The sequence below is a fragment of the Haliaeetus leucocephalus genome, unplaced genomic scaffold (genome assembly GCF_000737465.1).
Source record: "Haliaeetus leucocephalus isolate CR32 unplaced genomic scaffold, Haliaeetus_leucocephalus-4.0 Scaffold417, whole genome shotgun sequence".
In the NCBI taxonomy this organism is placed as follows: Eukaryota; Metazoa; Chordata; class Aves; order Accipitriformes; family Accipitridae; genus Haliaeetus; species Haliaeetus leucocephalus.
The window spans coordinates 7,829,009-7,901,097 of NW_010972853.1; positions in this window are offsets into that span (position 1 = coordinate 7,829,009).

Here is a 72,089-nt window from a genome sequence, read left to right on the forward strand (position 1 = left end):
TCAGAAAAAAAAAGCAAGAAAACTCGTGGGTTGAGATAAAGACAGTTTAATAAGTAAAGCAAATGCCACACACGCAAGCAAAGCAAAACACGGAGTCCGTTCACCACTTCTCCTGGGCAGGCAGGTGTTCAGCCATCTCCAGGAAAGCAGGGCTCCATCACGCATAATGGTTACTTGGGAAGACAAATGCCATCTGTGAGAGACTGAATTGTTATCTCGAGCTATTTGTCTCAAAGATTAAGAGACTGGACTGTCATCTCAAGCCATTCATCTCAAGGATTGTTTGCTGTGACGAGCCACTTATCCCAGAGATGGCTTGTTTAAGCAGGGCACTCCTCTGTTCAAAAGGACGATTCTGAGGCATCCAGGGGAGGAGATAGGCCAGACCCAGCGAAGAATGCGGAGACTACCATTCTCATGGAAACTGTAGCCATTGAGATAAGGTACTGGTTTCTGGTGTTGATCACGGGAAGGTCCTGTGATAGACAAAACCTGCAGCACATGAACAGTGAATGAACAGTATATATGTGCATGCATCGGACTATGCCCTATAAAAAACCTTGGAGACAAGCTGTGGTGTGCACCCATCACCAAAGAATTGAAGACTGAGGACCAACAGGATGCCGCTAGATCCATGGTGGTGACTATCCTTGCAACTCTATCCCCACTGCTTGCTTGATTTCTGCCTTTTCTTCCATTCTCTCCTATCGCTACTATTTTCTACTTCTGATAATAAAAGCTCTTTGGGGTATATGGCATTTGACCTCGTTTGTGTCTTAATCACGCTCTTGGGATCATATCAAAACCCTCCCCAACATTGGATAGGGACACCAACACTCCAAATGTCCCCCCCTTTCCTTCTTCTTCCAGCAGCTTTAGATGCTGAACATGACATCATATGGTCTGGAATATCCCTTTGGTAAACTGGGGTCAGCTGTCCCAGCTGTGTCCCCTCCCAACTCCTTGTGCACCCCCAGCCTGCTCACTGGTGGGGTGGGGTGAGGAGCAGAAAAGGCCTTGGCTCTGGGTAAGCACTGCTCAGCAACAACAAAAACATCCCTGAATTATCAACACTGCTTCCAGCACAAATCCAAAACATAGCCCCCTGCTACCTACTATGAAGAAAATTAACTCTACCCCAGCCAAAACCAGCACAACAATTTTTACATCCTTTTTGCAGTTACTGTGTGCTCAGAATGGGATTTTCAAAGGTACATTGACCCAGTTTACTTTTCCAATTGAAACTCATTCTCCCTATTGCTGAATGCCTTTTTCTATATTAAATATAATCTTTTCAATATAAAGGAAATCCTTCTCATGTTAATGTCCATGGCAATTTTATATTGACTTCAGTGGGCCCTGGATTAGGTAGCAGACACAGAGAAGTTATGAACAGATATGTATGAAACAAGGGTAATGACTTAGGCTGTAAAGTTTCTAAGTATTTTGTCTGCTAGAAGCTCTGCTCAATCCTCACTGCAGTAATCCTATTAACACACTATTCCTCTTTTGACTTTTAAATAGATAGAACAGTGATTCCACCAAATGTGCTAGAACACTTCCATGAATCCAGAATACACTGAATACAGTTACTGCAATATGGTGTTCCTGGAACGTACGTACAGCACAAAGACAATGTTTCCTATTGGAAGCCAGGTAGATAGATATACATGACCTAACTTTTGTCTCATCATTTTTTTACAATTGTGTATCTTGATTTCATTCTACAGCTTTACTTATCTATAACAATATTTAAAAAAAAGAAAAAAGGCACATTATTCTAGGATGTTCCCACTCCCACAGTGAGAATAGTAGAGGGAGGAGAGAGGAGCAAGAAATATTGCAATGAAAGACAATTAAGGACATTGGACATCTGTTGATTGGAACTAGGCTTCATTATTTCTGCAGTTTACTGAATGGATTGGTGAGGATGGCTTTTCTTTGGAGGAATAATTAAAAAAGGACAACACAATTGCAGAAATGGCTGTATGATGGCATGGCCCCATCAGTTATTCATTACCTACCCAACACTGAAAGCATCAGAATTTCACCATTCCATGGTTTAGTAAGTCTTTATTCCTCACAGAGTGTACTCCAGAGTACAGATTATTTATTCCAGCTGAGCTCTGGAAACAAGATTTGCACATTATCCTTTAGCAACCCCTTGCCAATGCAGCTGGCAATGGGGAAATTAAAAAATGTCCAAGATGTCAATTAGACTAGGTTATCAGGGGCATATCAGTTATCAGGGCTCCACTGCACTTGTCAATATGTTCACACATGAAGAAAATATGTCGTCCAGTCTCAAGTCCTTATAATCTTTATACATCTTAATAGACAGGAGGAGATGTTGCCTGAATTATAAAAACTATAGATAGTCAAAGTTCCTCATTAAATCTACATTCATCACATAAGTCATATATCTATATATCCGTAAAACACCCAGGTCAAGATGCATATTTTTAAAGGCTGCGTACTTCAGTAACATATTAATTTTTTAGTGTACGCTACATGCTAGTATATATTGTGAGTTGATACAATAAAATAGTAAGAAAAAAAAAATAATAGATCCAGCCTGGTTAACTCCATAGTCAGCTTTCCATTCCAATCATACCTAACTTGACAGTTAAACTAAAGCATATGTCTAATGAAAAACAGCTATTTTGAGCAGCCAAAGGAACCAGAAATAATATCCATGGTTTAGATTTTAAATCTCTGTGAAAAAAACATATGTACTTACTGGGCTTTCTCCTCAGTCACATTACTGTAAATTAAGCTCAGGTGTGAATTTACAGCACACTAACTACACTACAGTGATTTCCCATGTGGATATTAGAAATGCATAATAACAGTATAATAAGAACAAATTGAACTGAATCCTTCCTTTGGTAAAACAAAATTTAGTAGGAGTTGTCTTAGCTAAGGGAAAAACCACTGACAAAAGGAAAAAAAATCTAGATTAATGTATTTACATAAAATTATTCGAACTTCTAAAAAGTGGATTGAATAATACGTGTTCATTAATAATGCATTTGATGATTCACTGGGAAAAATGATCTCATATATTATTCACAAATATTATTTAAACATGTATAAAAAATATCCTGCACAAAAGCTATGGCTTCAAGTCTCCAGTGTGGCCTGCAGTACCACATTCATATCTCTGTGAATGCTTACTGCTGCTGCTCCATCAGCTCTTTAAGAGATGACTCTTGAGAGTCAGATGAGTTCTAATTAGTGAGGCTCCATTGTAATATCACATTCTGTTAAAAAAACTCTGGGTTTAGCCCTCTATCTTTCAATGTTTTACACTCAGAAAAGCGTTATGCTTAATACATTTCAGACAGTACAATATATCTCCCATTTGGTTGCTGAAAGTACATCTTTTTTTCCATAGCAACAATACCAAAGCAGAAGAAACTCCTTTAATAATTAGTAATAGTGGTCACATATTACTAACAAGAAAACTTGATTTCAAATACTTTACACTTTTGACAGAGCGTAAACACAAAATGCAGATTGTAGACAAATATTTTCATGTTTATTGTTCCCACCTCATTTGATGTGAGTGGAATTCATACATTTAAACATGCTGATATCTCTTTAACCATTTCTCTCCAGGCAAAGGTAGCTAGAACTTACTCTGTGTCAAGTATATCCCTCCTAAGCATATATTTTCATGGCTTATGTCAGCTCTAGGTAATGAGTGTCCTTGTTATAGCCATGTGCACACAGACAGGTTTTCACTCTGAGCACCGCAGAGACTATTCTTCATATTATTCTGACTTCAGAATCACAGGGAGACCTTTGAGGTTGCAGTGTAAAGTGCAATTATGCATAAATTGTCCCATACACACACATGCTCAGGTAAAGATGCAGTCTTTCACAAGCTTAAGTGAAACTTGTGGTCCCATTCAAGACAGCTGAAGTCAGCTCCTCTTCTAGCTAAAAATAATACATATTGGAATCTTCTCATGTCAAACTTTGTCAAACATGAATGAAACATGTCATTTGTATATATAGATATATATTGTCCAGAGAATGGTAAACTCTTTGCATATAAGATAAGGCCTCTATTCAAAGGATTTTTCTAACCTTGGTCCTAGGAAGAACTACATGCATGCCTGTCTTCTCAAATGGGAATAATGCCTTTATATTCCTTGGGATTACTCACATGCACTCACTTATTTTTAGAGTGAGTATTTTGGAAGCTAGGTAAACCACAGGCGGATGGTAGACATAAACGTGTGAACAAGCTACCACTAATGTTCAGCACAGACTTGATCCAGCTCTTTTGAACCCCATGGAAGTCAGTGTTGGTGGAACTAAATCCTTCTCCTTCCGAATGTCCACGTGGTGAATAATGTTTTAACTCTTATTCTCATTTTAAGAAACTCTCATGGTAAAGTGCTAAAGAAGGAAGACAACAAGAAACTGAAAGAGCTGATGAAAATTAATTTTTGAATGATTGTATGATCAGAGAGAAGAAAAGATATAACCAGCATAATTGTCCCACCTTTAAAAACTTTTAACTAATAGTTGCATATGTTCTTCCTGAATATAGGAAATAAATATTAACAAGGCCCACAACATTCAGTTATGGTGTATTCGGGTGCAGCATCACAAATTTCTCAGGACATACTCATTCGCATCATATCTGAATTTGTCCCCAGCAATGTAAGATGGTTTTAATGTTCCAAATATTTGTGGAAGAAAATACCTAATGAATGATTCTGAGAAGCCAAGATGACAAAAAACATATTGCAGAAGGCTCAGTATTTGATAGGAAATGTTGGGAGTTTTTTGCTCTGACTGATTGGATAGCTTCCACATGGATGAAATACATGCTAAATTATTTACAGATAATTACATTGGTGTGCTGTTGCTAAAATATTAAGACACCATTGTCCCACAGGAGAAATTGTGACAGACATTGGCACATCAGCTAATGAATAGCTGTGGGGTAATGGAAAAAAGAGCTACCACAAGACTCTGGTATTAGGAAAGAGGATTTCTGTAAGTAATCCACACTCAAAAATGTCGCTTTCGTTTTCCCCCTCCCTCCTACTAATTACGTATAGAACAAATGTTCAACATTTGGTAGACGTTGCTTGAAGGCAATTTTTTCTGGAAATAGTCTCAAGGCCTCCTCCACTCCATTTTCATTATAGGAAACCATGACCTAGAAATACTGAATAATAACCTTCAACCAAAAATGCTTTCAAATACTCACAACAGACTGGGCAGCCATTTTGGAGAAAAAAGGCATTACTTCCAACAGAGGGATACAGTTCTCATGTGGTTTTTGAAGTTATGGGGGTTGTTGTTTCACAGCACAGAGTGAAACAATGAGAGGAACACTCCCAGGATATACAGCCAGTATAAGAGCATCACAGAATTGAAGAGCAAGTCTGCATTTTAAGCAAATATTTAAACATTAGAACTAGCTATCATCTGCCAAATTTCACCTTTTATTTAAGTCAATTGAGAGAATAGTACCTGGAAAACTTATGCTGAAAAAATACTTGGATATTATTGAAAAGTAAAAATTTGCAAGATCTGTTTTCTCAACCATTATTGTCTTCTTAAGAAAAGAAAAACTTCCTTTAGCCTAGAATTATGGGATTGAACACAGTCCAAAGGCACCCTTCAAAATAGGTGCCTACTTTCATAGGACATACTGCAGTACCTGGAAGGGGGAAAGGCACATCATTGATAAAAAACTAATCCGCATAAACTGGCTGTAATTCTGCAGAACTGTGTATAGTAGTGCTAATCCCAAGGATCTATATGGCCACAACCTACCATAACTGATAGGAATGTAACTTTAAGACACCATATTGTGCCATTTATCTAACATAGTCACCTGCATGTTTGTAGTATTAGTACAAAAACAGTTCATAAACTCGTCATCTTTTCAGCAGGCAGATTAAGCAGAGTCTCAACCAACAGTGAAGCAAATGAGACATAAGCACATCCTTGAAGTACATGCTTATGTGCTTTTCTGAATAGAAATGAAAGACTTAAAAAGTTTAAATTTCTGGTTTGGGGATATAACTAATTATTTTTTTAAAAAATACCAACCTATAAATGTGCAATGAGGCCTATAATTCCCTCTGGGAATCAGAGTAAACTAGTTACCTAACATTCACCTATTCCTTTGAAAACATCCCTCGAACAAAGCACATTTTTGTGGTATTGAGCTGTACTAACACAAAAGGTGTCACTTATGGCTGTGAGTAAAGATTCATAAGTTTGGACTAAATAGTATTATATCATAAAGTTAATACAACTTAATACAGAGAAACACACAGAATAAGTAAAAAGGTAAAATATAGCAGCAGCAAGTCATACAACTTTCAATATGATTCAAATGTTGGGAGTAAGGCATTTCTTACAGAAGAAAATTTGGAGATAGTGGTGCCTTTTACCCTCCATTCAAAGCCAAAAAATGTCTCCTTACATTTGTTGCTGTACATGACATATTGCTTTGAACTGGGTTTTATGATGTTGTACTTTGTTTCATGTATGTCATGATAAAATGTGACATGACTGTCAGTTTTGTTAAGTCAACAGGAATTAATAAATACACACATGACTTGAATCTTTTTCTGTTATTGGTTCCTGGCGAATATTAGCCTATTGGCATATCCGTCTATGAGCAGCACAGAAGAGTAGAACATGCTTCATAGGGCACTAAAAAAACAACTGTTTGGAAACAATTCTGCTTAAATTCACAACTTAAAATTTTTGTCCCTTGCCTAAGTTTGAAAGAATGATGATATAATTTTTTCCTCAGCTAACAATTGTGATGTATCTTAGTGGTTTTTTATTTCAGTTGAGCATAAAGCAGCAAGAACAGATTTCATTCTAACGAAAAAAAGATTCTTGCCTGAAAATATTTTCGTAACAGAAACAGCAAGCTATACTGCTAGAATAATTTCTCATTACAGACCCAGATTCACTGCAAGAGAGAGCTTGCCCACTAGCTGAAAAGTAACTTCCAGGCAGCCTTTACCACAGGATTCTTAACACTTGCTAGAAAATGAATGATCCTCTACTTTAGAAAAACTCCCAGAAAGGACAGAAGTTCAAATGTCTTCTACTTTCTTAAACAGATACTTTCCAAGCTTTGTCTCTGCTCTCAAAAAAAAAAAAAAAAAAAAAAGGGAGATTATACTATAATACATGCATTAGCTACTTTGCTGCAAGTCCTCAGGGAGGCCAGGCACTGCAGTTTTAAATGAGATAAACCAGTGGTGAGAAGATGTGTTGACATCAGCTATATCACAGAGAAGACTGCAGACTTGTGACCTTCACTGTGATTTCACAGTGAGGTGACAATGGCCAGTTACCTTGTCACATCTCTACCATTTCAACCCCTGTGGAAGAGGGGATGCAGCATGGGTCACAGTCTGAGACAGGACAGGTTTTAAGGGAGACAGCCTGTGCCCTGGCAGACAGGGTTCTAAAGCCTCTGAGAGCGGGAGAACCCAGACTGTAGCTCAGTACCAAAGCAATTATCCAATACGAGAAGACAGTTATGCCCAGGCCTCACTTTCCTTCCCCCTCTTCTGAGCCTTTCATTAACTCCCTGAAATACGGTTGCTCCCACTGGTTGAAAGCACAGCCCAGCCTTTATTTCACTTTTATAAGCAAGAGAGAAAGATACCTAGTTTTGTTCCTGCTGTTTATTTGCAGAATTTGAGCTAGCTCAAGTAATCTTTTAGAAGGAACATTTCTGAGATAACACTGAAAACTGGAAACATACACTGCCTGAAAGTCAATTTGTACTTTTGAAGAATCTCTCTCCAAAAGTTAGGAGCCAGGGCAGACAGTTTGTTTACAGCATCACGTATGTTCCATTTTCACTGCTCTGAAAACATGACTTGGTATGTACATGCTTTGTATCTTTTCTGTCATCTTCTAACATGCCTGCCTACTAAAATGGAAAAAGTACGCAGCCACCCTGTAAATTTCATTACCACAAATGTAAAGGAATAGCCAAATGTACCCTGATTTAGTAAGTATGAAAGAGGGAAGAGAATACACAGGTAGGAACATAATCAGGACCCTTTCAAGTGTGTACTAAAGTCTAGCCTGAGATCTACTTGTCAGTGTCACCGATAAAAAGGATAATTAATGATGCCTGAACTTAAGAGATAAAGGATAGTGTTGGATTTTGCTAATTTTCTTGGAATAAGGCGCAATAATAGACTAGCCTAGCCTGCAGTTTCTGCTGCCTTGAAATTTGTTCCAGCTATTGCCCTGCTTGAAAATACACAAAATCTACAAGCAAAATAGGCAGTGTGAAGTTTGGCACAAAGAATTATGGCTGGCAGTAATCTTTTTTCTGCATTTGCACTGATTTATCAGAAACATCTTATTTAACATGTTTATCCAGAGTACTTGACTATTCTTCCCATGTATCAATAGGTATTGTGCAGAATCAGGTATAAAATTTGCTCATAACTTTAGAAGATATTTGGTGTAGGTTGTTAAGGTTTGGTAGCACAGAGGCTGCAGGGGTGGTCTCTGTGGGACGATGTCAGGGGCTGCCCTGTGCCACTCACAGTCGGCTTCAAATGGGGCAAGTGAGAAGCTGTGTGGGAGTTTGTTAGCCAAGGCCAACCCACCACATCTAGGAATAACCCATTGTACTGACATTATTTAAAATATAGACAAAAAAGTAAGGATTGAAAGTAATGAGAGCAAAGGGGATTCAAATCACCTCCTATGCAAAGCAAAGCTTTCTTGATCACAAAGTTTGGAAAACTCAAAAGGATAATATCTGCATATATTTAAATAAAGTTACATAAGAAACAAAATAGCAACTTTCTCCCTCTCAGGAATGATGAAATAGTTCCCTTCAAACTAAAACAAAATTTCAAACATGTAGCTGTGTTGTTCTGACTTAATCACATCAGCGGAACGCAGATTCTTATTTGAATCAAGTAAACTTTTAAAAATAAGAAATACTAATTATTCCTTCAAAAATAGGAGGTTTTCTCTTTACAAAAAAAAAAAAAAAGGTTTTGTGGGTTAAGAAAAGCATACTCCTACCATTTTCTAATTCTTCTAATAACTATTATTATAGTTATATCTAGTTTTTCATGTTTCAAAGAAGTGACATTTAGAAAACATATTTCCCCTTTTCCCAAATTCCTCTGCTTTTCAACACATTACTCTTATTAAATCAGTATCTCAATTATTCATGTAAAACCTTGTTTCCAGAAGTATACCTCCAAAGCAGTTGAAAGGACCTGTTATTTTTATTCATTTGTAATGCTGCTTCTAATTTTAATTCTTATAAACAACAACATAATAAACAATCCCTGACCTTGCATATAGAAAGAAGCAGCACCAGGTTCATCTCAGCTATTAGTACTTAATTTCCTGAGATGTGTATGTGGACATACAGTCAGTTGCAGTTTTCACAAGGGCTAAGTAGATGTGACATGGAAGCAATCCCTCCATAAGCAGTGCAGAGCACATGCAGTGCCAAGTGGTAGGGACGAGGTTACTGGCCACAAACCTGCCCTCCTTCCCACTCCCCGCAAGCTGGCTGTATCTGATCCTTCCAAAGGTTGGCTTGATTTGTTTTCCTCCAGTCTCTGCAGCACTAAACCACTACAAAGTAAACACAATGTGTATGGGATGTTTACACATAGCCAATAAAATTGGACAGCTGTGGACAGTGTATAATGGTCATTGCATTGAATAAAGCAGAGTAAGGTCTTGGGTTTGACACTTATCTGACCAACAGGCAACACTAACACAGGTATGCCTTAAATATTTTTACAAGAAATTTCGTCTTTGGCATGAGATTCCAATTCCACCAAGATTTTTATAGAAACTGGAATGTACACATGTAGAAAAAAAATCCACAAATTAAACTTTTCTAATGCCAGTATGTTTTGTCAAAAACTGTAGTCCAGTTCTAGTTCTGCCGCTATAATGAAGAATGAAAATTTGGCTTTTTTCCTTAAAATCTGTATTCAAACATAAGCTCTCCTACTGATCTTTTCTTATTGTCTTCTACTTTGTTAACAAGATATTTCCCTGACAAGAAAGAGAGCTACACAAAAATCTTGATTGCTTTAAAAAAAAACCAGTTCTGTATTAGAACAATTGCTTGAAAATATTAAAGACTGGGAATGAAAAGAAACAAAGATGACAGACTAGAGTGGTTACTCACTGTTTACACAGTGACAAAGCTTGTTTCCACTTCATAAGTTCAAGATAATTTCTCACACAAATAATATAGTAAATCTTCCATTTTTCTTTCATTATAATCAATAGGAACCATAATCACTTCAAACATATGATAAGTGACTCTGTCAAATCACATTTGTTTTGATCAGCTAGTATTTTAGGAGATTTCTTGATCCTGACCATTCTTTTGCAGGTAATAATCTTTTTTAATTTGCACATCACTGCTTTCATACTTTATGGCCTCTCAGTTAATGCTCACTAAAACAGATAAATCAATTCTGCCACGTTGCTCCAATGGTGACAGTTTATCCTTGTTCTACATGCACAAGTATTTTGTCTTGATTTGATACATTAGTTGATCATGGGAGCACTTGCACAGCCCAGACTGAGCTTGTACAGCCCAGATAAGACAAGCTGTTAGGGCAGAAGCAGAGTACACAAATGGAGGAGCACCCCAAACTGTCTGAGGTGTCACTTCTCCAGTACTGATCAAGCTAAAGAACCATCAGCTGGATTAAACCGTAACTGGAGAACTTCAAGCAGACTTTTGAAACAAAGGAGGAGTCAGCTTCAAAAGCAGCATGAAGTATGAAAACTTGTAACAGTGGGAAGAGACCTTGGAGCGGAAACTGGAAGAGTGATGCAGCACCACTCACAGTCGCCCCACAGAGCCAGGGCAAAGCCAGGTCGAGCAGCATCCTCGTGGGACACTGGCAGCAGCCAGCACCCAGCTAGGTGAGTGACAGAGCAGAGGCAACACACAGGGACCCATGCCCAGGTGTGCCTGGGGGGGGCAGTGAGGAACAGAGAGCAGGAGCACACACCTCTCCAAGAGCTGGGGTGTGCAAGCCAGGGAAGGCACACACTCCGGAGGATGGGGGTGCTGGTAGCCCACCCCCCCAATGGAGTGAAGCAGGATTAGAACTTTTTTGCATTAGTTTACAAGCTCGCTTAGATATTTGTAACATTTATTAATAGCTTGCAAGTACCTCATATTTTCATTTATCTGCTGTATTGCTGATATCGAACCTGAATATACAGTTCACTGGTTGCTGGTTAATTACATGTCATTGATAAATCAATAAACCACTTTGATTACGATTCAATTTAAACTGTATGAACTGAGCAGTGTTTTCCCGCAACAGCTCGTGTCTTCCTGTCTGTTTTGAACAAGCAAGGAAATGCTGATGGTAACTCTTATTAAGCAGAATACTGATATTTAAAATTAGAAAAGGTCTTCCATTCATTATGAAAACCTCATGAATTTCATTTTAACAAGAATACTGAAACACAAGTGTAGATTTAACATCCTTACTAAAGGACAAAAGTATAAGCAACTACTTAGATTAGTAATTTTATCTTAAATTGTGAAATATATTAATCCCATTTATAATCCCATGTCAACTTCTAATCAGTGAATGATCCTCAGAGCCAGTAATGTAAAATAAATCCACATTGAGGGTCAACAATATTTGTGCTTTGAGGTTTTTGCACCAACCAGTGTTCAAATTAACACTCATAGACTGTTATGGCAACTTCCTCAGCCTTCTGAATGGTGAAGTGGCCAATTACTACTATCCTCCTTACACAAGCAGCCATGGATGATGTAGACTGTGCACGAACACAATGGACATAGTGTGGAATCATACTGTGCAGAGAACCAATTTTTTTAATTTGGCAGCCAGGTAAAAATCAGTTAATTAATGATTTAGGTTTATCATTTTCCAATTTTAAAAGTTTACTTTGTTGCAATGTTCAATATAAATAAAGAACTATAGGTTCATAAAACCTGAGATGAAAAATAGTATCTCACTTTTCTTACTTTAAGATGTACTATAAGACATGTATGTTATGTTTGAGACCTGAATTAAAATATCTTCTCTGTCTAATTTAGAGGAAGTGATTCTGCCAAGGTGATTTTAGTTAAATGTTCTCCATATACAGTTGTTCAATGTAACTGCTTAAATATTCATTGGAATAAATGAATATTTATTCATAACAGCCAGAAGAGTGTGATTTAGATGGTGTAGTACGGATATTAGGAGACTCACCCAGGGGGTAGGTCCCCAAGCTGGACCTCATGCTGGTCATGGCTCTTCATCACTTATACCCAGATCACTAGAAAACAAAAGTTCCTTAATGGATATTACCTAAACTGTTGTGTTGAGAGTATAGCTTCAAAATATTGTCGCTATACAGTTTACAGAGCCTCCATTGTGATGTTTATATACAATTTTCTTCACTTCTGTTGTATGCACCATGAATAGCTGATACATCATTTGAAAGTATTGATGCAGTAGTACTGTACCGTGAAGAAAATATTTTTATTCTCCAAACCTACATTTAAGGGAGTTCTTTGTGAATTGCAATGCTAGGCCAGTCATCACGCTTCAGGCAGTTTGTCATAATCTTTTAAATTTTAACAGAACTGAAAACTATGTAATTCAAGAAGTTTAATTGCAGAGGCAATGGGTTCAGAACTATAATCCCTTTCAGTCCCTCAGCTCTGCTGAGTTATTACATTGTTTCTGTACAAGAAAAGTAAAATTAATGAAGGCTCTTAAGTTCACGAGATACCAACCTCTTTTTATAAATCCACCATTAGCAGAAAAAGTAAATAAAATGAAGACATTGGAATGCTTAAGAAAATTCTTCTCTATGCATCCTCAGTTACACACTTGTTTAGCCAAATCTACCGCTATGTAAAGTCAGCAGAGTGCAAGCATATTAAAGGAACAACTCACAATATGAAAAAATTTAGCCTAGATGCACGTTTTTGGAAGATTGGGCTACAGAGAGTCAGAGAAAATGAACAAACATAGCATAGTTCTAAAACATGAAACGACAAAATTATGCGGCTCCAGTAAGATGTGCGTTAAAATGAAATTTCGGAGTATGGCAAAATCCAAAACTAACCACCAAACCTCACATCGTGGTTTAAGCCCAGCTGGCAACAAAGCACCAGGAAGCTGCTGGCTCGCTCACTTGTCCCCCCCTGGCCTGGGTGGTATTGGGAGGAGAAAATATAAAGAAACGCTCGTGGGTCGAGACAAGGACTGGGAGGGATCACTCACCAACTACGGGCATGGGCAAAAGACAGACTCAAGTTGGGGAAACAACAAAATCAACTGAATTTCCTACCAATCGAATCAAAACAAGGATAATGAGAAGTAAAACCCAAATCTCAAAACACCTTCCCCCCACCCTCCTTCCTTCCCGGCTCAACTCCACTCCCGGTTTTCCCTACCGCCTCCCCCCCAGCGGCACAGGGGGACGGGGAGGGGGGGCTGGGGTCCGCTCATCCCACCTGGTCTCTGCCGCTCCTTCCTCCTCAGGGGGAGGAGGGCTCCGCACTCGACCCCTGCTCCAGCGTGGGGTCCCTCCCACGGGAGACAGTCCTCCACGAACTTCTCAGGCATGGGTCCTTTTGGTGGCCTGCAGTCCTTCAGTCACAGACTGCTCCAGCGCGGGCTTTCCCATGGAGTCCCGGCCATCTTGGGGGGCATCCCCCTGCTCTGGTGTGGGCTCCTCTCTCCCCGGGCTGCAGGTGGGCATCTGCTCCCCCGCTCCCCTCCGCGGGCTGGGAGGGGACAGCCGGCCATCTTGGGGGGCATCCCCCTGCTCTGGTGTGGGCTCCTCTCTCCCCGGGCTGCAGGTGGGCATCTGCTCCCCCGCTCCCCTCCGCGGGCTGGGAGGGGACAGCCGGCCATCTTGGGGGGCATCCCCCTGCTCTGGTGTGGGCTCCTCTCTCCCCGGGCTGCAGGTGGGCATCTGCTCCCCCGCTCCCCTCCGCGGGCTGGGAGGGGACAGCCTGCCGTCTCACCACAGGCTACCGGGGCATGCCCTCCTCCCCCACTCCTCCTCCACCTCCTTCCTCACTGACCTCGGTGTCTGCAGAGGGGTTCCCCTCACATTCCAATCCCCCTACTCACTACCCGTTCCCCTTCTTAAACCTGTTCTCCCGGAGGTGCTACCACCGTCACTGACGGGCTCGGCCTGCGCCAGAGGCCGCTCCGACTTGGAGCCGGGGAAGCTTCTAGCAGGTTCTCACAGGAGCCACCCCTGCGGCCCATCCCCCGCTACCAAAACCCTGCCACGCAAACCCAAAACACCTTATAAAGGCTTGAAGAAGAATAAAAACTAATGAGCTAGCCAAGGTCACAAAGGACATCTCCTCTGCCTCATACTTCCTAATCGCCTCATACAATCCTGGAATAAGACATTAATTAATATATCCTAAGACACAAAAAATTGACTTCTTAAATGAACTGCATGTGAAAACTGGAGACTGAATTAGAAAACTATTCAGATACATGGTAAATGTAATTATACACTAAAGGCCATGTCAAGGTCAAAAGCCTCCTTACAAAGTACTGAAATTGTACCTATACAGGTAGGATTGGAGGGACTCCATCCTGATTAAGCAGTTCCAGGATTCGGAATTTGTGCTGAATAACTAAGTGACCTTGAATTGTGATGTTGCAGGGGCATAACACAAGCCACTGGTAAATAAATAAGAAACTAGTTAGTAGGCAGATAGATGGGACTTTACTCTCATGTATGGAGCTCGTGAGATAGATATTGGAATATTGTATCCTGTCTGTCATGATTTTAAAAATATTGAAAAGCTGGGAAGAATTCAGAAGAGACTGAAAAGTATATGTGACGGTTTTGCAAACTTTACAGCAAAAGACAGTTTGTTCTCTTATCAAACAGATGCTTAAGAGTCCTTAGTTAAAAAAAAAATAGTGTAGTGTATAGACACACAAATGTCTCATGTCAGAAAGATAAGATCAGATAAATTCAAGCTAGAAGTGAGCCTTTTTATTTCAATGGTAAACATGATTCACCATTAACATAACCAACAGAGCGAATTTTCCACTTGTCAAGACACTGAAAACAGCTTTTTTTTTCTAAATTTCCTAAAGGAAATTTTTGATTCTTTGTTTAAAAAATTTTTCTAGTTCATTTTCAAAAGAAGCATTTTTCCTTATTTCTCTGTTCAATATTTACTAAAAACTTGTGTCAATTTCTAAACAAAACCATTATCAAAACTGAATCATTTCATTTATTAAAATCTTAAAACATATTTTTATTTTCCTAGATACTTCTCCATTTCCTATGCAGATCTCTAGCTATTACTTGCATAATTTTAAAGAAATGTATTTTTCTACCTAGGTTTAGTGCTGGAGTAATTAGTGTGAATATGGTTATTGACTCTAACCATGACACAGCAATTTTTATTTTTATATGGAATTCATAGGTCATAGATCTCTGTAAATATAAAATGTTGGTGTTCTCCATACCCAGAATTCACAGGTCTTCTTTTCATAATATTCTCAAATGCTCATGAAACCTGGGGATGCTACATCATGTGGTATCATAAACAACTTACATTTCCTCCCTTCAAATTAATAAAATGTAACAAATTTGAGACCTTGGCAGCTTGATAACCCCTCCTGTTTTGTATTTCTGCACATATTTACTCAGAAATATGCAGAAAGACAGATGCCATTTTACAGTTTGTTTATCCATGCTAGTGTCCTAGGATTGGCTTATGCCTGTATCTAAGCTTTATTAATTGCTGTTTGGAAGAGGCAGGGACGTAAATAAAAAAGCAATTGCTGTTGTAACAGCAAGAGATAATCAGTTACTATTCACAAAAGTTGGCAGGATAACAGAGAAAACTTCTAAAGAAGAATCAGTTTAGCAAGACTTCAAAATTTCTATATGTTTGCTCACCACACCACTAACTCCAAAAGCCAAAGAATTTAAATATACCTATTAAAGAGTATGCTAACATTAATTAAATTTGGAAATCAAGTTTGTAAGTACAAGTAACTTAACAGGATAGTGCTGATACACAGTCATCATTCTTCCTCAGCAAAAGGATAAAATAATTTATTTTGTGGGGCCCAAGCCTATGTAAAAAGTGCTTTGCATTAGCATTTTGCATCTCTCAAATATAGGTGCAAAACAATTCAATTTTCTGAAGTCTTGTTAAACTCAACATCCTGTTATGCATAAAAGGTCAAGCAAAGAATTTACCATATTAAAAAATTCTTAAAGCATAACCAAAATGCAACAAACAACTATTACCGTTAGTCCAGTTAATGGAGATAGGAACACACTTTAAATACAAAACAAAGTGATTAACGGTACTACAGTTAAAAGTTGTTATCCAGCAAAATCTCTCATTATATACCTCTTTTTTTCTGGTGTTATCCCCGTCCTTCCAGTGCTCCTTTGGTCTTAAGATCAACAGATTTCGTCAGGTGGGAAAAGGTTTGGAGAACCCTGAGGTCTTCAGCAGGAGTAGTGTGATGTTAATGACAGAGGCACAGGATGTTGCTATTAACAGTTTTCCCTTCCTGCTCACTCCTGTGTCCACCTGGGCACATATTTCTAAGGGGTTTTAATGTATTTTAGACCTTGCTCTTTTTTTACTGGTCTATAACTTCATGTAACAGCCTACTTTGCTTTATATGGTGCATTGTACATGTTAGACAATTATTATTCATCCTTTCTGTTACCCCAAAAATGGCTTTGTTTGGTTTCTAAGTTTGTGTTTCTTTTAGTAACTGACCACTGATGGATATTCATGGAGCTTCTGTTTATCAGCCTATGTCCACCCCTAACAAGGTCTCCGCTGTCAGCCCAAGCCTGTAGTCCTTGACACTACATCATCGTTACACTGCAGAAATAACTCACAGAGAACAATTACTTGTTATGCCTACTAGCACCGAAATTATTAATGATAGGAATTATTCCACACAGTTATACAAAGGTAAATAGAACTGAAACAAACTAGATGACAGCCACCTGGTTATTAAACAATTATTGTTACAACTAGGCAAGCTAGACCAAAACGCCAAACAAGCCTAAGCAACTCCGACAACCACAGGACTGCTGATGCCTGTGCTGTTCGCTTAATACAGAGCTAATGCTCTGATAGTAGGGATGTCATTTCTCTATTTAGTGGGCTGCAAGGATACTCATTACCCTTTTAAAATTTTTCCTACAGGAAATGGATTTGTTACAAGAGCGTAAGAGTATTTTGTGCATCCTGTATATCTGAATGTCCGAATCAGATATCTAGATCAACAAAACCCCAGTGTATGCAAATCTTCCCAGCTGTAGACTAGTTCTTCACCATGGTCCAAGCTCCTTCATCTGCTCTCATAACTCTGAGAGCTAATCCTTGACCTTCCTAAACCATTGGGAACCACTATATTCACTGTTTAAATGAATATTGCCCATAAGTCGCAAAAAACTTATCTGACAGATTTTTCAGAGGTCTCCTTTCCATTGGCCAATGCTAGATAGAAGGTAAAACCCCTGACTAGTCCTTGGTCAATTTTACATCTCCAAGGAAAATCCCATTTTGATCTGGGATCTTGAAATACTGGCAACAGAATGCTTGTCACAGTATGGGCTCCCACTTGCACTATATCCCTACGTGCTTCCTGCAGTCTTGAGATTAAAAGGTAGAAAAGAGTTTTACCCATTTCTGCTTCCCTGAGGAAACAGACGATTTTATACTCTGTAGACAGTAAGGAAGGGATCTGGGATTTTGACTTTCAGCTTAAATTCAGACAGGTTAAACCCTCGCTTCTGGTGCAGACACAATATACAATGTGAATGAGCCACGGAATAGGCCAGGAAAAAAAAGAGTTCTGCAAATGCTCTGCTGTGGAGCACTGCCTCCTGGGAACTAGCAGAATCTCACTGCTCTAAAAATTTATGAAGTGAGCTTGCAAGAATATTTGGGAAGTGCATGCAATCAATTGAATCCTGCTCAGGTAAAGATCTGGGCAGAACGTCCTGCAACTAACAGGGCTTTACCATTACTAACAACATTTTCAAGTGATGACAAGAGAAACTTGCAGAATCAGAAATTCAATAACCTCCTCCATATGTCTGAACAGAAAAGAACTAGAACCAGAAGGAAATTAAAATTCATAGTGTTTCCTGTCTTTACTTCAATATTTGCAACCAGAAAAAGGCATTACAAAACAGGGTACAAAACTTTTCCTGCAGGCTGTTCTTGACATCTACAAAGTTTACATGAAACTGTGCAGTATGAGCCATAAGACTGCAGGTCAGTAAGTTCAAGGCAGATGCTAATTTAAGTATGGCAGCCATGTATTGCCATATTGAGCCTTTTTGCAGAAATCTCTACATGCAGCAGGTTTATTAAGGGCAAAGGATGGAATGTATACGGGTCTATAAGAAACCGTAATAATAAAAGTAGTGGTGAACGCTGGGGCTATCAGCCAGGATGGCATGCGTACATTACAGTAGACAGAGAAGGTACAAAACCATGAAAAAATAATTTACTTCCTGATAACACAAAGAGACTTAGCTGTAGCCTTTTTAATACAGTGCCAAATAAAGAATGAATTTTAGTTAGTCAGGACAGGGACTTCCACTTCTCTTTAAAATTTAGACTAACAAGTGGAAAAATTAGTGTACTTTTAGTAATCAATGACAGAATAATACACAACCACCGTCTCGTTGTTGAGATAGTCTGGGCGCATTTAGCAGAGTTGTCTGGTTTGTAAGATATCGGTAAAATTTTATCACATATATTCCCAACCTTGAATCACATTTTAAAAGTACATCAAGAATTATCCACAAGTAAACACACTTTACATTCTCATTAAAAAGGATGGATTTTAGAAAGTAGCCTCTGATTCAACTGCTCTCAGTCATACATAAACACACACATACCAGTCACACACTTACATATTCTTAACAAATGTGTATCTTAAGGAAAAAATTACATGCAGCTGTTCTTCATAAAAAGATACCTAACATATATAATATTAAAGACATTCTAACACTTTATCCAAAGCCATGATTCAAGGCTGTTTATTAATATATAAAATAGAAATAAACATTATTGTTGTGTTCAAAAACCTTTATTTGATCTAAGGATCGTGCCAACATTCTAATTAAACAGTTCTGAAGCTGCTAATAATATCTCATTAAAACAATGCTATAAAAGTTGAGTCTGCTGGGGATTAAGATACAGTTGGATTATGTATAATCACATTTTTCTGTCTCTTTGCCAAGGCTTTAGAAAATATTTTGTAGCGTTCATGAAGCAGGAAAACAAGTTTCTGTACTTGACGTTAAACAGATGTCATTGTTTTGTAACAGCACAAAAAGTTCAAGGTAAATCTTTCACAGTGATCACTTCCTTGATAACACTGATAAAAAATCTTACTATATCTAAGAAGAATTGATAATGTTTTCAAATCACTCAATATTATCAGAATCCCTAGGTTTTGCTCAGCTGTCCTGGAAGCAATCAATTCTCTCAATTTCCTCAACTGAGATTTCTGGAAGATCATTAACAAGTTTAAATTCAAATTAAACAAGACTATTTCCTGTTAAAAAATTTCAGTAAAGCAAGGCACATGTGTCCCCATAGATTAATCAGTTGGCTTCCATCTCATTCTGCCCTTATTCTGAAATTTTGGGGCCTACTTCAGATACACTGTGTTCAGCTGTGTTAGTATAAATATAGAGTGTGGTTTTACTCATTACAAAGCCAACAAAACTACACCAATTTGGATAATCTTAGGATATACCTCAAAGTAATCCACAAATAAAGACTCAACTGATGAAAAATATTGGCTATTCATGACAACTTTTGTTGGTTTTTAAAAATACTGTAAATTTGGCATGTATTTTTATTCTAAATTGAATCTCAAAAAAAAAAATACAGTCCTTTCCAAGTGAGTAACAAAGTATACATGATTTAGTACAACATGTTCTTCTTTTTTTTTTAATTTTTTCGTAAGTGCTTATAGGGGGCAATAGGTGTTAAAGTTCTTTCACACATCAGTTAAATCACAGGTGAGTTAAAGAGAGCACAGCTCTATTACACAAACTGGAGAAAGCATTCGATGTCTGTCACCTTTGATAAAAGGCATCAGAAATGCCCTTCAAAAATCAGTACATTCTCAGGCTGACAATTGGCTGAAACATTTCTTAAAATCAGAAAGAAATGCTTTATTTCACAGTAGAGGGGACGTAAATCCTCATGGCTTCAACTTTTAACTGCTTCCTTTTAATAATTGCCTTCACTATTCTCCAGTCAGTTTTTAAATGAACTGTGAAAAGTAATGCCAGCCTCAGCCCTTAAATTAGAGCTGTGGTTTAAGAATTGTTTTCCTTTAACCCTGAAGTACAGTCTACCTAATTATTGTCATCACAGTGCTTTTTCTTTTAAAAGAAAATATTGACCCTTCCTGTAGCCAACACTGGAAGAGCTTGGGTGCCTGTAGTGGCAGCTCTGTGGCACCTAGCATTCAAAGAACCACAGGTTAGAATTCACTGAGGGGAAAAAGAGAGAGAAAAATTAAACATGAAAAGCAGAGATCTGCCCCAAGTCTTGACAATGCTGTATTCAGGCTGTGATGTGGGAGACCCAGCCACAGGTGATAGAAGCTAACCTTGCTCCCCGACAGTAGCTGGTTTATAATAGGGGTGATGCCCTCAATCTCTGAGGAAGGGATTTGTGTGGCATCACTCACAAGGACTCTCTGGGAGCAAGTGTACAGTACTACTCTGGTCTTAAAGAAAACTAAAAACTCCTGCAAAGGTAAGACTAGCTTGAACAATCCAGTTAAAAGGATGTAAGAATAGAAAGAAGGATTAAATAAGAGAGAATGGCAGCTCAGAATGCAGTGGTCAGGAAATGTATGATGGTAAGATCAGTGAAATGCTCCATGCTTTGAAAAGAAACTTGCCCAGATAGATACTCCTTCCAAACTCCCCCTATTACCAGAACTATCACTGGCAGGAAAAAAGAAAAATAGGGATACAGCATTACTTACAAATGTGCTTCTCTGTTTCATTTCTTTTAATGTTGCCTAAATTCTGCTGGAGGCTTTTTCTAAATCAAGTTCACAGAGGAGAAAAACACACAGATATTAATTTAACTAAAGCAATTCTTGCACCTTCTTCCTTTCAAAACAGAAGTTTTAGGCATTTAATTAGAGGAAAAGATCTTTCTGTGCCAATAGTCCCCAAAATTTTTAGGTGACTGCTTTTGACTTTGTGGTGGGCTCTTAGCCACTGGAGTATCTGCAGAAAATAAATTTAAAAGCCTAATGGTAAGAATATTAACAGACTTAATTATCCAGAGATAAATTCAAATATTTAAAGGGGAAACTGATTCTAAAAATTTTACTTATTCCACAAAGTACTTGTAGGTTTGACTGTTTCACAAAAGCAGGATAAACAGGTACAAATGATGCAAGGCTTAGGAAGCAGTGCCACTGAAGATATTCTCGCCCGTGTTTGTCTGTTGGTTTTACATCAGATCAGTTCTTTTGTTCACACCCTGACCAACAAATATCTGTACAGTCACAAAGACAGACATGATATTCCACACTATGGGAACAGGAATGAGCAGCAGGATACAGTGGAACATAGTCTTAAACTAATATTAGTGCCAACAGTTTTGTGTAATGAAATCTACAAAGCAAGCAGACATGAAACATGGGAGATAATTTACAGCACAGAACATCTTCTTCGTCTGATGTAAATCACTCTAGTCTGTCACCAAAGGTTTCAAATAAATTTGCGCCAGATATTAAGCTGATAGAGCTTATTCTGATATATAAACTAACAGAGTTTATTCTGAGAGCTTACTCTGGTAGAGCTGAATTCTGACAGAGGGTGGGAAAATACCACTGGACTGAGAGCTTGATCAGCTCTGGTCTGGTCAAGTTGTTGCTTCAAGCCTTCAAAATATGAAGGCGGTGATAGTTTAAAGAAAAAAACTAAACCATGAGAAGTGTGGTATGTTTGCTATTCAAGGGCTGTTTAGAATATGTGTACTCAAGGTAAAGCTTATCTAGTTTAAGATTCTGCTTACAACAGAGGATGCTTAAAGGGTCACAGACTTGCTAATTAAGGACATATGTCGGCATTGAGAAACCAGGGGTTGGCAAGAGAAACAAAGAGCCTGGTGTCTTCAGATGCCACATGACCACAAAAGGACAAAAGGAGTAGGGGTATTCTTCCCCAGACGACCACCGAAGACCACCAGAGAATGTCGCACAGGCGTAGAAGACTCTGGGATGATTGCTCAAGAGAACAACTCGCTATGCTTGCTCAACATAATGAATATGCAATAGTTAGGTGGAACATATGTATTAGACAGGCGTGGTGTTTTAACTGTAGTGTGTAAGTATGAACTGAAAACCTCAGTAGGTGTGCTTGATTTGTGGAAATCTTCTACCTTGTACCCTGCGCAGCATAAAGCAATGTCTCCTCTCTAAACGTACTTCCTGTGTTTCGGGAGTTACTTTCTGATGAGGTAACAAAGTTACAGTGCATGGTCAAAGACAGGACATATAGAAATATCTTGAAGTTATAACATTCTAAAATAAATCCTTCAAATCCTAAAGTTTTAGAGAATTTGCACATAGAAAAACCATGAATCCTTTTTAGCCATTTTGATGATGATATAAACCAAGAATAGCTCCATTATTAATTACAGTACAAACAAACCCTAGGTCAAAATAAGGCACAGATCTATCCTGTCTATTCCTGTTTTTCCTATTTACCCTAGAATTTAATGTGTATTAGTGTTGGGTTTTTAAGATTAAGACAAGATTTTCTTTTTTAAAAAAAAAACAATAACAAGATAGCCAAACCTTATATTCAGCTCTTGTCTTCTTTTCAATCTCAGAACCTCTAATCCATTTTTACTATCTTCATTGGTTATGCTTGCTTTATTTCAGGACAGGCTTTAATTAAATATTCACAATATTTGCTGTAAAAATATTCCATAATTTCTGTGGTGGCTAAAATAAGATCACAGTCATCCAACCTGTACTCCAGTGAAATGTTTAATTATCTCTCTACAAAACAGGTGAAATCATAAAACATACCTTCTAAAGGAGATAACAAGCTTTAATTCAGGATGTTTACAACCAAGGGGAATCATATTAACTGCAGATGTTAATTTACCATAACAAGACAGGTCTACTGCTAACTACTCCTTCTTTTAAAAAGAAAAACATTTGAAATAATTATTTTAACTGCAGGTGTTGGTAATGGCTCAGCAGGAACAAAAGTATTTAAAACCCGTCCCCGTCTTTCGGCTGTGTTTACAACCACAGCTTTATTTATTCTAACAATAGATAAAACATTACTAAAAGCAGCTTGTTTACACACTTGTCAACAGCAGAAAGGCATCATTTAGGGGCCACGGTCCTGCAGTGTGTTTACTGTTCTGACTTACAAGCCTTTCAACTGTTCTGATTGAAATGACCGTAGCCAAAACCTATGGGCAGAGAAAAACTTTTTTTTCCTTTTCTAGGTCTGTATATTATCCGCTCATTTACACTGTGTTCTGAAACTAAAAATTATCAACTCTAATTCATTGATTTTTATGCTGGGATTTGGTTTTGGTTTCATTCTGTTTAACATGAAAATAATTTGGTAGTCTCATGCTTCTCCCACCTGAATGTTAGCTGAAAATGCACAGAACCACTCAGCCCAGATCATTGCAACTGAAAGTTTCTTCTGAAGAGAAACAAAGAACTTGAAAATTTTTTTTTTTCAGTTTGCAATTACTATCAGAAAAAACAATATGAACCCTTAATGACATTCTTAAAATGATCTTCTATAGAATGTTTACCAATGGTAATGTAAAGATTAATCATTATATGAAACAAAATTTTTAATCTGGAAGGTGTTTTTTAATTAGAAAATATATTTCTGTACAATTTCATAGCATCATGCCAATCAAAGTAGCAACTTACCGCTACTTAACCATTACATTCCAATGATGAACGGATGCTTACAAATCTAAATTTAAATGCTTAGGAACATTAGGAAATATACTGTCAATATTAGTTGCATATTGCCTTACTTTATTTTCCCAAGAAAATGGATTATTCCTTACAGTAAGACTCAAGATTCAAGAACTGTGCAATAATTATAAAGAAGTTTGAGATTAAAAGCAATTTTTCTTTATCAGATCACTCTTGATTATGACAGCCTTCAGATAATAGGGCTGATAATTGGTCATATGTGCATATCCCTTCTGAGAAAGTATGTAGATTATCTGAGTATACTATAAACCATGCTAAAAAGTGGCCACAATGGGACAAACTGAAACATACAATTTTAATGCAAGAACTATCAAATTTTTTTCCTGATTTCAATTTAACACAAAATTTCTAGAAAACAGGAAATTCTGCATGAACTAGAAGATAAAAAGACAGCTCAAGCCAACTGATTCCAATGTATGGATACACTGTGATGCTGACAGAATTTTACAAGTTAAAGACAGGCCTCCAATAACATTATTTATCAGCTATCAAAAACAGAAGTGCTAACGTATAATCTCATGCTAAATAATGTATTGAAATCTGACCAAAGAATTCCATGTGAAAAGATCTATATAGAAAAACAGTTTGTTTTTTCTAGCTCCAGTTAAAGAAACATGATCTTACAGGATTTCTCTCACACACCTTCTTTCTTTTTCTTTGCATACTTCCACATCCTGGTCTGACCTCTCTCTGTGCTCTTTTAGTCCCAAAGCAACAGATACAATAGATTCGAATGGACCAACTGCTGTAACTTTGAGAACCCAGAGAATTACTTGTATTTCTGATCCTTCAATGCCAGGTCTGCTGCAGTCACACAGCATTTCAAAGTACTTTTTTCATAATGTATAAAAGTCTACAAGTCTTGTCTAAAGTTTGAGGACTTCCAGTGCTAGGGTTGATTCATAGTTAACTTCCTTTCACTGTTTACAGATATAAAATTAATATTTTTATACCTGTAAGCATTCAAATTTCATATGTCATTTTGGACTTTTGCAGATGAACAGCACACATCATGGATAGCAATCTTAATAAGAAAATATTTAAATAGTAAGAACAATGACATTAAAAAGAATGCATTGGCACGTGTATTCTTCTTCATTCATATCTACATAAAATTTATTTCAACTTAGAAAATCAAAATTGGACTTTTCATTATTAACATTTATATCCTTAAAACAGCATTTGAAAATCAACCCATGCCTTCTCTGCATCACACCTCATCATCAACAATGACACCAAATTAGATCTTCATTTGAAAATGCAAAAGTTGAACAAATCTGTAGTTTATTTTTCTGCAGATGTATTGGTCTACAGTGTAAGACAGTACTAAAGGTATGAAGTAATCAGGCGTACTCAGAAGATATGAGCTGACAAAACAGAAGTGGTTAGAATCCACTTTAGTGAGCTATTTTTTGGCAACAACAAAAAAAAGTGTAAACCATTCTTTTCTCAAGAAAATACAAACTCACCACATTTTACTGCCTAAATTCTAACTTTGATCTGTATCTCTTCTATGGTACGCTCCTGTTCTTTATTAAGAAATACGTGGAAGTAGAAATAATTTCCAATCCTGGCTGAACAAAATTCACATTAGAAGGAATGTGATACGCTGTGCATTGGGTATGCTTTTGGGTGATTATTCTCACAGATTACTGAAGCGGCTCAAAGAGAAATTAATCAGTTACTAACATTGCTATGGTAGTTGAATCAATAATTTTGCTTGCTTTTCAGGATGTCAAATTTAAACAGAATAAATAAAGATTGTTGGAGTCTACTGTATTCTGCAGCCCCTGTGGAATCTTCTGTTCTCTCTTTCTTTCATCATCATTGAAAACCAGGTATAATTTCTGCACTGTTTTCACATAGTGTAGGACATTCATCCCCCCTTCAGTGGTCCTGTGTGTACTATTCTGTTTGCCTAATTCAACTCATTGATCGCTTTGGGGAAAAGTGGAATGATACAGTAATCAGAATCTCTGCTACCTCCTGCTAACCTGGATGCATTCCTAAATAGCTCCCATTATGGGCTTCAGTCACATCTTGCATCCCCAGTGCTGATAGCCTGGTCTCTTAACAGGTGGACACATCTGTTCTACTCTGCCAGATTCAACTTATGGTGATTGTGCTTTGAAATATTTGCATAGTTTGTTCCAAATACTATGCACATCTGTTCAGATCTAATATTACCTTGAAGTTATGGTTTAGTTAAATAAAAAGAGACATCTGTAAATTTTTCGATGGTTGTACAAATATACATGTTTTAAAATATCCTTAGAATATTTTAAAAGACCGTTTTAAAGTTTCATGACCTTTGGTTTTGTTTAGCCACTGGGTAGGTTATCTTCTTTATTTTAAGAAACTAGTAAGTACAGATAGAAATACTAATTGAGAAATAGTCACCTGCTAACAAACAGAAAAATCACTCAGCATATGAGAAGGTTCATACTGCGTCTGCTACTTAAATTCATTCAACTCTGCAAATTAAACTTTTCTCCATTTATCTTATCAAGAGGGCCTCATCTAAAGTAAGTCTAGTAGATTGTGTCTGGCATAAAATTCTCAAGGTCCTCCTAACCTAACTTGGAAACCGAACTATCTGGAAAACAACATTCCAGGCAAAAAAAGGCAAACAAAGTTTCAGAATTTCTTTGTTTTGATTTACAGCATAATCAGTCTTGGAACAACTATTTTCCATGGACCATGAGAACTGACTCCTATCAAGGTCAATATCCAGAAAGAATGGATTTTATTTATAGTGTAGTAAAGCAATGCTCAGTGCTTTCTCAAATTCTGTGAAGAGGTATAAAGTAGAATTCCAGGTAATTTTTTCACTTTTTTTTTAGGGTAAATAGAAATCTTGGGAGGGTGAGGGGAGAAAAAAGGGAGGTTGATGGGACTCATTTCCTCTTTTTACTAGATTTGAGAATCTTTAGTTTGTTTTTTTTGCCAAAATCGTTATGTTTCCTCGAAATTTTTGGTATTTAGAATACTTCAGTCCTCTAAATCTGAAGCCTATTGAGAAGGGCTTGTATGACTTCAACAGTTTCTTCTGTATCTCCAGAAGTTGTCTAATGATTGCTTCACAGAGGTAGCCAGACAGCTAGCTTAAAATCATCTATAGCATTGTCTTCAAGCCACCTGGACTTTCATCTGCTACTTCAGCCAAGCTAATCCATTACACCATCTACTTTAAAGACCTACATTCCAGAATTACAATATTCCAATGAAAAAATAGAGCCAAATCGATGTCTGCATACACAGAATCAATCATGGCCAAGCTGCCATATTAGTACAAGAGCCCCTAGAAAGTTGTCTGGCTGAACCAGTTGGCTCCAGGTGGCTGCAAAAGTGTGCCTCACTTCCTCACAATCAGATGGTTTCATGTGCCAGTGCAAGGGTGCTAATCTTACATCCAGGCAGCTGTGTGACAGTCTGACAAATTATAGTCAATGTCTCAAACATTCGTTAAAGAACTTTGGTGGAGAAAACGGCCTCTGTAAAAATGCTGGAGTTTTGTGAACAGGACAATGTGGCCAGAGGAGAGGGCCCCACGGAGGGTGGGACCACACTTCTCCAAAGCTGCAATTCCTTATCTTAAGTGACCAGGAGAAGGAGCGCAGCATATGTGCCTGGAGGTAGCGGCCCCACAGATGATGGGACTGTGCTTCTATCTTAAGCGGTCATGCCAGCAGGGAAAGAGAGGCAACTCCCCAATGAACCCCTCCAAAGCTCGCCGACTGATTCCAGAGAACCCTGGGAATGGGAACTGCGCATGTTGAGACCACCGACTAACACACTATAAAAGAAGGGAGAACGAGTTCTCAGTGCATGCCCTCCGGAACCGGATCTCTACACTGGCTGGACCAACGCTGGACCCAGGACTGGTGAAACCCTTTTCTTCTCTCTCTCTTCCTTTCTTTCTCTCTTTCTCTCTCTCCCTCTTTTCCTTCTCTCTTTTCCACAGTCCCTACACCTCATCCTTTTAAACATAAACCGTTGACCAAGTCTGAGACTAGGAGTGGATCCAGCCGCCCCTGAGCTCCTCTTTGAGAAGGAGTCCAGAAAGCAAGGGGGTCTGCTCTGAACCTCGTGACTCAACTGGAGGGCTCTCCTTCTGACATAGCTTCATGTTCCTTTTTCCATTTCTTTTTCTACACCTTCCTTCTCTTCTCAAACAGTGGCTTAACAACATGTTGCAAGGTTCATATTGATAAGTTCATGTGTACTTGGGCAAGGTTAGCTAGGTTGAATAAATGTTGATTGTTGTTTTGAACTCCCCTGGTGTCGTTTTGCCTTAATTCTGACAAAAGAAATCCACAAACCTGAATTGCTCCAACTTTGGGATGCGACAAGCTGTTACCTCCCATGTTGTGGTTTTGGCTGCTTGAATCCTCTCCTCAACCTCAAAATGAAAATTACATGTATTTATACACATCCAATGTAAGGAAATTACAATGAACTGTTACTATATATTTTATTACACATTGCAAAGAGAAAACACACTCTTTAAAAAGCAAAGCTTTTTAAGAATTAAATTGCATTAAACCAACATTCTGAAGAAGGAACTCTCTAAGAAAAAAAACCTAAAATAATAAAAAAAATTAAACCTATGAATCAAACACTTTTCATTCTAGGTCTGAAAAGCTGTATGTAAAGCATGCTCTATTACAAGTGAAAAGGATATCTAACAGGATTCTCTCCCAAAGTCCCAGTCTCATTTCCCCCACAAGCCTTTCCACTTAGAGAGGCAGAAAAATACATATTAATAATTATGACTGGAGAGAGTTACAGGAGCATTCACATATTCTAGATTTGTCCTGGATGTTTGTCACTATGTCATATGATATGAATGATTCACTACAAAGATTACTTGAGAAAGTACTTGAGGAATATGACATAAAAGAAAATGTAGCATGTATTTAATTTTACTTTTTTTGTACATAGCATATGTTGTTTTTATATATACTTACATAATGGGATACATTAACATACAATACACTAAATATTATACTTACATCCCTGATTTCTTTGACTAGGTGGAAACGTACCTTTAATATGCAATAATATTTTTAAAAGGTCCCAAATTCCAAAGGTCCCAATATTACATTGCAAAGCAAACAAAGAAATCAGGTTTCAGGCAAGGATTTTATCTTCCATGAAAAGTATTTCCAATTACTGTTTTAAGACATCACTTAAAATTACAGCTGTGAAAATCCAATGCACATTCACTATCACAGACCATTATTTGACAGTGAGATATATCACTCCTATCTAATTCATATCTTTAATTTTCTGAAAACCTAATAAATCTCAAATTGTTCCTTCATAGTGATAGCATAATTTGTTATTATATATAAAAGAAAGAAATATCTTTCTAGTTTCAGAAGCTGATCCAAATCCTTCTTTCTACATTGTCCATCTGTATCCAGGGATTTTCCAATATAAACTAAACTTGTTCAGTCTTCCTGCCAAAATCATGCCAAAGATTAGAGGGTATGTTTCCATACATAAGATACAAAAGAAGAAATGCAGTTAAAACTGAGCTTACATCCAGTTTATAGAGAAAACAAAAATCTTTTCTCTGTACGTATAGTCTCTCACACACATACCTGCCATCACAGGTACTAAATACATTCCGTAAGTGTTAAGTGATTCCCTTCCCTTTTAAAAAAATCTTTCCATTTTTTATGGAGACAGAAACTCTGCTGGAACCAATACACACAGCTGCATTAACTCAAGTTTCCCATTGTATTTTATCACTCTAGCTTAATAACCAAAATGTTGAACTCCCACTGACATGTCTGGCATAGAATATGTGACACGTTTCATGTCACCAAATGGTTGTGAAAGTTAGAAGAAAGTCCATGACTTCCTTGTAGGCTCTCCAAAAACCAACAGAAGCCTCCAATTTATCCACTGCATTTTGCCTTGCTTGCCCACGTCAAATGTCCACTATGCCTTAAATTCCCAAGAAATGTCTACAGTGCTGCGCAAAGCCTGCACCTCAGCAGGTCTGGAACCACAACACTCTTTCTCCCACTGTGATTTCTTTAACACTTTACATTGTTATGGGACCTGCTGCAGCCCGACATATATCAGATAAACTGAGAGAACTAGGTAATCTACCTCTGCAAAGAGTTCTCTACAAGAATTTTAGATTACAGTAAAAATTATTAAGGGGAATTTATCTTCTGATGCAAACACAATTACAGGTCTAATTCACCTTTCCAAGCTTAAAATTTTGTAATTCCATTGAATTCATTAGAATGATGCTGAAATAAAATTGGACTAATAATACACTGGGGGTGTTTGCATCAGTGGGATCCCTCAGTAGCAGTGAAAGGAAGCAGTTGATTGTTGTCTAGCTTCAGCTACTTGAAAGAAGGAGGAAGGCAGACAGGTTATTTAGAATGGACTCATAATGCTGGAATTAAACTGTAAAAAGTTAAGTTCACATTTAATTTAAGGGAAAACATTATGAATACGAATTTTTTTTACTGTGGCATACTCTACCAAGGGAAATTAAACTTTATTTTGTGAGACTCTCTGGCCAAAATTATTACTGACTTTGCATAGCCATTGCTGAAGATCAGATTTTAAAGATCTTCAGTAGCACATTTCTTGGACTGGATTAGAAAAGTCTGATTATCTTTGTTACACTAGAGTTGTTCTTGGTACTTGTGCCATGAAGGGCTTTTGATAATAAATGAAGAATGAGGTTCACAGTGGAGATGAGCACTCTCATCTGCAGGCACTTTTTTAAACTCAGACTGAAGATTAGTCAATATTAAGACAGCTTTGACTTTTCAGTAGCAGGTTACTGTTTTCCAGTTCAGAATCCCTAGATATTTGTCCTCTATCCAGCTGGGAACTAGAAAACAAGTGAACAGAACTGAAAGGGATAGCTGGGCACTGCTTACTCACACACATCTTCTGACCTTAGATCTCAAACACAGCAGGGAATAACCTCAGATCAGCAGAAACCTAAACTGGCTCATTGTGCTATATATTTTCTATCTTTACTGTCTCAGAATCTTGGAAACTATCTGCTAATTTAATTTGTTGTGATTAATACATTGTTCCAGTGTTTCCTGCTGTTATAGTCTGCAGGAGAATTTAGTTATAATGATGGCTAAACTCAACAGCAAATTTTAAAAACAGGAATTATAGCACCATTATGCAGAAATGTCTAGCAAATTATGCAATTGTATCTACCACAATATAAATCTCAAATATATTAAACCTCTCATTGTTTCTTTGAAACAGCTAGCCTGGGTGTCAGCCAAAATGTAAAATTCACAAAGGCAATTTAATTTTTTATTTTTTTTTAATCCTATGGGCTTTTCAGAAGACTGTTAGCTGAAGCTCTAGGTCTGTATTAGTTCTGTTGATAGAAAAAATGTATTTGCTTACACAAACTGCATGCTTATTGCAAGTTATAAGTAACATCCAAAATATGACTCGAATGTCTTAGAAACCAGTACTAATAAGCATACATTCCAAATTGACTTATAAATGCATAAAAAATGTCAGGTTAGCAAATCTGAAGACATTTACAAAATAAGCAAAAGAAGGACTAAATGCTCATCAGACACTGAAGGGCACAAACGGGTATTTTTGCTCTAACAAACTTGCACTAGAAATGTACATGAATGCAAAAAGGTAAGAAACTAAAGGAGTTTGTGACTGTAATTTGAGAACACTGCAAACATTTTACAGTCTTCTAAATAATTTGCCAAGCAAGTGACGCATGTTGCAAACAGCAAGAGACAAATTTCAAAAGCTTTTCCAGCCTTCTGCATGCAAAGCAACCAAGTCTTTAATCAACTCCTTCCCCCCACTTCCCCTAATTCCCTTAACCTAAACTATTTCACACTTTACTAATCCCTACAGTTGAATTCCCTGGGGTTTTTTTCAACCCCAAGTTCCTTCCACTGCCCTGTTCCCCTTCCAGCTCCAGCACTCCTTTCATCTTTCCTAATACTCTTACTGTAGGCCTTTAGCAGAGTCTGCAATGACATCTCATAGGCTCAAAGTGGCAGCTGTTACAAAGTTAAACTCTATGGGGTTCTCAGACTGCCGTCCTCAAAATGCACCACATGTCCCAGAGCATGAGAGCGAATGAGCCCGGAGGAAGAAAGAATGGTTGCCTTCTTTCAATCAGATCCACTGCGTCAGCTTTTTTTCCTCTTCTACTTCGTGTTTTATCACCATCTGCTGGCAGAACCTCAAAACACTGCTCTGAGACGTCTCCCTGGATCCTCCAGAGCTCTCAGCTCGGTGAATCTGCTGGGAAACCACCAACTGCATATCATCCCTGTCTTACTCACGGTTCTGCTGCTGCTGGCATGTATTGCAGACACAAGCAATGTCACCTTCCAGAAGAAGCATCAACATCTAATTCTGTATTGTATCTATCTAACTCCAGTGAGGACCAGCTCTCTTCTTCTCAAAACAAAGAAGAATTAAATGAATACAAACATGCTATACACCACAACCTTCACTCTGCCCTCCCAAGTTTTCCAGACTTCCAGTGCACATTTGATCACCTGCTGAACATGACTTGACTGCTCTATGGTCTCTTCCTCTAACCTAATCTTTATCAATTACTAGCAGTGTAGAAAGAGGTGTATACAGAGAGGCAAAACCAAGAAAAACAAAAGGAGGTATATTGTTTGTAGGACGGGACACTTGTGATAGAAATAAAATGTATATTGTTGAAAGGAGGTATATGAAGAATAGGTAAGTTGTATGTATAAAGAGCTTGAATATCTTGTTTTTATGGGTTTGTGCCAGACACAATGTGTGCATAAGTAGCTACTCAAATCACATATTTCAACAAAATGGTCCACGTTTCAGCACCATGTGTCTTTGATTTCAACCACATTTCAGATGGCTTTCCAATGTGGGCATCAAGGAAGGTTGCTAATTTCAGCTCGCTTCCATGGTGGCATTTTGACACAATTTCTTGTGTTGCATCAGCTAGAAAATAACAACTACAACAGTTCTCTGGATATTTGAATTTTAACTCTGTGAAACTATTTCTTCACAAATTTATGCACTCAACTTTTTGGGGAAAAAACCCAGCCGATTTTACTCATTTCGTCACTAAGTCATATATTAGTACTATCTCCAAGGACTCATTATGGGCTCTTGTAGGCATATGTCTGCACTCAAAATAAAAATAAACACATTTTCTTACAGAAATGCTGTGCTTCTACAGTCTCCTGCAGAGACAATTATAAACTACCATAATGATTTATTTTAACAATTGTAATTTCTAATTTAGATTATAACTACTATAATGTATTATAAATATTATAACAAATATAAAGATAATTCAAACTCCTAAACTGACAAAGATTCTGTTGCCTGAATTTATGAATTAAGACCAGTCATTAGGAGCAAGCCTTAAAGACATGGGGTTTTGTCTGTGTCTGTGTATCTGTCTTTTAAAGAACTTTAACTCTCAGGAAATGAATAGGGCTTGGCAACAGCTATACGAGCCATAACTTTCTCATTTCAAGAAACTTCATTTAAATCTATATACAGAGTGTGCTAGACACTTTATAGCCTATCTATGGCTATAAAGACTTGGTTCATGTCCCAGAGAGTTTCTGCTCTCACTTGAAGACTTGATGAATTGAGTGAGTGGAGAGAATGCAGAATAAAGAAAAATGAGTTTTATAGGATAGCAACTATACAGTTAACAATATGAATAAAGAATAATACTTATTATAAATTTGGAGGATGTATTTGGAAAGGAAATCCACATGACTCAACATGAAAATAACTCCTAACATGCTAGCCTGTATGTTGAATTAAAATTGAAACATATGCAAGGTCTTGATTGGATGAGAGACTTATTAAAATTGTAATCCTCTGGTTTTTTCTTGACTGTTCCTGGATTATTGAGTTTTTTTCCAAAAAGGAGGTCATGTAATTATTGTACATGGCTTTTCATTGCCCCTTAGAGATTTCCTGAGTATGAATAAATTATTATTATTTAAAATTTCACATCATTGACACATTACTTCTGAGGAATCATATCAGCTCTTCACCCATTTTGAATTCTGTTATTTGTCTCTTAAATTACAAAAATCAGCATTTATACTGCATTATTATTTATCTATTTTTATATTTTAACCAGAGGAAAATAAATACATTTCCTGAAGTAAGAAAAAAACAGTCTAATGAATTTGATGAATCTAGCACTTCCTGAAGCCCTCTTACAGATAATAAAAAGACAGGAAAATAAAACAATATGAAAGACCCAACAAGACAGCATAATTTTATACAGTGTTGAAAAGCAAAGGCCTTCAAGCAGGGAGGGGTATGATCACAATCTATAAATATTTTCAGGGCTTTCAAAATGAATCAAGGAAAGGAATTCATTTCTATAGCTGGAAAGAATAATTCTCCCCACTGAAGGAATCACTGGATGAAATTCTATGGTCTGTTTTACTCATGAGGTCAGACTAAAAGATTATCATAATGCCTTTCTGGCCTTAAGCCTGTAAATCACACTACCTAAGGATGACAATTCAAAGAGACAATTATACCTAAGGAAAAAAACAGTTTAACTGATACTAAAAAAAAAATTCTAAACAATAAAAGTCTGGATATCGATGTTTTTAGTGATCCCTAGCCTCCCTCCTTACCTCCATCTTTCCCCTTTCTTCATGAAGAAAACAGAAATATCCAAAAATAAGTACTACTGTCATTCAACACTGGGAGTAACATAGAATCTGATGATGTCCTGAGAACTAGAAAAAAATTATGGCAACTCCCTTTTACGCCAAAGAGAGATTTGTTATGTCACAGGCACCTTGTCATATCTGTGCTATACATCATTTTTCAGGAGTCTTAATCAATCCAGAGACTCCATAAGATTTCTCTACCAACAAAAAATATGTCTGGGCATGCAGCTTCCAAGTAGTACCCTTATGTTTTTAAATGACATTGTAACTTTTGTATTGCTAATCAAAACCAAATGTCTAAAACACCACAGTGAGAACTGCTAAGCTGAAGTTGCAAACTCCTGCACTTTTTTTCCATGCATATTTCTTCCTATTAAAATTGAAGTTGAAAGTAGTTGCGTGTCCCACCTTCAGCAACTTAGAATTACAAACCATAAAAAGAAGGTGAGATTAAGAGGTTAGCGAGTATGTTGTATGAGTAATACTGCAGAATGCAAAGGGCAAACTAGGTGACCCAAAGGGCTTTTTTCTCTGCTTCTAATATCTGTGATTCACTGACCTGCTATTCTTCCAAAGACACTTCAGCGATTCTTACTTCTTTGCTTCCATACATGTAACCCAAAGGGAAAGCAGTAATGTGAGACTCCAAAATATAAGGATAAAATCCAGAAATATTGTACATGTAGAAAGTGACAATATGTGTTTCAGATATAAATCAGGGGCCAGATTTACAAAAGTATTTATCTGCCAAAAATGCAAATATGCACTTGCTGAGATTTACAAAAAAAATAGATGTCTGGATACTATTGAAAATCTGCATCTTAAAGTCTATAAATACCCTTGTAAATCCACAACTCAGAATTTGTTCTTTTCACTGTATAAAGAACTGAGCCTCTCTGGATGGTTTTCAGGTAAAATAAAGTGAAAATCAAATGGATGGGTGAATGCATGCACATACAACATTTTTTGATTTGAGGAAATAGCAATACAGTGGAATTACATAAATAATAGCTGTACTTGAAGTATTATTTTCAGCTCATGGACGTAACAGTGACAGTTAAGCAAGGAAACAAAATGTTGCTCTTATGTACATATCGCGCTTCATAATACCCACAGAAACACAGTCTAACTAATCTTAACACTTAGCAGTTTGCTGAAAGAGAAGAGAGGAGTGAGTTTGAGAGGGATGGAAAAGAACTCCAACGCTCAATGCAGTTGTGCAGTGTAACTCACAAATATGCTTCCTTCATCCTGAGAAGTACTGGTGTAGTGTAAAATACACCTGCCCAGTTTTCAAGTGTTGCACACCTTTGTCATTTTGTTGTCTTGGTCTTACAGTCTCATCTGAAGTACAAGGCAGTCATCTTTTTAGCTTTGGTTGAGTACTTCATAAATGAAGCAGAAGAAATAGAGACATCTCCACATCTTCTGATTTTCAGCAGGGTGATCTTATATTTATCAAGATGCTTTTTAAAGGCTTGCTTTCAGGTTTCCTAAAAGACATTCTCTACCCTTCACAGTTTCTTCTTAGCTTGATGTTCAGTCTGCATTTGCCCTTTCCTGTACTGCCCACACCAACTGCCACTACCCTTTCCCCTCAAAAAAAGAGCTTAGTGGATGAATTTTTGCCCAAGGAAATTGTGCGTGCTTCCCTTTGGGTAACCTGCAATGCAGAGGGATACACTGCAGCCTGTACTTTCTCTGCTAGGACAGCTTGTTTTACTCTAATTCTTTTCCCTTTCTTCATGTAGCTCTACCCATACCGGGGAATAAAAATTGCTAGGAGGCATCTAGTTTGGTATTTTGCTTTTGTCTGGCTGCTTGTAAAAGTCTGTCTCTGTTATCAATATGTGATACAAAAAACATTCTTTAAGGTTACTAGGTGTTTTGCATAGTGGGATAAAATACTTTATGATGTAAACTCGGCCTTCTTTGAGACTTCAGTCTTTAAAAAACCTGCTCAATTACTGCAAATCATCATGTTATTTTGAGTTTAAGCTTCTTTAGACACCAAGAACTACACTTATAGCTGGGAACAAAATTGCTATAATTTGACCAGCACACATAAGTCTACTTGAAGATCAGTAACTAGGTTTCTTTCAGCTAAATTCTCTAAAAGGTGTCATCTTGTACATGTTCCAAGAGCTTTCTTAACAAATACTAACTCCGGACAAAATGCAATTATCAGTTTATTCAGGATTTTGTTTAAAATACAGCTGGGAATGATATAAACTTTTACAAAATAATAAAGTTGTAGAGATTGTTGTAGAGAGCTTGTTTAGAAAGGGGGGAAATGGCTCCATTGCTCCTTGAGCCCGGGGGAAAAGTCTTACAACCACATTTCTCACTTTCCGTGGGAAGGCTCAGCCTCTAGGTTATAGAATTCATCTTTGTGAAAACACTGACAATCCCCTACCCCTGTTGACTGAAGCTGTGCCAAAAAAAAGATAAAAATTGCAGGTATCATGGTGATGGAAAGAAATAAGAGGAAGACAGAATGCATCTTTCTGTGATGTAATGTTTAGCCTACTGATTAGTGGTGGAAGAATAAGAACTAAGGTCCCTAGGTACATTTCCCATGTAACATAAAACAGCTGCGCTAGCAGCAAGAATCAGAATAAAGGCATCTCTGCTCCAGCATAAACAAGATCTTAGCTTATAGAGCCCTGACTCTCCCTTTCTTGCTTTCCTCTGCAGCTTTCTTTTCCCAAAGTGCAAAGGTAACATATGACCTTGTTATCCTTCCCCACAGGTCCTGAGCTGAGAGCAAGTAAGCTGATCATGAGGATCAGACTTTATGAGACACAGACTAAAAATCAAAATGCTGCCAAATCAAAACAATAAGCATCTCATTTGTACTGATACCTGTGAGTATCCAGTGTAAGTTAAACTTCAGAGAATTACTGGTCACTGAAGCTGATCTTTACTTCCCCAAGTGGGAGATTCCGGCTTTGATTTAATATTTTCCCCTGTGATAGAGTGGCCATAGATGACTTCTACCACACCTGCTGTGGAGGTCTTTTCCCCATCACTGAACAGGAAAACACCACCCAGTTTTCCCACCAAGTATGAACGCACTGTGTGGAGACATCTTTTATCATTGTCATTCCGCCACAACATTATTTCCTGTGTATTTAAGTTCTGAGTGTATCAGGTCATCAGCTGTAGAGTCGTTTGTCAGAAAGTTGGCTTAAACTAATCAAATACAAAAGATTACAGCCTCAACATTAGGGAATATCAGTGCGGGGAATCTGCTCAGTGCCACCTGTTCTCCTACAACCATGTAGCTATGTAATACACTATTATCATTGCTAGTAGCAAGCCATAAGCTTTGTACTGAATTTGCATGGCCTCAAGACTGAAGTTTGCAAGGCCTGCTCTGTCTGAACTTTCCTGACCTGCCTGGAGCTTTGTCTTACTTGGTTTAGCTGTGGCAGCAGTATTTTTAATTGTCTAGGTCTCTATGGCTAATTTGTTTCACTTTTGTTTATCTTTGTATGATTTCACCATAGTTTTACAAACCTAGCATAATAATGTAGCATAGAAAATACAAGCCTGATGTGTAAATAGAGGTCTGAAGAGGTGAAGACAGAGGATGTGGTGTGGAGGAGTACAGGCATGGGATGACAAAAGATGGGGCACAGGCTGGCTCTGGAGGCCCCACAGCTATAGACAACTCTTCAGCAGTCCATTAAAGAAATGCAGACCTGGACGTGACCAAAACTGAGCTTAGTGGTAACAAAGAGTACAAAGAAATACTATCTAAAGTACGTAAAAGGTACCAAGTACAGTAAATTGTGATTAACATGGACCTGCAGACCAACGAAGAAAGAACCAAGATGTACAAGCCTGTTAGCCAACATATAAAAAGATCCAAGTGGATCCTGCAGCGAAGAAGAAGAAATCATCAGCATGAGCATCATATCCCTCTCAGTGAAGGACTCCAGGTGCTGACAACTCACTGTAACTCTCCCCATTCCCACCCACCAGAATAAAAACACTGACATTAGGACCAGAAGAGCAGAGGAAAGGTGAGTATAACATCAGGAACAGGGGTAGAAACTAAGTGCACATATAACAATTTTAACTGTCTTATTATTCCTGCTTTTGCTGTAATAACTGGATCTGTACTAATAATGATTAGATTCTTAAATTTCAGTTATCTAACAATAAATTTTTGGCTTTATATATCTGTATGCATAAGCATACCTCAGGTGCACTTCCTCTTTGCCTGTGAAACAAGATTTTGAGTATAACATGCTGGGTTCTGAGAGTTCGGTTCTCAATGGGAGCAGCTCCATGGGTTATACTAGATCTCTGCTGTTACGGGTCTGCAAAGGAATTTAAGTAAAACCAAGAAAACAAAACAAAAAAACGAAAATAATTTCCTACTACACAAACAGAAAGTACAGATAAGTATTAAAATTCAGGCACACCATTCCAACACTACTGACTTTGCACAGTAGCTATTTTACTTGCTATACTTCATTAAAATCTTTTCATTCTCTTTTCAGCAGATATTTAAGCTTTAGAAAATTCTGCAGTAAAACAATGCCACCTAACCAGCTTAGTTTATTTTGCTGCACCAGAATATCCCTAACTGGATGACAGTCCCATAAAACGTGTTTTTGATATAGAACCAAGAGGGACTGCAGTTCTGAGAATTCTTCTGCAAATGTCAGTGACAATATAGTTGGAAATACTTTATTCTGGGCCTAATGTTCTAGCAAAGAAAATCCCCCCCAAAAGTACTCTGGTAACGTTTATGTCACAGCATGTGTGGCAGGGCTGATGGAATGAAACAATCCATGGTCTAGTTTTATCCTGCTGGGCAAATTTTTGTCGCTGTGTGCTGAAATCCAAAAGTGATTAGCATGCCAGAAAGACATGCGGTGCCATCCCTAGTTCTTTGTCAGAAAAAAGCAGCTTCATTTTAGGTAACATTTCAGAAATTTTGGAACAAGGAAGGCTGATGAAAACCCTTGCAGCAGTTAAGTCCAATGTCAGCCCTGAAACCGGTATGGGAGCCCCAGATTTCTCAATCCCTGCTTATCAGAGGAGAAAAAGAACACAAATCACAGCTTTAAAAAAATGCACAACTGTAGAAGAAAATAAGCCAAGTTTTTTTTTTTTAATCTTTGCACCTTCTGTAGTCATTTACATGAACATAACATGGTGTAAAATCACCCCGACAGCTGAAGAAAAAAAGAATTTTGAATTGTAGCCTTGTTTATTGATTTTTAATAAAATAAAAGTATGTGACTGTCTCTGAAGAAGAGGTCAAATGCTTCAAAAGTATACACATACATTCAGATATATAGTGAGGTACTACCTATAACTTTAAGCCTCTAACTTAGGCCTCAAACGAATGCAGGTTCCCCATATAAACAGTGAAAAAACCACCCAGGTGCTTCTAAAGAGTAATTGAGAACATTTAAATTAAGCCTAGCTGGCGCCTTATTTGGATCACTAGATATATCCCTGTCCTCCACAGAGGACACGTGGAACTGAGGTGCCAAATGTAGGCACCTTAATGGGATTCAACTGTAGGCACTGAAAATAATTCTCTTTCTGCCACCATAGTGTAAACACACATTCAGCCCACTCTGAATGAGAAGAAATTGCATGTAGCACTTGCACTTTTTTTTATACTTTAACCACCAAGCTGGAGATGGAAAATGTTTATACATTCCCATTTTATATTATTTAATGAACACGTAGCTGTTTCAAGCAGTGGAAGTGTATTATTTCCTTTGGAAGTTGTTTTACAACATAAAGGTTCTTGCAGAAAAGGAGATTTTCATTTCTGTTTTCCTATTTAATGTAATTGCAAAAGATATTCCTTTCTATCATGAAATGTAATTCCAGCAATTTCTGTTGTGCTAATGAGCTTACATTTTCAGAAATATATTTGCATATACTCAACCACTTGTATCACTTATAATTTAGAAAATTTAAGTTTTTATCATTTTTCCTCATAAATCAGTTCCTTCTACCCATCAAACAAACCTATTTCTTTTCTTTTCACCCCTCTTAATATAAGACAGGTTTTTTCTTCCATTATGGCATGTCTGTCACTTACCATTTGCTCAAAACACAGCGTTGCTATAAGCATTGCTTGGATTCCTCCCCCTTTAGGTTTTTTTATGTAAAGAAAAGTTGACTGCCTGTAAAATGGAGGAGTACCTGTAAGCTGGAGTAGGCTATGCATGGTGTAGTGTCTGGTTATAATCAATGTTTCTCATAAAGCCTTTCTGTGGTACCTTTTACAGATCATACCATATTGACATAATCAGATGAAAATCCTTTCAAAAGAGTAAAACAAAGTGCAAGTATTGGCCTTGGCCCTAATACTTGCTTTAAGCCATCTCCCCTTACCTCAGCTACCTTGACACGCGCAATCACATGAACCTCCAGGTCTCCTGCTCCACGCCGGGAGCACTGGTTATCTTCCAAACATTCAGGTTTTGCATAGCTAGCATAATAGTTCCCCCTTCATCTTTTATCCTATGGGACAAGGCACTGACCCAGGTTACACTTAATTTCTCTCCCTTAATGAATGCTATTCATAAAGGTATGCCTATGCTACTCAGCTAAGTACGAATATGTAACATAAAGGGTGCATCAGGACTGCAATCTACTGTTAGAGGGTACCAGCTGGACAGCATATCAAGAATTACGTTGAAGGGCAGTACAGAAAATCCTACATTCCCAGACAAACCTTCCTATACTGTTACCAGTGTCGGTGTATCCAGGATATTACTTTAAGCTTCTTTTTCATCATTCCATCATTATGTTACAGATGATCAAATGCCTGCAGTATGATACTGCATGAAATGATGCAGACTCATTTGAAGCAGTATGGTGAGATTACTGACACAATTATTTCCAACACAGGATAGGAATATTCCTTTCTCTGCTATTAATATTTGCTTAAAAAAAAAAAAATCCAGGTCCTTTATCAGCTCAGAGTTTTCACATAACTCAAATTAGCAGCATTAATCTTCTCTTCTGCAATAAAAAAAATGTATAAAAATTACGCAGCGATAGCCTTAATACCATCCATTTTCCAATTCAAATGCTAAACTAGACTCTCACACTGCTGCTTGGACACATTACTCTAGCGTGGCAGATTTGTCACTATAGCAGGAAAATGCTTTTCTTTTGTGCTTGACTCCTTTTTAAGTCAGCTGAAGATCATGTTATTTCTTCCCATTTTAAACACTGGAAAAAAAAGAGAAATGTGGGGTACAGGGAAAACAGCCATTTTCTATTTTCTAAAGAGTGCATTAAAAGATTAGCAGCACACAGGAGGAAAAGCACAACGATGCTGTAAAATAACCCAGTGTCCTGTATTTAAAAATGAAAAAGATTAATACAAATTCATTCCATTAGGTTAGCTTGCTTTTCTTTTCACAGATACCGGCAGCTAGGATTTGCATAAAGTAGAACTTCAGTTTTGCTTTGCCATATTCTGACATTCTGAGCCTAACAAAGGCTGCCTACGATTTCCAGGTCTTTTTGCCCTTCAAGTAAACTGTAATAAGCAAAGGGAAGATGCACACAAGGGCCCCTGCATTAAAACGCTGCTCTTCCTGCGACAGGAGGAGATTGCCATCTACTGGTCTCTGGCCTCTGCATGAAGTCAGGCAAAGGGTATTGAGTGAGTATCTCTGCAGTGACTTTCTTTAAAGCAGGTGATATTTTTCTTCTCCCTGTTCTTCATAAGCATAGTCAAAGCATAGATTTGCATAAATAAGCATTTATTTGAAAATAAAGCCTGGCTATCTGGTCACCTGTTCCAATCTAGCTGTGCAGGGAGTTGATGTGATAGATAGCAAGTAGCATCCGTATGATGTAAAGTTCTGCCATTTGAAAGATAAGGCTAAATGGCAGCGGTATAATAGGAGAGAGATTCTGGTACATGTATGGACCACATCATACATCTCTGCCGAGATGTGATTCTTTTGAATGGCAAGAAAGTGCTGTTTTGTCAGAAAAGCAGAAGCTGGAAAGCAGGACTGTGCAGACAGCCTGAGGATGTGCTGTGTCTGCGTGGCGGCACGTGGAAGTCTTGCAAGTTTCTGCATCGCTTTGGTATCCTCACTACAGCAGTGCGGCTTTTGGCACAGGATGTCATGCGTGCTGCAGAATGCGCTCAGCCCTGCCACTGCAGCTGCCAGGTAACCTCCCATTCTTGGGCAGTGATGCGTAACAACACCCATGACATCATCCTCCTGCATAAGATATTCCTGCTCACGCCTGCTCAGCTTACCCCTCTTTTGGGCGTTGTGTCTTTCTTGCAACGCTGACAGAAAGGCATGGATGCCCATTCACTGTCTAGTTAAATTGCCCATGTAAATTAGGATAGTGCTAAAATACCGCACTGCGAACAGAAGCAGCTGACACAGGCACATACTCCATCTCACCAGCTCTGCTCAGGGCCACTGACCTCTCACGGGGTAGACAGACAGTACAGAAACACTTAAACTGTGACATGGCAATTGGCCACTGGATATTTTTCAGAGTCCTGGGAGAGAAGTGCGCAGCAGTACTGTGGTCCTGCTTCGTTCCCCACATAGGCTGCAAAACACACACGCTGCCCTGTGCTGGTGCATCACACTTTTCTAACGGCCAGTTTTCTAGTCCAATAGAAAAAAGCCTTGAGACGGCACAAAAGGCTTTTAAACAGGAATAGAGGAGTAGTATGGGTATAGATAGTGTAGATTCATGAAAAAAATATTTTGCGTGGTAAGAGCCTAAGGGAGCAGGGCACATGAATGGCTATACCCACACAGCAACACTTGGCCATATTCTGCAGCATTACCAATAAATACACGAGTCTTGAAATGCCTAATAACCAGGAGTAACCCATTACTCCAAGGTGCCCGAGAGCTTAACTCAGCACCCCCTGCTATCCAGCCTGCCTTCCTGGTTACCTGTGGTCTCGCAGAAGAAGCTGCAGGGCAGAGAAGCAGACTGAGGGAACTGAAAACCAGAAATGATTTCTTGACCATTCTGGTAGTTAATTTAGATGTAAAGCAGTTAATCACTAAATGCAGTACTCTCTGTACTACATTTCAGTTTAATAGAAGCATCACCCTAAGATAGCACCAATACCCACATGTGTGTCCGGACGTGTGCGTCTGTATAGCTTGGAATTTCTGGATTGGTATTTGTTTTCAGTCTAGAGCAGTACCTTTTGAGAGAGCAGATTCTCAAGAAACAGGCATTTCCATGCAAAAGTTAAAGGAAATACTTCAGTGATATGAAAAATGCTTTGAGTAATTATTTTCCTTATTTTTCAACCACAGAGGAAAAAATCCAAGAAACTGAAATCCTGCTTTAAATGAAATTTCAATCCAGCTTCTGTGATAGCTATGCTGCCTTCTCTTCCTTAATATATTGTTCAAAATTCTTAATGCTACAATGCACTGGAATTCATGTTTCCAGTCATTTCTCTATAACTATTCCATCTCTTTCCTAATCAGTATGCTGGATGACTGCATATTTAGTACATATCCCTCAGACTGATTCCTTCCTCCCAGATGAATTGTTTAACAGTTTTCTACATTAAACTGCATTTGCTACCTGGTAGTTCACTTACTTAAATGATCCAGAATCTTCTGTGTTTTGGTTTGTTTTTTACCACCTGTTTTATTTCTTTTAGAAAACAAAAAATACCTAAATATATGTAATAAAAACAATAATAAATACTACAAAATTCAGTTTTCAAAAAGGTTTCCAACAGCTTCTGTTTGTTATCCATTCTTTTCCCTAGGATCAGGTCAGAATTCTGTTTTTCATTAGAAACTTAAATGAACACTTTGAATTAAATGCATCTCTAATAATATCAAAGACAATTCTGAAATAATGCAGTCAGATATAAATTGAGTGAAGGTATATCACTTGGCTTTGTAAGCATGCATTTACAATCTATAAATAAAGAGTAAGATCATCAAGGACCCGCCTTTATGCAGATGATTTATAGTTTTAGAACTTGCTTAGAAGCGCAATGTAGCATTATTTTCAAAATGTGCATCTGACCAGTACTTACATATTACAGTGCAATACCTTTATGATCAAACTGGTACAGATATGATAAATCTAAGTCCTGCCCTATGTTGATGCCATATGAGGTATATTTAAAACATGCTTTCACAGACATTTTTATTCTAGAGGAAAGCAATTTATATTTTGGTGCCTATTATCTGATTAGGCTGAGATTTTATTAACCCATCTAATGCACTGCTCCTCTATCTGACTTTCATTTGCAGCACTGCAGGTCTTGTTTCCACTACCTTCTCAATTTGTAACAATAAGGAAGCTTTCTTTTACTTAGAATTTATTAAAGGGCAGAAACAGAGAAAATTCTCTCTACAACAGTCGCCCAACAAATTAAGTAGTAAATTGCTTTATGGAACATGTATAGCTCCACCAACTAGACCAAGACCTCTGCTGCCCTATTTTCAAATGGCCCTCCAAATTTGTGTTCACCTGATTGTGTTGCAGCTTTTTTCAAGGTGGGTGATATTCGCTTCTGTACACCAAAGGGGTTATTGGCCTTCTTAAGACTTAATACAAATATTACATGAATGCTATTCTGGTCTCCCCCATGCCCCTAAAAAGCCTGGAGCGTGTTTTAATGACCCAATTTCCTTCATGCCTTCACAAAGGTGTCTGGTTTTCTTTGAATCTTGCTGTTTTGATTTCTTATCAGAAAGCCTTCCCTATGGACATGTTATCACTGGCAAGTGTTGCAGGATGGAGCAAGTTGTAATTTCTTACATTTTTGCTCCCTGCCTTACTCAGAATGGCAATTATAAAAAGCCTTCCTGCTAGAATTTATCCTGCCTTTCCAGAGCTCTCAAATCTATAGGCTGAATCACCCTGAATATGTGTGTGCGCTGCACGTTCCCTTTCCTTCTGCGCAGCCTTGCAGAAAGATCATGGTATGAATCCACGCCCCCTCTGTGCTCAGTGCAACCAGAGGGGACCCCACTGTGCACAGAAGTCCAACCACACATGACCCTTCTTTTATACAGCAGTCCCGTAGCAGAGCAGTTTGCAGGTTGCTGCTGCCCAGTTCGCTGCATTTTTCATTTTGTGCTAGTTCACAGTGGCATTACTGGATGCCCTTCTCTGACCATCGTCAGGCTGTTTTGAGATGTTACCTACCAATCTATACTGCAGCTCCTGTTACTGCAGTATCTCAATATTTACTGGCTTTATCCCCACACTTCTGCGAGACTGGAAAATAAAAGGGGAAGAGAGTGGGCACAAAGAGAGAAATAATTGTGCTGCCACGCAGAGGTCTCGGGCAGAACAAGGCAGGGGTCCAGGTATCCAGCATTTTAAACCAGCATCTGTCTCACTTCATCCTATTTCTCAGCACTGTTTGCAGCACAAATCACGTAGTTCTACAAAGGACACACAAGGATTAGAAAATCAGAGGGAAATATATGCCTCTGTGTGAATGGCATGGAGATTAGGAGCTGAGTTGTGTCTGAAGGAACAGAGTTTCAGCTGGTATAAACTGGCCTGATTTTATTGACATCAGTGAAGCTACGTTATTTACACCAGCTTAGGATCTAGCTCAGAAGCTTCAACAACTGAACATTTCCGGCCAAATAAAAAGGAGGCTGCCAGGACACTTGTTTATGGCTTAAAAATAATGAGCAGGATCCCACAAGGATCTAGGTAGCAATTTGTTAAGCTATGAGGGCAAGACCTAGGGGCAAATCTGGGGCTGAAAAGCATTTCCATCCAAAGGCTGCTGCCACACCAAATGAGCTACCTAGCAACACAAACAGACTCCCTGGTGCTAATGAATTTAAACATAGCATAGATACATTACCACCTATGGCTCCTTCCCTCCAAATCACCCAGATGAGCTCCAACTCAATAAGATGAAGACAACAAATGTTTCCAAATCTGAAGCTGCATCCAGTCTTCAGTGTTTTATCATTTTTACCCTGAAGTTCATTGCAAAGTGTGCCTACTGACTCACTCACACAATTTCTTTCTCTCAGAACAGGATTCTCTTGTCAGTCTTTTCACCTCACTCCTGCTCTGCTCTGCATCACCAGCTTTGACATGCAGTAGCATGTTGGTGGAAAGAGAGAAAAAGGAGACCTAACAAGAAATCATTTCTCTTTTGACCTGAGATTGTAAAACTTAGGGAGCATTCTGGCACTGGGTAAGGTTAATATCACAGCAAATAGCATATCATAGCAGCAAGTATAAAGCACTACCTTTTTTTCTGTCTTTGCGCTGAGTGGGCTGAGAGTTTTTATTTCATACTTCATTTACACCTTGCTGAGTGATGCCATTGAAATGGCAGAAGTTTCATCTCCTCCCACTTCTGCAGCAGCACAATATGTGTAACAGCAGCAGCTCCTACACCACTCACTGGAAGCTCGGGCCTGATGCCGATCACAGGTTCATATCTACTTTTCCTGCATCACATTCTCAGATGCTAGAAAACGTTTTTTATTTTCCTATTAAAGCTTGTCGCAGAACTAACAGCTGACTGAAAAGCTGCTTGAGAATTTTAATCACATAGACTAAAAACACTAAGGTTTTCCTCAAAAGCTCTTCATAAGGAAAAATGGGAGAGCAAATTAACATAAAATCTGTTTAGGAAAATGGTGAAATTAAGAGGACAAGCATTTGGATATAAGACAGACAGTCTCAACCAAGCAGAAAGGGGTAAAGTTGAATATCATTTATCAGTGTTGGTTCACTGGAAATGTAGCAAACATCACATCTGAAAATCTAGGAACTTTCCAGAGGACTCAGAGAAAACTCATGCTAAAAAAGGTCAGAGGACTGTTAAGAACAGCCAGTACCACTCACAAAAGGTAAACATAGAGGACTCAAGTCCTGAGCAAGCCCAAGAGCCCTGCAAGGTGCTCAAGGCCATCGCTTTGGTTGACAGTTTCAAAGGCAGCCAATAAATCAAACAGAGGTAATGAAAGGACACTGCTCTCAGGCCAAACTGTTCTTCAGTCTGAAACTTTCAGAAAGCAGCTAAGATGGCCCACGAGGTTAGTAGTGAGCTCAGAACTACTTTCGTTTGAGATAATCACTTCAAAACTGGTTGATGTTGGTAGTGACCAAGTACTGCTACCTCTGCCAGCTCCGAGGTGTTGCAGATTTGCTCATGGTTTGGTTTGTCCATCAGGACAGCTGCATTTCTCACAAGTTACGTGAGCAAACTTCATTAAGTAACACTCTGCTAGCAGTTGCACTGAAGCAACTAAGAGCTGAAGCTACATATTATTTGAATAACTTACTCCCATATCCTGACCATGTGAAATATTTTTCAGCAAAACTTCCACACTACCATTCTGCCATGGCAGAGGGGAGCACAACAGGACCACCATATCAAACATGTATGTCAGTGAACCTTGCCTGTTATGAGCAGGAGGGCTGACATACCAGTCTGTGTACATTACAGTGAAATGGTGTTTGTAGAGATAAGTAGCAGAGATAGCTCTGTGAACATTTGGGGGATTCTAAAAAAATGTCACTGTCATGATAGAAAGACAATAAAAATCTCAGTGTCTCCATGAGCACATTATCTATCCACATAACAAAATATTCTCGCGGTAAAATTGTTGCATTTTAGTTAGATGTAATTTTCTCTTTTAAACTTTCATTTAGCCTAAATTAAGTAAAAAAGAAAAATTTTCTTAATTAAAAAACCCTAAAATTTCCTCAATTAAAATATCACAGGTATTTTGACTATTAAAAAATTTTTTTCTAACAGTTCCTTATGTTGGGAAATTTATCAAAACTGATTCTGGATGTTAAGTTCTGATTTCAACAAATAGTAATTTGAGGCAAAAAAAATCAACTGTTTGTCAAAATATTACCAGCTCAGTATAGATATTAGCCACATAAGCAAGTTTTGTTGCCCTTCCAAATTACAGTTGAAGTATATTTGCAAGCTATTGCAAATGACTGTATTTAATAAATAACAGAATGAAGAAGGTACAGAGAATTTGTTCCCAGGCAAACATGCTGCAGATTTAGGAGCCCTACATCCTAAAGGAGCCCTAAGTTTAGTTTTCAGAACACAGTGTTCTAAATACTAATGACTCCATCACATTGATATCACATTTTTTTCGGAATATAACTATATAGTTTGTCAGTAGCATTCTTTCTTGCAGAGCATCAGGACCTACACATGCACAGCAATACTCCCACCCTCAGCATGCTGCAGGGGCAGCCACATTTCTTTCATGTCTGCAGTGAGAGCTATCTTATGGATCTCATTGCTGTGGTCCAAAAAAGCCCAAGAGCTGCTTTGATACACAGAGCTTGAGTCTTGCCTTTAAAAGAGCCCTGCTGCACTTTAAGCCACACGCATGAAAATGCCCTGAAACTTGAACTGCCTAAATCAAAGCCAGACTGCTGACAAATCTAGCACAGAACCAGCAAAAGTGGATTGCATATCAGTGAAAATGTGAGAGGCTGATATGTCTGCATCTAGATTCAATCCAGCTCTAAAGCCTAAAAAGAGTCATGAGAATTCCCAGGGCTAAGTTTGGAGAAATCCTATCGATACATGTCCCATGGATTTGAAAGCAGAAGCTGCTACTCAGATAACAGGGTCTTTGTCTCCAGGACGGTTAGGGATTCCACACCACTCACTCATTGCCCCACCAAATCCCACCTGCAACGGCTCTCACGTGAGCACACGGAACGTCTGACAATTGAAGAAGCAACTACCCTGTAAGAGTAAATGGGAGCTGGTCGTGTTCCCACCGCCAGAACAGACTGGGAAAGGAACTGCACAGAAAGTCACCAGAGAGAACTCAACGATGACTCAGATGAGGAGGCTGGCAAGGACAGTAAACTTAAGCCACTAAGTGAATCAAAACAGAAGAACACATGTAAAGTGGTAAAAGGAAAAATATCTGTGGAAAACACCATAAAACATTTAAGTGGTTAGCGGATGTGGAAAATCACTGTTACACTCCAATGAATTTTTAGTGTTTATGGAAATATGGATCACAACAAGCCTTTTGCAGGTTGATATTTTTATGCAAAAAGAGTTTGCAAAAACCTTGGAAAATAGCAGCTTAAGCACTCTGAATTAGATGCACTGAGTGCAGTGTCCTGTAACTCGGTCAGATGCTAAGGCCATAGGCAAATGCTGAGTTGAATGGCCAGAGGTTTAGGCTACTGCATTTACACAAAAATTGAAAGCGAGCATGCCAAAGTTGCTTTTAACTTTCAAATCCTCCCGTATGGATTAGTTGTAAAGAAGAACTTGACTTTCTGGACATTAGCACGCTATTACAAACGCATTTGGAAAGGTATTAGTTGATGTTCCTGATGTTCCAAGACCCAAGGCCTTTCAGAACTCTTTTCCTTTCTCCTTTCAACATGAGATCAATGAGAACATAGAGGATAGGTTTACCTTACAACACACCCTAACATTAACAGCCACCAAATTCACTTATTAGGCAAGGTGGCAGGGAAGGATGCTGCAAAGTCACTGAAGAGCTGATACAATTTGAGAAATTAAAAGCGAATACCTTGGGCAAGAGGGATCAGCTGAATTAGAAGTAATCACAACATGTGAGGTTTGACATCAGTTCCAACATTTGGACTTCCGATTTATTCCACTTGTACTCCTTTTTGGTCTTCCTAAGTGTTTGTACCTTCTCTGGCATAAACAATCCTTATCCAATTCAAAATAAAACTAAAAAAGAGAAGTAGCAAAATTTTGCTTAACTCCAATTAATTTTGGGAGCATGTGAAATATCCAGTTTTCATGTGTTCTTTCCTAAACTAAGCTCAGTGACTAAGGCAAGGAATACATTGTAAATGAGCTGAAACACGACGGTCCTTTTAGTGGCAGAATGGACAATGATACAAACATGCTTCCTGTGGACTCAAAATCCATTGAAAGTGTCATAGAAAAATAAAGAACTGTATGGAAAGGCTGAAATGACACAATAGTATCTAAGGACTGCACAAATGTAGACACTCTGTGCTCTCAAAGGATGTTGCTGTTTACAACTTCTTCCAGTAATGTCTGCTGTCTTGCATTTGTGACATTCTCATATCCTTAACATGTATAAGCATGAAAACAAAAGACATACATAGCACTGGAAACATCAATTATATAATTGCATGTAGAGCTGCCTTAAAAAAAAAAAAAAAGAAAAAAAGAAAACCTGGACAGAAACAGGCATTTTCCCATGAAAATCTTTGATTTATTCCAAAGCCATTTTTATCATCAATAACAACAAAGTTTCAACAAGATGTTGTGAACAGCTAGTTTTGTCTTAGCTAATCATCACCTCTTCCCACACCCAGGAACAGCCAGCAATGGATGGCAATGAGATCTGAAGTTATGATGTTGCCATCTGTGCCAGAAAAATTTGTTTGGGAATGTATTAACCAGAAATGCAATAGCTGTAAATGACGTGCAGACTTACAATTTCTCTGTAATATTTCATAATTTTGAAATTAAAAGCATGTGCTTCAAAAAAAATTATGCACATACTGGCTGAATGGCACATGCACACACATGTAGATAGTTCTTGCTTCCTCTGTCTTATCATCCTGTTAATACATTTGAAGTCAGAAAATACACAAAGAGTAACAATGCAATAAAACTGAGCGTTATGACCTGCATTATATTTACAAAAGAATAGCATGTCTACAGTTTTTGCAAATCAATTTCTTTTCTTTTAAGGAAAAGTGTGTTTCTCCTATATAATGTGTCTTTTTATCTCAAAAGAGATACTCATTACTTCCATGGCATAAATTACTTGAAAACACAACTAGATCCCTGGACTATGATTTTAAGGTCACTAGCATAAACTATTTCTTCCATCTTCCTAACAGTAATTTTCTGAAAGCTATTACTAAAATGAGAACAATTATATACAGTTTTAAAGCATTTGGATGTAAGAAAACCGCTTATCAGTGTCTAGACACCGTCTTCCATAAAATTCATGGATCCACATGTTGCCTCAGAATGCTGGGTTTAGCCTTTGGATCTTTGATTTAGCTGACAGATGTGCCTAATCTCATACCATTGGTTAGCTCCCTCATAGCTAAATAGCTCTTCAGATATGTGTGCCAAAACTATTCCAGCTGAGGGAGCAAATTCAGTTCACTAAATTTCCTCCAGATCTGGATGTGTTAAGTGGCAGCTTGGTAAGGATAAAAACTCTTCCGCTAGTCCAACTTTATTCCTCTTGCTTGATCCAGAATCCAGTTCTATTTTGTTCCAGGGGTCACCAATGTCACAAATGTTTGAGTTCACGCTTACAACCCTGAGGGCTTTGTTTATAAGAATCTAAAATAGAGTTTAGCCCATAATATCTACCTTTTCTTCTGGGAACAACTGTTAGACTGGATAAATAACAATTTTGAAGTAATATAATCAATGAAGTATAACAGAGTAAATGATGCAAAGCAACAGTTATATGGAAGAGCCATGTAGTAGGAGATGACAAGGTACTTTGTTCTATGACAATCAGATTATAATAACTCTGAAGACTGTAAAGGTTTATTTTGTTTCCTGCTCAGGTTCACATTTCAAAAACATAAACTCACATAGAAGACTGTTTGTGCATGAAAGCATATTTTGTACATGATTATGCTCACATCAAAAAATAATTAACATCAAGCGCTCACCTTGTCAGATATTGAAGTGCTGCTTAAAATTAGTAGTTAGAAACCCAGAAAAGGCTTCTTTTTTGAGGCAATGATTTTCACATTAAATCTAAGAAAACTAATGATAAATAAATAAATCAAATTTCAGTTGTAACACAAAGGCGTGACCTTCACTATTGAGGACTGAAGTAACATTAACAGCAGATTAACTCCCTCAGTAGGTGATGAGGCTTATGATTAAACTTCTTCTGGGTTTGGTTAAGACTTCCAGTGCTGGCATGCAACAAGCATGCTCCAACAGTGGTACAGATGCATGAAGCGAAATGCTCCCAGTTCATCTGCTCCTTTGCCCCAGAGTGGGAAGACCCTTCCCCAGCAGTAGGCGCAACCTTACACCGTTTGCTTCTGGGGCAGCAGCCCCAGCACAGGGTTTGCTTGAGGGCACCAGTGGGTGGCCTGGCCCCACCAGTCTCTCCCCCTGCAGATGCAGCCTGGCTTCTTGCGGCAAAGGTGTAAGAGCGAGCCAGGTGGCACACAGGGGGGCGATCTGGGCCGGCTGAGGGGCAAGATGGTTCATTACCTGCTGTTGCAAAGAAGGCTGAGGGCTGCTTGTGGTGAAGGTAGCTGGGGACTGGCTCCCGTACCTACTGCGACATGGAAAGAGATGCCCAGAGAGGCCATCCAGCTGCAGCTCCTGCTCCTGCTGCAGGGCTCAAGGCAGGACGGGTGACTACGCTGGTGCGCACACCCCAGATTAGGTGCCCGGTTTACTGGCATTGCCCCAGGGAAGCCAGAAGCAGCTTAATGGGGACGAAGAGACAATGAGAATCTGATCAGCCGTGACTGAGACTGAACACTTATGGGATCTGAACAAAAAGCTGCCTTTTCATGTAAGGATCCTAACTTCAGTTCAGCACATGGGTACAGCTTCTTCACAAGCCTGATGAGGATCTGATTACTGTTGATAACCCCATCTCTGGGGCAGCAGAGGGCAGGTTTCTTGCCACCCTTGCAAATTACCACCTGTTGACTTTACTCCTCTCCGTGGCTCAGGGAGAATTCAAGGGATCATTTTGTCTCGGTCCCAGAAGTCAGGGCACAGGTCTAGACTCAGCTCGAGTCTTTGGAATTTGTTACTGCTGAATTCAGGAAAGCTCGCTCCAGGAAATACAGACATTATTCGAATAAGGAAACAAAAATATCTTTTCCTGCGGTGGCATGGTTCTGATTAAGGTCTTCCCTCCAAAATTTTTCCCTACTTCCATACACTTTCTATCATGCACATGCACTCATAAAAAAAGCACATTCAAAAATCAGAATTTTGTAAATCTCTGAAACAACTCCAGCTCTACTGAGTCTCCTCTACTCTGCTGCCAGCTCAACAACAACAGTCAGTCTCCTCATCAGTGGTGGACCCAGGGTAGAACAGACCTCCCGCTATAAGCAGAACCTTGAAATAAATGTTTATCATTTAAAGAGAGAAAATAAATGACTTTAAAATGTTTTTCACCAGCCAGGCTCAGTGTATCATCCAACTCGTATAAAAATGGATGTTTCTACACAATTACTTGTACTCTGGACTCAACCGCTTCATCTAATAATCGATGCCTCCCACTCCCACCCATTTGCATAAGTTCTTTAGCGTCTTCTACTAGTTAGATTGTAAAAATTATGTGTGTGGATATGTAGGAGTAGACATACACATATACATCCAGGACAAGAATGTTTATTCAGAATAAATGATTTGGCCCTAAAGGAAATTAGTTAGCTGGGTGGATAATTCATAATTCAAATACCTCTAAGAACCCCTGAGAAAAACAACATCAGAGATAATACATGTGAGTGAAATTCCTTTTTTCAAGCATTATTTCTCAAAACTCATACAGCCTGCTTAACTAGAAAAGAACAAAATGTCTCAGCCATATTTCACCTAATCTACGGAAGAGGCTCATACAATAAAAAAGCAGTGGTTTTATTTTCCAAGCAGCTCCACAGACAACTACCTTAATCTCATTTTGGAAAGTCACATCTTCTAAAAAATCCAAGGTCTGGAAATACGAGAGCACAGAAGGGGTTTTCATAGTAACAGTTGCTTTTCCCTACATCCATCCTTGCTATGACTTTCATTTACACCAGTATATTAACCCTCCAATGAGACATTTCTCCCTTTGAATTCAGATACTGAAACATTATATAAGCACTCACCCCGTTTCCAGAGCACGGGTAAACAGCTTGCTTGTAGACACAGTCCATTTAAAACAGAGCTGGGAGTGCCAAGTGAAATTACTAAATTCGTGTTCCACAAGTTTCACATTCAAAGAACACAATTAGTCAACAGCCACCATTAAGACAAATGCATAAAACTAGTGATTTTAATTTAGTTTTGCCCATTGGTCTTACTTATCACCATTACTGAATATTTTATAATGTAAAAGCAGCAAGTGTGCCAGGCGTTGTGTAAACATTGTGCGGATAAATTAATCAGCAGCCAGCCTCTACCCTGAACATTATCTTTATGCTGCAACAGACGAGGCAGACAAAAGGCAGAATCAATGCAAGAGCAGGAGGTGAGGAAGCGATGCTTGAAGGTTAAATTTCCTGATACAGGAATGCTACGTGAGGAACTGAACTCCGCACCTTCAGCCCTACTGATGACGACCAAACCCCTTTCACTGAGGACTCGTCTCCGGCCATCCATAGGCCACGATACGGCAAAGCGCTCGCTCAAAGGCAAATCCCGGGTTTGCTCTTGCACCCAGGCGAACCGTCAGGCCTGACCGACGAGAACGTCGCCCTCTCACTGCCGCTCTCGCTCACGCTCTCACGCTCTGGCGTGGGTTTCGTCTGCGGATTTGCGCGTGGTTCAAGGTCCGCCGGCGAGACGCGAAGGGTTTCGGGTTCTGGGACCACAAGGCAGAAGGGAGGCTGACCGAATTGCGGAGGAGCGCTTTGCTGCCCCCGGTCCCGAAGGAAAGGTGCGCGCCCCCGCAGACCCCGCGGAGGGTCTCACCGCCTCCTCCTCCTCCCGCGGGGAACGCCGCCGGCGGTCACGGAGCCCAGACCGGCCGGTTTCTCCCGGTGCCTGCGCCCTCCCTCCCGCCACCCAATACCTGTTGGCGCGGCCCGCGTTCACCTCGGCTCAACAGTGCCAAAACATATTCGCCCAACGAGAGGAAGCTCTATACACATGTATTTTTTAATCTTGCTTCCGCTCCTCGGTGCCCGCTTTTCGGAAGTGCGGAGGAAGGGCTGCAGCCAGCCCTTCCCGCGGCCGGGGCCGGGGCCGGGGCCGGGGCGGCGGGAGCGCCGGGGCGGCCGGTGGCGGTACGAGGGGTCGCAGCGCCATCTCGTGGCCGTACGGGAGACTGCAGGCTGCGGCCCCGCGGAGGGAGCGCGGAGCCGGCACCGCTCCCCGCGCGAAACGCGGCTTAGAGCTCAGCTTGGGAGGCGGGGGATTTCGTAATCCAGTTCTGCCTGAGAAGCCTCTTCGCGAAACTTTGAATGCTGAGGCTATACTTAGGAAAATGCATGCATAGCATGGAACTCTGAAGTTCCTGGGGTTGGGGTTTTTTCCTCCATTTCTGACTAAAACTGCTCCATTTTCTGGTTATTTTAATTTATTTTTAGCTATGGTGTAATTTTTTAGGAATACATTTTGCCGTTCTGCTCTAAGAAAATGCAAGATTTTTAGTTTTATGTATGTGAAGCCAGCATATGCTAAGCTATAAAACACACGCAGATGAAAAACACCAATCTGTGTGGTCAAAAAAGTTGCCCTTGTCTTTGATGGTAAGAGGTTCTTAGCCAACTTTGCTTGTTTGCAGCCAACACGTTTCTAAGAAAGAGAGTTTTGTGTATATCTCCTCTATATATTAGAGAAAAGGAGATGCTTACTACAGTAAAGCAATTTCTGAATTGTAAAAGCTGCTTGTAATTTTTATCGAGCAATGTGTATCTTAATTTTCAAACTAAATTTTATTTAATATCAATGGTAATATCTGTTCAGGGAAAAGAGGAAAAAACAAACAAACAAACAAACAAAAAAAACTCAGAATTTTTTTTTTCTTTTAAGGCCCAAAAACCAGTAGGTAAGATTAGGATTAAATACCAGCAACAGTTAATCACCTCATGGCTATGACTTTGTAATGGATCAGCGAGGACATAAGGGCCTGGAACAAGGGGAAGAGTCACAGCTTGAATGTTAGGCAGTTGCTTGGGGATAAGGGTAACACAGTAAGGCCACTTTCGGTGTGGACTGAAGCAAGTTTTGATGCACCACATGATATACCTTCAAGCTACAGTCTTTGCTGATTCTGTCACCTCAGGCTTCTTTGTGAGTTCAGAAGATGTGGGTTCCTGCCAGTGACCCTGGTTTTGAGTACTAAACGCTCATATGCAAACAGAGTAGAAATGACTGAGTCAGGAGAAAGCAGAGGCTTGTAGTGTCCACTGTAACTCTTCCCCATTGTAACTCTTCTGCTACGGAGAGTGCCCCGGGCCCAGCCTTACTTCATGGAATATAGTTCTTGATAGGGGAGGGGATGCAAGACCAATTTTGTTAAAGCACCAAAGATGCAGACAAGGTGAGGCAGGGCGCTAGGGTCTAGTTCATCCTCAGCCCATGGGCCACACTGCTGGCTGGTGGGAAAGAATTAAATTCACACAAGCATTGTGTAATCTTGTCTTTAGTGTTCTCAAAGCATCGTTTTCTTTAAGAAACATTGTTAAACCTCCACTTGACAAAAAAAACTGGGAAAAATCATGGCACCTGCTTATCTGAACTGATAGTGCCATTGGCAGGCTGATAGGTTTTCCAGCTCCTCAGGAGGTACCCAGCCTACTAATGACCTGCACAAAGACCCACTCAGTGACTTGCCAGAGCAGTTCTTTTGCTGCCCAATAGCTGTGTTCATTCAAGATCAGTCAGCAGGAAAAAAAAGTTGGCTGTCTGAGGAAATGATAAAATATAAGGAGCTGGAGGTTTTGATAAAGCATTCAAGGGTTCACGTGGAAGGAAAAAAGGAAAAGATTTGACTCAGAACTTCCCTGCATATTTCCTAGGCAATGAACCCTAGCATATTCAAAATGACTAACCCCTGAGCACCGGGAGCACCTACTATCTCAGAGACAGATTTGTTAAATTCCCCAGACAACAGGCATTGAGGTGTACATAACTGCTAACAAGGTGGACAAACTGGACTCAGCATGGGAAGGCAGGCAGCCCGGAGTGTACCAGCTGTATAATCACAGGCCTACAAAAAAGAAAATGTGACCTGTAATATACGTACTGCATCAGCTGGTATTTAAGGCATCGATGAGGTAAAAACCCCTTTAGTCCCTCTTCGCCAGGAAACACTGCTTTACCCCAAACAAAAATTAAGACTCATCAGACTCATTAACTAAAAAAGAAGATTTCTCAAGGAAATTTCTGCCTTGGAAACTCCTCCTTTTTCACTGAAATGTTTTGAACACAGAGACAGAGAGAGAGACAGACTGTGCAAGAAACCATTAGTATTTATGCTTTGGATTAGCTGAAGGAAAGAACTGATAAACTGGTAAAATAAAAACATTGTCGCCAGTAAATCTACGTATGTATATATAAAAATATAGATATACATGCACAATAGACAGACATGCATATATGTAATCCATTTATAGTTTAGGTATTGTAGTTGTGCAAGTCTAGCACTGGCATACTTGATTCACGTTGACTGCAAGAGCAGCACAGCATGGTTAGCATGCTCATCGAGCTGCAAGAGGTCTCAAGTTCCCAACCTTTCTCCTTACATGTTGCTGTATACTAAAAACAGTGTGAAAGGTATGATATTGTATGAAATTTGATGTCACACTCTCAGTCAGACACAGAATAAAAATTCTTATGTTTCTAAGAGTTTTGCACAGTGTCCCCAGTGCTAAATGAATTTTGAGAGTTGAGAGCACAAACTGCTACAGGCTGAGCTAAAGAACTAGTCTTGCTAGTTTAAAGAGTTGAACAAACTCACGTTTGCAGCGGATCAATAGAGAGGTGATCATGTAAGGCACCCTGTCAAACGAGTTTCACAGACAAGTTATTTGTAGATGATTTTCAAAGATAAATCGAGGATGTAGCAATCTACTCCTTGGCAGTTCACGAATGAAAGACACAAAAATAGCAAGCTAAATTTGTTGACTATGCTATTTGCGGGCCTTATTATCCCCGTGGTAATGTCATTCAGTTACAGAGATGTACTATAGATAGATATATATATATGTGCAAATCACATATATGCGCATTTATGTTCTTGCCCACACTTTTGTATCACAAAAGACTTTGAGATCGCTGCACCTATCCCTTTTTACCGATATGATGTCCTTATAGGAAATGTAGGCATCTCCCTATAGTCCTTTATCTCACTGAATGCATACTAGTCTGAAAGCTTTTCAGGATTAGGGCCAATATGCCATTTTAACAGCAATGTGCAATCACACATGGCAAGTAGATCAGCAACTGAATGCTATAATGGCCTTTTGAGCAAGGGGCTGACTCAGCCTCTTCCACAGCCTGTCGTACAGGGTTTGCAGTCCAACTCCGTATCCCCCGTTCTGGTGCACCATTCCAGTGGTGACAGGTTTCTGGGTGACTGTTCTGTGGCTTATGATCAGCTGGAGGCTGGCAGAAGGAAGTGCAAAGAAGCTCTGCTCTGCAAATAACAGGCTGCAAAGAGAAGCCGACGTGAACAGAGAGTGTAAATAAGATGGGGAGGAGGAGAATGTCTGCCAAAAACAACATGAGGCTCTAAAGGCCTGGTTTCACTGCTAAAAAGTCCAAGCCCTAGTTTCTCCACCTCTAACCAAATCAAACTCAGTTGCAGCTGATCCCTCTTTCTCCACTCTTTCCCACACATCAATCTCTAAAAAAGGTTATCCCACGTTTGTGAAGCTTTTAACAAAAGAGTAGTGAATGTGATTTGAAGCAAGCTGAGAAACACCGTGTTTCAAATACCGCTGCCACTCTCATTCCCAGCATACAGGACAGTGCGCTGTGGTTAGTAGCATCTTGCTAGAAGGAAATACAGATGAGCCAACAATGTTACCTGGAATAATTCAGACTTTCAGCTTTTAGGGGTTGTTTTCTTTTGAAATGCCCTGAAAACTCTGCTTTTGTTTATTTTTTCAAGGGCATGTGCACTGTTTATGCAACCAGGCAAGAACTGGATCCTGGAAACAGACACAAGGAGAACATGACATATGTGACAGAATCATTCTAGTACCCACCAAGCTCTGGAACATCAGTAGGAGTTGTGACAGATCCCATTTACCTCCTTCATTAGACTTTTCATGTAGTAAGGATCCTAACTGTTCAGATTAGCTCTAGGTGAGATTTTGGCATACCATCTATATAACTGAGAAGGTCCTCTAATTTGTTTGGATAGTTCCCAGGCTTCTAAAAAGTTCCTGTGCATATGTTTATGAAACACTAAGAAATAGAAATATTGCATGGATCATGTTTACTTCCTGTCGCAGACATCTAGAGGGGACCCACTGTCCAGCAAATAAGGGCTAAAAAAAGAGTACTACAAGTTCAGCCTGAAATGCAGAAGAGAAGCATGGGACACCCAGTGCCACTGTGACTGTGGGAGGAGCTGGTGCAGAGAAACCTGCTGGCATGGAAGGAAGGGACTGGGGAACAGCAAAACCTGGAGAGTTTCAATGGAAAGAGATGCCATGGAACCGGGTACTGAATTTTTTTGTAATGCCAACAAGCAAAGACTTTTTTTTGCAGAAACAAGAGCATGTGCTGATTCCAATGGAAGAGCTAGCAGGAATCACTGCACTGATCCCCTGGAAACAAAATTTATGTGCCTCTCATCTTGTTGAAGCTTCCCTGGCTACCAAATGAAGTATTAAGACTGCTTCATATCATTTTTTCCTCAGACTTTTCTGGAAAGCTGTTAGAGCCTGCAGACATTATAGGTGATGGAACTGGGAATTCAACAGCTCAGAAATCTCACAGATCTAGGCAGTCACCCCTAGTTCCATGCCTGGATTGCTCTGCACCTACACAGAGACTTAGAAAGGGAAAAGAGAACAAGAGGGCAAATGAGGATTTAGATATTGTAACTGTTGATGTGGTCTGCCCCTTTCTCTGCTGCTTTAGTAATTGTGTATTTCTGCCTATTTTAGTGTTGTTCTGCACTTTTGACTTTGACTACTAGAAAACTGTTTGTGCTAAGTAAAACATCATTTTTATGGCATTCTACTTATGCTTTTTTATTGTGACTACTTTTACGTGACAACACATGTCATTCCTAATTTCCATAGCTTTTTGGGACTTTGGGGGTCATATCACCTACAGAGATGCTTTCTGTTTCTGCAGATTGATAAAACAGTTCATTGATATCCCAGTTCTACTTCAAGAACCTTCTGAGAACACAGCAGGCACCAGGCACCAGTACAGTGTTTGGCAAGACTGATAGCTAAATAATTTGCAGTGTCCTCTGGTCTTCAGTCTTTCAGACAAGCTCTTCATTCTCATTCCTCAATTGCCGCAAGTATAAATGAGTGCTCTGGATAGCCATATATTGATTGCCCAGACAGAATTTCATCGGCCACAGCAGAATAGGGCTCAGTCCATCAAAATAAACTGGCTACCCATGCCTAATGCTTAGGTTATTAGAAGGAAATGGGTTTGTAACCTACGCAGAAGGTAACTGCTTCATCTCAGAGCTATAGAGTAAGAGGAAACATGACACTCTTCGGAGCAAGATAAGATTCATGAAGATAAGATACAAGCACCACAGAAAAAAGTCCAGAAAACACATGATGGAAGATGAGAAGCAGGGCTTGACACACATGATGAATATGAGTGTGGATCAGGGTGGCTTGCAGAGTTGGAGTTCACAGGGCAAGCCACAGAATACAGCCACCCTTGTTACTATAGGTAGGCAGAGGAACCATCTGAAATATTGGGCAAAAGACTTTCAGATCACTTAAAAGAAAGCTGAAATCTTTGAAAGTTTCCACATTCATAGTGCCTATTTCTCATAGACTTGTTTTTCAACCAGGAGATATTTTCTTTGGGGCCGTTTGTTGTTTTTCCTCCCTCATAAGGGTAATGTTACTTTAAAAACCACTGTGATTCTCACTTTTGCATATTCTGTCTGCTGAACCTCCATGAAATAGAGCAGGATATAATGAAACCTATTACCATTTAAAGACAATATTGAGCAGATGAGCAAAAGGTGACAAGTTATCTTTATTGCACTGCTATGTTACTCACTCATGCCAATTAGTCTTTACTGGATTCATTTGGTGCAATAATACAAAGTGCATGGCATGGAACACATGAAGCCTATCTCCTAGACACAGTTCAGGACGTCCTTATTATTTTCCTAATAACATTTCAGATAATGTCATGAGCATCATTATTAGTAGCACCTCAGGGATGGAGCATATAAATGACTTTGCTTTGAATCCTGTGCAGTTATTCCTAAATTCCTTTTATTTTGAAGAAAGAGGGATTCAGAAAATAAGAAGGAATGCTATATTGAGTTGATTGCAAGGTGATAAAGTGTTCATGAATACCACCCATTGTGTCAAATGAGTCACACATCTGTCAGGTGTGCCGCATTAGCCCACAGAAAGCCTTTCGTACATGTTGTGTCCTATTAAAAAAAAAAAATTGCTTTGTCTCTTGATGTCAATCATGCTGATGGATGGGCCCAAGGTGTTAATGAGTAAGCTTTAAAAAATATTTATGCTCTGCCAAATCTCTGCATCACGTCAGTAGGCACTAAGCTAGGCAGTTGGAAGTAACAGAATATTTAGAAAGGACAGCTCTTCTTCTGACTCATTAAAAAAAAAGCATGTTTTTAAGCTCTCTCTACCAATTCTCTTGAGCCCTTTGTGTTTTTTTTATAAACATGATTTAACAACATTGTATCAGTTTACCTAAAACAGATTAACTCCAAGTGACTTTGATACTTCTTCAGTTACACTTGCCTTTACATTTTGCTAAGTGTAAAGTCTAAAATCAATGAGCCAAATTCTTGAGTTACTCCAGATTTTTTTCTGGGTAACTAAGACAGACATCTTAACACATTCTGTTTAGTACGTGTCATGCAACACTTTCAATTTTATTCTGCCGTGGAAATAATATAACACAAGAGTCTCTAACTGTGAGATACAAGAATTGTCGTTTGGGGGGAATCAAGTGTGACTCGCAGTTTCTCAGAATTAAACCCAGAAGAGACTGCCTTGACTGTCCTGTTGGATTTCCTCCAGAGCAGAGCCCAGCATGCTTCCCACATTTCTCTCTACCTACAGCACACCTTCCAAAGAAGTGTACTGTCTTGCTTTCAAGATTGCAGATTGTGGTGCCCTCTCTCAATAATTTGTTCTGATGATTACTGACTCCAACTAAAAACAGTTTTCCCAGCAGCAATCTATTAAGCTAAACTTCTAGAGGAGATTGGAGCATTTATGCCTCTATTTGTTCCTCTTAAAAGGATCTGCTCACAGTTACCTAAACACTGGAGATGGGTAAAGTGGTGGTAACTGGGGTTTGTGTGAAATGTCTCTTTTTCAGTATAGAATTTCAAATTACTTCATTTTGACCAATTCTATAGTCATAGGAGTTTTTTTCCTTTAAAGTTCTCAGGAGAAAAATTACTCTTAAAATATAATCTATTTCAATAATTTTCATCCAACTGTGAAACTATTGAAAGTGATAACGAAACAGTCACTTTTTTCATTAACTCTGCACTACACTTAATATTTTAAAAATCCTATTCTGTGGAGGAAATAAACATCCACATTACAAAACACATACTGAATAAAGGTTCTGATTAGCTTCAGTATGTTTTTTCATGGCACTAGGTTTCTGTAGAACCTATGACTAAAATAGAATCTCAGCTAAACCCAGTACTGGCTTTCTTGTAGTCTTCTTATTAGTGAAGCAATGAAATATACCTGTTATATATGGTTGGGCTGAGTCATATATGTCATAACATACAGCATTGTTCAGTGCAGATGTGATCAGAGAGAAGTCACGTTTTTAAGAATGCTTAGAGCTTAATGTGGATAGATCACTTTCAGAATTTTAAAAAGTAAATGATTGCAAAAAAAGTATAAAATAATTTATTTATCATTCTGGTGCCTACAACCTCTATTTGACTATAAAGATTCCTGATTAGAACTGGACACCAAATATTTCTTCCATTCTTGGAAGAAAATTGAGATTTAGAGAAAATTTCTCAGCCTGACTCTGGGTGAAAAAAAGTCAAAGCCCTGAAAACATCTAAAAAACAATGAACTGAAAACAAAGTCAGCATAAGTCTACTGTAGTGTTTGGTTGTTTTATTTGTATTTCAGTTTGTTTTCTCTTCTTACTATATTTAGCTTAAAATTATAAATAAAGCAGCTCTTGAAATTGGAAATGAGATTTTAATTTTAAAAATTAGCATAGAGCATTTCACTAACATTAAACTTATTCCTGGAAGCTGAAAATGAAAAATGCATTTTAAAAATATTTTCCTATCAGTAGTGTCTTGTTTCCGTGAATCATGGTTTTCCAACAAAAAAAGCCACTAAATACATTTTTCACCCTCTCTTCTACAGGCTTCCAACAAAAAAGTTCAGGTTTTCAGTCTCATTTTTGTAATATTAACGATTCTAATATGTTACCAAATGGAGTAGATTAGTTTTTCCTCTGAAGAGCATATGTTAATGCCAAGCCCTGGGTTGATTGACAGCAATGATGATCAAAGATGCCACCTAAATTGCTTTTCTATTCTTATTGCTAGTGTATTTCCCAAAGGACTCAAACCAAAGACTCAAGCTATACACCAGCATTAGCAAGACTGAAAGAAGCACTGAAAATGTTTCTGAGCAGATCCTCAACTAGTGAAACTTGGCACTGCTCCACTGACTTCTTGTTTTCACTCCTTCTCCTTCTGTCTCGCTTGTGCTTATGTGTGGGCTGCTGCCCTGCCTTAGACATTTTTTGAGGAACAGACTCACAGCAAGCAAAGCAGATAGATTAAATAGGTAGAAACTTTTGAGCAACCTACAAGAGATTGAACAACAACCTAAAAATAAAACTAGTTACAAAATAATAGTATTTATTTGTGCCAGAACACTGGGCTAAATTCTAAGCTGCTATAAACAAGGATAGGTCTATTGCTGGAAGTGGAGCTAGACCAATTGATGTCAAATTACGATCTACTTTTATTGACTCCAAAGGAGCTACACCAGCTAATGAGGATCTTGCCTATTTTATTAAATTAACCAAAATTATGTGCTACTGCATGTATGACAGTGTTGTTCTGAGAAGAGATGAGAAATCTCTCTGAAACTGAAGAGATCTAATTTTCCCCTTTGTAAAGCTGTTGTAAATCATCAGTAGTACAGCTTTAAACAATGTCAGCATAAAACTGATAGGGATGAGATAAATACCAGCACAAGAAAAACAGGAATTTCCCGGACTTAACCTAAAAGATCAGGACTTAACTATGCTTTTAAAAGCTATGGCATGACAGTCTGTAACACCAGCTGACTAGATATTTCTAATTTTTAACTGTAATGAAAAGATGGTATTTTTGGACCTTGACAAGCTTGAGAGGTGGGCCCATACGAACCTCATGAAGTTCAGCAAGGCCAAGTGCAACGTCCTGCACATGGGTCGGGGCAATCCCAAGCACAAACACAGGCTGGGCCATGAGTGGATTGAGAGTAGCCCTGCAGAAAAGGACTTGGGGGTATTGGTGGATGAAAAACTGAACATGAGCCAGCAATGTGCACTTGCAGCCCAGAAAGCCAACCATATCCTGGGCTGCATCAAAAGCAGCGGGACCAGCAGGTCAAGGGAAGTGATTCTCCCCTCTACTCCGCTCTCATGAGACCCCACCTGCAGTACTGTGTTCAGCTGTGAGGCCCCTGACAAAAGAAAGACAGGTCCAGAGGAGGCCATGAAGATGACCAAGGGGCTGGAGCACCTCCCCTGTGAGGACAGGCTGAGAGAGTTGGGGTTGTTCAGCCTGGAGAAGAGAAGGCTCCAGGGAGACCTTATTGCGGCCTTTCAATATTTAAAGGAAGCATATAAGAAAGCTGGAGAGGGACTTTTTACAAGGGCATGTAGTGATAGGACAAGGGGTAATGGCTTTAAACTGAAAGAGGGTAGATTTAGATTAGATGTAAGGAAAAAATTCTTCACTGTGAGGGTGGTGAGGCACTAGAACAGGTTGCCCAGGGTGGTTGTGGATGCCCCATCCCTGGAAGTGTTCAAGGCCAGGTTGGATGGGGCTTTGAGCAACCTGGTCTAGTGGAAGGTGTCCCTGCCCGTGGCAGGGGGGTTGGAACTAGATGATCTTTAAGGTCCTTTCCAACCCAAACCATTCTATGATGCTATGATTCTGTTGAGAGAGAGGAAGGGAGATCTCCAAGAACCAGCAATCATGTCACTGTGGCTTCATTACCCACCGTTTACCTAAGACCACAACAAATTTTTTTTAACTTTGCTCCCAAAACTGACCCTCTCTGTGTGAGCAATAACAGTGTTGGACTAATGAGGGTGGATGTTGGTTCTCTTTTCTGTAATCTGAATTCTAATCATTGGCACAAGTGATTTTGTGTACTGTGTGCCCAGAAGTAAATAAGAGACATTAAGAAAGCTTGTGGTGCACAAAATGTGAAAGATTTTGAACTGAAAGTTCTCTGTCACTACACTTCTTATTTTTGTTTTGTCTTCAATCTGATTTTAAAACTAGTTCTTGCACAAGGGCATCTTCTGTTTCTGGTCTTTGCTATTTAGAAATTACAAATAAAACGACGTTGAAAGCAGGGAGCAATCTCTGAGAAAGAAGAAAGGAACATACTCTAAAAGCTAAGGTAAGGTATACTTTCAAAACCAGTAAATCCTTTTAAAAAAATAATAATAAATGCAGGAAAAAATGAAGCACATGCTATTTGACTGTTGGATTTGAGTGGACCCTTTAGGCCCTGCTGCTTGGCCCTTTCTTTAAGAATACCAGATGAGTTTCAAATTGAGCAAGAGGCTCAGCTAGAGTTTCAGTAAGCCCAGACTCCCCATGATTCAGTGTCTTTACTCCAGGCTGAGAGAAAAACCAGGATGGTAGATCCTGGTCTGAAGAATACGGAATGTGTTACTCTAGATGTTGAGTCAGTATCAGTTATTTGCAGTGCCGGTGGGCTATTTCTTTGTTTTATGCAGAATTCCTTGGCATAGTCAGTATGAGGAAAGGGATAAGTGTGTTAGGTTTTCCATCAGCATTGGGTATCTTGGAATCATAGTGTCACAACCATGAAGTTATCACTAGAATTAACTGAGACTCAGTTTAAGTGTTCAAGAACTTGAGGTTCATCCCAGATGACCAGAAATTCCTTAACAGGCAGAGTATAAAGAAGTTGCCTCTTACTCATGCACAGAAATGGATTTTGACTCCCCAGCTTGCTGCAGTTGAAATGAAGAGATTTCTATGTCATAGTGGTTTAAACCTACTAAATATAGGATGTAACTGTTCTGTATAGCAGATGTTACATCAATAGGCAAGCTGTACGACAGAAGGATTGAGTCACTTGAAGGGTGAAGATCTAATTGTAGTTGGTCATGCTGTAGATACTTAAGAAATCCATAAGAATGGTAAAACTAGAAAGGCAGATGAGCATAAGAGAGGGAATATATCACTATGCATATCGGTGGAACTGCGCATTTTACTGCACTGCAGTGGAAACAATTTGTTTCACCACAGTGTTGTGAGACAGGGGACAGACAGTTGCTGAGCTCCCTTGCAAGCCATTCTGTAATAATAAGCTTAGAAAACTAAACATCAGTAATTGAAATAAATCAGTCAAAGGGATGCAGGGTATTTTCTATGGCCCAGTGTTTTCTAAGACAAATATTATATCCTTCAGTTTAACTTGGCACATCTAAATAGGAAAGTAAACTGAATTTTGAGATAACTGACTTGGTGGTGGGAATAGACTGGATGTGAGGAAACCCAAAGTATCTGGTTAAAGCTATTATGGCATGATAACCTTCAACTATTGAACAAGTTGTCCAATATCTTGATAGAGTAAAAATATTAAATGCAGTACCAGGCCAGATAAGGGTTAAGGAGGTGGAAGATACAAAGAGGCATACCTATGAAAGGGGTCTCATACAACCAGTGGCCCACATCTGAGAGATTAAGAAGTTAGTAGAAGGCCAAAGTACCTCAGTGATAAGAAAATCATCCAATTCAGAGGACAGTGGTAGACATCCCATGGGGCTTTCAGCAGGAGAGAAAATAAGTCTCCCCATAAGTGTGTAAACTGTCTATTTAATTTTTCCCCAAAGAACTCCATTTAATAGCCCATGATAATAAACTATGAAGTCCATATTCATGCTCTTGGCACATCTTATATAACTACCATTAGTTACAGGTACCTTTGGTTACAAACAAAGTTGCAGCCCTCAGGTTCAAATCAGGCTTCTGATTTGAAATGCAAGTCCAAATTAACAATATCAGGATCTTAAAAAGGGAATTACAGAGTGGCTATTTTAAAAATACATTCATCAAAAGAAACATTACTAGCGCCATTTAAATGTAAGGACATAAATGAGAAAAATATCAATGTGCAGAGCAGAGATGGAAAGCAGAAGACACAAAATTTGGCCAGTCTAAAACGCGGAGAAGGCATCACTGAAAGGTTAATGGTACCTAACTAAAGATAAAAAAGCTGAAGGACATTGCACAGAAGAACCATCTAGAATTCAACAAGGCCTTATATCATTAGAGGAGCTAAAAAATCAAGTGTGAATTTAAAATCAATCAGGAATAGCAAGCAAAAAAAAAATAATATATATATATAATTAAAACCCCAATACTTCCCAATGAGCAAATGTGGTCATAAAACCTAGTCATATAGCTAACTGCAGAGATACCTAGGTAGGAGATCTAATAATGGAAAACCAGAATATTTAGGCTTCTTATGAGACCATCAAGACAGATCAGTCAGCTGTTTATAAAGTGTTAACAGCGTCTTAGCATTTCTGGTAAATGCATGTGGGGGTTTTAGGTTATTTTATTGCCACATGATTAGTGAAAATCAGACATTCTCATATTTAGTCACACTTTTAAAAGACTGGCAATTTTGCTTTTCCACCTATTTCGCTTTTACCTAAGGCTAGATATACATGACATACTAATATTTTTTTCGTTGAAATGTCTATTCAAAATTTTGGTTACATGTCCAGGCATCCACACTTCCCTTGGGTGATCCAGCCTCTCTATCCCAATGACTTCCTTTTACTGATGCAACTATAAAATAACCCAAAAAATTGAGACCCCAATTAAACCAAATATTCAGACTTGTCCAACAAATTTTATGACAATACCTGTTCTGTAAGACAGTTCCCTTGATTTTTTGTAATCGTTGTGGTTCTGCATTCACATCTTTAACAATTTTTAAAAGGTAATAATTTACAATGGTATCCCTTAATCAAATGTGAGGTTCAGCATATTCTAACATGTTATATCGAATAGCAATCAAGATAGTTCATGGAAGACATGGAAGGGAAAAGTAGTGATTGGTGAAGAAAATAAGTCAGCAATGGAAACCTTAGACTACTGAAGGGCAAAGGTTACCTCCCATTGGAAACCACTCTTTCTGAGCTGGTATGCACCTGCAGAAAATAAAGAAAAGAAAAAATTATTATTAATGAGGCCTCCATGAGAGAACAATATTTACAAGCATTAAGAAATCAGCCAGCAGAGGAGAAAAGCATGAAGGGATTCCAAGCAAATGAAGGCTGGCTGTATTCAGCTGCACTATCTCTTCCCAAGGAGGAATCTTGGAGCAAACAGAGCATTTGTCAGTCATCACTGCTTTAATAGAAAGAAATGGCTGTAAGACTTTTTTGCAATAACCACAGAAAGATGAACTGTATTTAGACTTGCCAGGCATCTAGGCTTGATCCAGACTGTTGAGGTTACATGGTGTTTCTCATGAGGGATTGCAGCGCAACCCGAACCAGTTATGCACGGGTCACAACAGATGCTGCATATTTTATGAATATTTTGTTCTACCACATGTGAAATTTCAGGTAACACTCAGCCTCCCTGGCACTTTTGCACCATTCAACTGGCCAGTAACTGTAGCTGGGGCACTCAGTGGAGTATATATCCCTGGTATAGATATTGTAAGTTTGGGGGTAGGAGTGGGGTAGGGTCAGACTGGTAAATTTGGCAAATCTTAGTGCAGCATGCCAGGAACAGTCCCAGAAGATACTGGGTTTGCACTCACATCACAGAACCATGATTCCTTCTTGCTTTTTTCTTGCCCTGTGTGATACTCAGTGAATTCAGGAATGAATGATGGCTCTTCCCCTTCCCTTCCCTCCTCTCTCCCACCCACTTTGCCTTCACTTGCCGATGGGGAGATGCATACTCTCTTGAATCATAGCCACCCTATAAGAACACCATCAGGTTCTGTGGACAAAAATAGAACCTCGTAAACTGTGTTTGTGTAAGAGGGTGACTGAATCATCACTGATATCAGTAGGTACGGGAACTAGTAGCCTATAAACCCTGACAGTTTCTCCTCAGTCTAGTGTTCTTGGTATTACTCATATGCCCACAATTTTTCATTAAAAAGATCTGCTCATTTCAAGGTATTTTTAGGATCTGAAATGACCTCCCAACAGACATACTACTTGTCATGAATTCAGGTTAATCTTCAGAAGAACTTTAGGAGCTCATATCTCTGAATATGCTTTGTTTCACCAGAATTCCATATTCTTCTCAGACTCTTCATCTCAACCCAATCCTTACATACCCTATGGCTCTTCTGAGATCCTTAGATTGCTTTCTGTTTCTCATTGTCTCTGAACCCTCATTTTTAATTCTTTTCCAATTTATCCCTAGTCTTTCTCTTACAGAGCCACTGTGAGCACAAACAAGGCATCCATTAATCTAACATTCTTCTGCTACTGCTGTACAGCATCAGGCAATCTCAGTGCTTCAAAGAACCTATTGCATCACCAGTACCCACCTGCCCAAAAGATTTAACCAACAAATTTCTTCCAAAATTCTTTGATTCATTCTCCTTTGGTAGCCTCACACCTAATATGATAGCTTTGAGCAAGCTTGAGCAGATGATATCAAGTAAGGGTAGAAGAATTACTACCTGATCTATTAAGTTAAAGAGTAGAAGCTTTACTATAAAGCACAAAAGGGTTGTTATTTTTTATCTCAGTTACTGCAAATGTGGTTTGCAGTTAGGAATATTCATTTCAGGAGGATAAACTTCTGAGAGCTCATTTTGGAATTTCACTCCATGTGTCCTTCCCACTGCTTTGATTCTCCTCTACAGTTGAATCACAAGGTAAACATTCATAATCAGATTACATGGCCCAGTGATTCTGAATATTACCTGATCATTTCACTTCCCAGACTCAGGGTACACAATGACATTCTTCAAAACTAATTGAGAAGTACAGATAGAAAGATAGTAATACTTGGGAGGGGGGATACATTTACTGGAAAAAATCCTGGAAAATAATTCTCTAAAACATATATCAAAATGATATGGTTGCCCCTCAGACATCAAGGAATAAGGCCACTCACTATACCTCGATGTTTTAACATAACAACAAAATGTGCAGCTAATGCACGCTGGAGCAATGCTATGCTGAAGCAACACTATGGACCTGAACTAATTCTCAGTTTCCGAACTGATTCATGAGCATTTTCGTTGCTCTACTAATAAAAAAAGATACACTGAAGACAATGTTCATGCATTTAAGATGCTGGGATGAAATGCTTAAAAAGTTGTGAGGTTCCATTCTCACCTTTACCTGAAATCTGCTGTATTACATTGGGCAGGTTGATGATACACACCATGTTGTATTGCAATAAATTTTGTGGGACAGGGCAGTTAATTTTGTAAATAGACTACACTTCATTAAGAAAAACCAACTGAAAAAAAATACAGTGTAATTGACTGGAAGGAGCAATAGCCTTCAGGAAAGACCAAGAGAAAATGATACTCTAGAGTTGGAATATTAATGAAAAGTTCAATTAAAGTCTAGAAAAGTCTAAATCACCAGTCTTTGGAGTTTTTCCTCATTTGCACTTAGGAAATACCGCAAACGAAGCTTTGGTAATGTACTACAAAGGAATATAACATAGAAGTAAAAGCAACTTTTAACCTTTGCTTTTAAAACCTCACACTTTTACATTCCAGGAAAAAATACTGAATAACTTCTGCCTCTGTGATTTTGAAATCTACATTTTTGAGAAATAAACTACCCAATATCAAATATATATAAATTAGACTAATATCAAAAGACAATGTCAAATTCAGGCCGGAGGCATGTGGTTCCACTTCTGCCAATAGACTGTTTTGAAGTTGGTGTACCATTATTTTTATAGACTATCAAGATGATTTTTGAGCACACTAAATTAAGTGGTGAATACACTCCTAACAAAATGTTCTCTTTGAAAACCTCAATTGAAATACAAGGAGTGGGCAGCTCATACTGCTAGGTGAATGTGATATGAATTACTTTAAGAAGATACAGTGACTCTGAAATTATCGTCAATTAGAGTTGCCAAATTAAGTAAGAAAAAATAATGGACAAGATATGGAGGTGGGAGTTATGGAAATATAGTTACTACTA